Source organism: Cupressus sempervirens, chromosome 3, assembly GCF_028749045.1.
Source record: "Cupressus sempervirens isolate cs-2001-9-10 chromosome 3, ASM2874904v1, whole genome shotgun sequence".
NCBI lineage: Eukaryota > Viridiplantae > Streptophyta > Pinopsida > Cupressales > Cupressaceae > Cupressus > Cupressus sempervirens.
Genome location: NC_143120.1, coordinates 670,733,724 through 670,805,812, shown reverse-complemented (window position 1 = coordinate 670,805,812; position 72,089 = coordinate 670,733,724). Strand labels below are relative to the sequence as shown.

Genomic DNA, 72,089 nt, shown 5'->3' with positions numbered 1-72,089 from the left:
TTGACTTGCCAAGTGTTTGGCCACTCTAGATGTACCAAAAAAGGCTTAACTATTTGGGAGTTCAGGCCTCCATTATTATCTTAAGCCATATGTTATAAAGAAAACTGACTATAACTTTGTATGGTGCATCAATTGACAAATATTCTATGCTACTAAAACTCAGATTTTTTTGGAATTCTTAGAGGCCTTTAATGTGCCTTCTCTTTTTGTTGGGCTCTATTAGGGATAACACAAAAAAATTAGCCAAAATTCTACACTAATTGGCATAGTGTTTCATCATCTAATCTATAATTTTTTCACCCTTGAGTGAAAGTCCAATAATAAATATTTATTTTTGTGTAACCTTATGATTCTGGACTATGGGAATATTGCCATTCACACTTCTATACTCCAATGCCAAGGAAAAGATAGAGAATCTTAACATTCACATTCAAGGTTTGCATTATTTTCCACATTTGTGCACTCTTCTATGCATAAACAACAATCAAAATCTAAATATTTTGTGATGTAGACTAAGGGAAATACAATGAGTAGCTAGGCAATATTGTAGGTTAGTTGTGCATGTCAAAAGTGCTCTCAACATTAGAGTTCTAGACTTTCAAAATATTTCCAAAAGAAAACCAAATATCTAACTTTAGGCCGCAAACTAGAATTTCATACCATTGAGTAATTTTTTACATCTGATGCAATTTTACATGCATAAGAAAAAATTAGAATAGAGTCTTCCCTCACTTTATGGGCTACTTCACGAGCACCAATTTTTATTGCTAGCAGACCTGAAAGAATTTTATAAATTCTTTCATCTCCCAAATTAGAAAATCTTGTGGACTAGCAATAAAGCTATTATGTAAAACTTTTCTAACTATAATTTACTTGCAGCATGTCCAACAAGAGCCACCTCAGAAGAAGATCCTTTTTTAATCAATTTCATAAACATATCGAGCAAAGTTTCATTTCTTCAAGAAAGCTGATGGTTTAGGCAAGTATCCAATTTACATAACAATTGTCCATAATTTTAAATGTGTAGTATTTTTGAGTCCATTGTAAATGCTTACAATGTTTTTGAAAATCACTTATTTGTAATGTTGTAGTACTATAATTTTGAGCATTTTCTCAATGTAACATTTTTGGTCTATTTTGTCCAATTCTGATTGTTTTAGACCCTTGTATGTCATGGAAAATAATAATTTCGGCAATGTTCATAAGTATATCAATGGGCATAAAACATAGAAGTAGGAATATTATCCAAATAAAGATAAACATAAGAATTAAACATATGCTATATTTGACAAAGATGATATTCTTACTTGCTTTCTACAAATTCATTTTGAAAATCATTCATGAAAGCATTGATAAAACCTTTCAGCCCATTTTATCTAGTTGATATTAAAAGGAGAGAAAGATGTTCATATTAGATATCCATATCACAAAACTACCATATTTTTCTCAGTGTATATAGTCCCTTTTGGATAGTTCTACCTCATTTTGAGGAAACTTTAATCAAATGTTAAATTGTTTCTTGGATCGATTTTGTGACAATTTTTAGCATCCATGTTTTCGATCATCCTATGTGATCTATCAATGTTACTCTCCCGTATCCTGATGATGGATCATGTAGTATGATCCAAAATGTTTATCCTAAAAACCGTCACACAATTTATACCAGAAACAAATCAGCATTTTACATGGATTGTGAAGATCTGGTAGACTTGAATGTATTTAAGTCATGTCAATTATTCATGATACATTCTTGGACATTTATTATCATGGAATCTGCTTCTACATAAACAAGATAGGAAAACATGGCTTCATGCCAAGTAGATCTTCATGCTAAATCTTATAATTTAAATCTCATTGTGATGATAAAATAGAAAATGTCAGTGTACTTCAACCATGAACTTTATATTGGTTAGCATGGAGAATAAATAGAAAGCAAGCACAAATTAGTAATATATGCATACTTTTGATTTCTATATTTAGCAAATAAAAAAAGAACATAGATTAAATATGAGGGGTTCCAAGCAGGTGAGTTAATACCAATCTCTTTCTAATTTATTCCTCTGATACAAAACTTTAGGAATACTCAAAAAATTGTTACTTCCTAGTATCCAATTAAACATCTTCACATTAGTTCAGAAACCCTAGGTCTGAAACTGAATACATGCATGTTGAAGAAGTTATAAAAAAAAATAGATAGAACTCAACATATCTTAGGAAATTAAAATATACATCAATCTGGTATATTTGAAATAGGATTGAAGAATTTCACAAACCTTTGTAACTGCTCCTCTAAAACCTCGCAATTGCTAATGGCATCTTTGCATAACATGCGCTCCTCCTGAAGCTCTAGCTCCAAAGCATCCACTTTTTTAGGCAACCCTTTCATCTCAGTTTCTATTGCCTTGAATTGAGATTTAATATCTGATTTATGTGAAATCAAGGCTGCTAGTTCATTCTCTAATAACTACTTTGATTCCTTAGTAGATTCAAGCTGCATTTGCAAGTTTTCCAACATTTGTTTTGATTTAGTAAGTTGACTTTCTGTGTGTTCAAGTTTCTCTTTAGTTGCAGCTAGGACTACCTTTTAGATTAGCATTGTCACTCTTCAAATGCATAAGTTGTTCCTCCAACTCTGTAACTTGATGATGGGTGTGATCAAGCTTCTCTTTTGTTACAGTGAACACTAGTACATTTGAGGTCATTTTTCGACCAAAAATTTTGACCATCAATTAATAAGGTTTTGATTGGTCAGATTGTAGAAGGAAAAATTTCAATTTTAAAAAATCTAAGCCCATGTTGGTCAAAATTTTGACCAACATGGGCTTAACTTTAACTTGCAAAATTGTTTTCAATTTCATTGACGTTGAGCATGTGAAGTAGCTGGAGCTACAGAACCTTGGGTCGACCCATGCCAGTGCTGCTTGCTTTCTCACTGTTGGCTCCTCATCTGGAACACTAGACTCCATCTCTCACATCTGGCTCTTAATCTAGCACTTTTTGCAATTAAACTAGTATTTACCTCATAAATTTTTTATGTTTTCATACATTTGGTTGATTATTTTGTTTCTTCTAGCGGTTTGAGTTGTCTCACACTTAGGTGCTTACACTAAATATGGCATGCTCTTCTTTCATGAGGTTTATTGAAAACCTAAAGCCTTCCACCGGTAATGCCATTGGTGTAATTTCATTAGACTAAATTACATTGCACATTTTATTGTCACAAAATGCCATTTGCATCCCCTACTCTTGCCAATCTCGCACCATACTGCCCATTTATAGAGGTCCAATTGAAGGAGACGCTTCACATTTTGCTTTCAACACACGAACCCCCTGCAGATGTCCAATGCTTATAGAACTACATTGAACAGAACACCCTTTTTACAAGGTGAAAATGTCCTCCCATTTCCTCACTCATAGGAAATTTTCATTTGGTGTGTATCCTTGTCATAGGTTGTTGAGTGTTCTACCTTGCCTAAATTTGGTCTTGTTTTGGGGCTTCTTCCTCTTGGATATGAGACACCTTTGGGGCATATCTTTGAAAGGGTTTTTGAAAGGTTAGCAACTTTTGTGTCAAAAATGTGTAGAAGGAAGTTCCCTTGGAGCTTATCTTTTGATGCCCTAATTTGGCCTTTCATGATCCTTGCCTTGGTGTTTGAAGTATTGCCCCCCCTAAGTGCATTGTCCAAAATTGTAGTTGAAAAGAGGGTTTCCCTTGAAACCCTCTTTAACATTGGCCCAATAAGAGGTCGCACATCAAAAGTACCCTTGTTAGTTTTGGTTTGATACCCTTTATTCAAAACTAGACATTAGATTGTTAGGTTCTAGGATCTCATTCTACCACTTACTCTTTTTCTCACAGGTGGTATTAAAGAAATGATTTTTGCATACCAAAGCCCTTGTTATAATGTTCATCAAGTGATTATCTTTTGCTGGAATATTTTCCTCTTTAATCCTACTCCAACATCAATTACCTTAGAACATATTATGGATTTCAATATCAAAGCTTCAAGTTTCCTTAATCCTTGTTAAGTAACTTGTGAATGAGTAATTAGAAACCCCGAGGCTTGCACACATGTAATATTTCAATTTGGGTTTTACTGAGATTGTGTTGGCTTTGTATACTAATAAAATATTATCTTGTAGGAAAAGATAGAGTCAAGGGCATAGCTTCCTCATCATCCACACCAGCAGAAACCCAACATAAGTATCATCAAACCCATGGGAAAGAAGAGAAAAGTTGATCAAAGAGTTTGAAAAGGTAGTGATAACAATGAAATGAATGAAGGATGATGTGCTCCAAGTGTTGAAGATAGAGAACTTGGTTTTGTTTCTAATGGACATAGACATCAAAGAATGCAACTTAAGAGGAAATCAAGGAATATTTACACAAAGGAAATGTTTCTCAATAGGACTACTATACCAACCTTCTTAGTCTAGGATAGTTTAGAAATGATTCTTTCCTACATCCATTCACTGTCCAAAAATCAGTAACACCTTGGACAATAATTACTAACTAGCTACATGATTTTGTTCCCTACTAGACAATACTATCGTTGTTGCATTTGATTCTATCAACACAACCATAGTCTTCCGGACTCCTAGAAGAAAGTACATGACTTTAAACAATAAGGTCTTTACCCTTAGGGAGTATCAATCCATGGAGCATGAATGCAAGTGATAAGTGAACACATAGTGGACAATCCTCCTCACCCACTATCTCTAGGAAAAAAGTCATATTACCCATCCAAGGGATCATCATTATTTTATGTCGCATATTTATGGAATTAAATGTGAAAGAATATTCCCCAAGGATGTATTATCTAATCTCAACATTATTGAATCTACTACCTTTTTTGACTAGGCACAAATAATCTTTGAAAATATTGGTTGACAAATAAAAGAGTTGTACCAGACTCACAATTTTTATATGATATCTTAAGTAGTTTGGATGATAGAATTGTGTTGATAATATGAAGCGTTGGAGACTAAAGACCACATGGGGGCTCCATTTTGAAATATGTTTTGCAATATTTTGCAAGGCTAATGGTACATTCCTATACAACACAATAATATGCCTACAAGGGGACCCCATATTTTAATTTTCCAAGAAGGAGAAAACCTTTATCAAGCCATGGGGGATGTGGTTCATAAAGAGTTGGTGACACACCTATATCCATGTGTATGGGTTCTAATGACATCCCTATCTACTACCTCAACATTATAGTGATCAAATCATCATGCTTGAGTTCTACAAGTAAATCCTGGATGTACATAATGTATTTTCCATAGAAAAGGTAAAAGTTGTGGGGTTCTCATTATCATGTAGAGGATACAAGTGCACTTTGGCAACTGCTAAAGATGCAAGTGCCAAATTGGAAATCCTTAAACTGAGAAAGTTCTACTTGTTGAGGCCCAATTTTGACACCAAGAGGTAAGTTAGACAAGACATTTACCACTAGCTATGGTGGTCACCTCCCTTGCCTTGAGGATTTATAAGTAGATTTTCAAGATGAATTTGATGCATTCTTATGGAGGCATTGCCAAATTAGTACAGAAAACATGAAGTTGTTTAGGCTGAGGACTTTCTCAAAGAAATACATTGACGACACACTGATCTTGGATTCACACTTCAATAAAAAGAAAATGGGAAATATTCTTCTAGACCCTTTTGATTGGAACATCCCAAATGTTTATGACATTAAAGTGATCAACAAGCCAATGATTGATAATAGCTTGTAATGCTCAACTAGTGGCAACACCATTCAGCATGTCAATAGATTTAAACTTTGGCAACTATTTCTGATTTCTTATTTCTCCTTATTTTAGAAAGTGGTGATCTACACATACAGCAAGATATACAATCAACAGCTTCAACATTGACTTGAAATAATGGTTTCCTTTGCCTGAGAAACTTTTAGATTACTTGATGACTACCTCCTTTTAGCACCATCCTTAACAGAGTATCTATAGCTGCAAGCAATTTTAGACAAAGTGACATCCACTAATATCACCAAAACCATAAGCTCTGATACCATGCTAGAAAACAAGGTACAAAGGAGAAACTCTGTAAAAGAGCTCTGAGATTACATTACTAATTCATCCAATATATAGAAATACATAATAAATTTGAAGTGTACTCTTGGTCAAAGTTGATGCAACATTCATGGTGGATGGTAAAGTGAATGGTTGTGTAGTTGACTAAATTGGGTGTTGAGTGACTATTTACTGACCATTTTGTCAATATCAAATGATTAATTTACACTGTCTAACATGGAGGATATGATAGATGGGATGACCCAAATACTCAAAAGTCTTATTGTGCTTCATAGTATTCAAGCACTAGTATTGCTTTGTTTTACCTTGTTTGCATGTCACCTTCTAGTATTGAAAACTAGGAGCTGCAAGGTGGCTAGTTTTATCGTGTTGACAACATTTTCAATAGTGTGGAAGATACACGGTTCAGTATTGCAAGAAAGTTCTATATTGTTTGAATGGTGAATATGATTTAATTTCTTACCAAATCATAAAAGGTCAAAGTGTAAAGTTTATATAGAGGTAGAGGAGTCACGAAATTTCCAAAAGAGACACTGGTCAAAGAAGTAAGTAATTCAAGTAATTACTCTTTATTAGTTCCTGAGAACTATTGCCAAGGCTATACGGTTAAATAGTTATTAATCTTTTTCCTTTTAGCCAATAGAATTGTTCTTTTCTCATGGATAAATTTTGTTTGCTGTGTTCATTATGGAAAACTTGCATATTTGTTACCTCAACCATGGACAAATTTATTTTTTCTCTCTTTGACTAGTGTTGCAAAGGGTTGGTAGATGTGTTTTCAAAATACCAATGCAAGAGAAGGTATGTTTCTCAAGGGGCTACCCTTAAACATCATACACTAAAGGAAGAATTAAGTTTGTAAAAAAAAAGTAACTTTGACTATTTAACACTTTTGGTCTACAAATTAAGCTTAGTATGTGATGTTTAAGTTATTTCTTCTTAAAATACTTGTCAGTATTTAGTAGGAGCTATTGTGCAGAATGGGAAAAAATTTTAAAAGTAAAGTAGATGGCAGACTACAGGCTGGATAAGGCTATATTGAGCTGATCTCTACATTCTCTGATTTAGAATATTTAAAGATATGTGTTTTGCTAGTGAAGAGCATGTGGGAGTGTATAACAGAAACAATTGTCCATAGTAGTATGAGGTGTATAAGAAATTTAAGAAATTTAGGTCTCAATTGCTGCAAATTGAGCATTTGGAGCTGAGAGTTTTTTACTATTGTGAGACAAGGAACTGGATAAAACTAGATGAATTTTGTGCAAGGATTTTCCTAAATGTCTTCATATTATTCTTCATTTTCAAGTCTACCTCGTAGCAGTAAAGAGTGGCTTAGCTTTCAAAAAGTTTGGCTTGGAAGGGGGATTGTGAGTCATAAGTCTCTAAAATTTTGCAAGAAACTCATATTTAGCACAATCTTATTCTAAGAGACCAAAAAAATTTTATGCTTTCTGAGAGACTGTTAAAATTCATTGTCGATACATCCACATTTGGATGAAAATCTGTGAGGGCGGGCACAACCACAGTTATTGGGAAAAAAAATTCTATCAGTTACTTTGGTCTATGTCCATACCTTCTATCTACACACCTCTATATCCATAGTAGAGGTCTTTAAAATGGCTGTGTCAGTATCTAACATTGTACTCGTAGGACTGTATCCATGTCAATGCAAAATTGGTGTTTTCTCTTTCCTTTAATTAGTGTTTTCTTTTATAGATGAAATTATACTATATAAATAATATTAATTACTAATAGATCTTTATTCTTGAACTAGATTTCTCTAGGGTAACTCTTCAGTTAAACAAAATTACAGTAATGACAATGCTTAGAATTAATGCTATAGATAATATAATAGATTATAATTTATTGTTCTTGGAGGGATTTCATTTTCTTCTACTTAATATAGAATGAAATGATTGTATTGATGAAAATCATTTTGAGTAGATTCATATTGGTTTTTGTGATTCTGTAAGTTTGATAGTTTATGCAAAAGAAATCAGTTTATTGAATTAAATTTAAGATTTTTAGTTTTTTAAATTAAAAAAATTTGTGTTATTTTTAATTTGTAGTTGAAACATTGGGATTTACATTTTTCCCACTTGCCTATCTCATTCCTTGGGCCTCTGTTAAAAAATAATCAATGGCATGAACTTTAATTTTGGAGATTTTGGCATATATGATTACTATTGCAATCTTGTACTTTAATGTGGCTCATACTGTTTATAGGCAGAACAATTTTAATGGCCTTTTGGTAATTCTATTTGTTATTTTGCAGAATTCTATATCCTTAACACAATAGTTGTAGTTTTTCAATCAATCTCAATCCAAACTAACATGCATAGTAGTTTTTCCATCAATAAAAATCCAAACTAGCAAGCACAGTGGGATAGAAAAATGCTTCATCTACTATGTCCCAGGCTTTGCAAATCCTCAATTCTAGTGCCATTGATTTCGAACAGAACTATTACATTAGTTCTTTTCTTCTCAAGAATTCCATTGTTTCATAGTACATAGCCACTCTTATACTACCAATGGTCTCAAGATCTATTCAGGGAAGTCTTCTTTCTTCTTCCAAATTTCCATTTTCTCTTTAGACTTTATCTTTTTAGTCCAGTAAATGACCCCATTTTGAGGTTTTTCCATATGTCTGTAAGCATATTACATATTGTAGAGGCCATAATATGTTACAATTGGCATTGTAGATGGTAGACAAAGGTATCACAGATACCGATGCAAGAATGTACATAAAAACTTAGTTTATATTACTAAATTGTGCATCAATTAAATAATAGACTTTTGAGCACCAGATGATATATTTTAATAGTCCACATGCCTTGCTATGTTTTCAAAATTTGCATGCCTTGAAGATGTGGCCAATGCTTCGAAAATAGGGAGTTTAGTGATCTCTTCAATTCTCTTGCAGTTGTTTTCATATCCTGTGTTCTCATGGCTCCATCAAAAAAGGATAATAAATATTTGCGTTGTGTAAATGCCATGAGAGGAGAGAAAACAAAAAACATCTTTCATGCATAGGATTTTTCATAATTTCTGTGGTTGTCAATTTTGAGTTCTTTGTATTTCTGGGATATCTCTTCACATTTATTTTTAATTAGTCAAAAGAATATTTTCCATTATTGATTGTAGGGGATGAATGGAATAAGGCGGACAAAGTGATCACTTATTTGGGCCTGGTAATTGTCCACCTCTACTGCCCATCTTGTTTTGATTTTCTTCTAACATACTATGCACGCATCAAACATTGTTCATTTTTTCATATATTTTCTACATTAGTCTACACTATTTTATTAGAGCTAAATGCATCTGAGCTATAGATCTTAGATGTTAAAAATATTATTAAAGGAAAGATCCTTGATGTTGGATCCCCTTTTCAACCATTAGTTAAGGAATATGATCTACCAATCCCCTTTTCCTTGAAACTTGATAGCCACAGTGCTGAAGAAACATTGTACTTGAAACTTTTGTATCAAATATCAATTTCTAAACAACAATTTAAAATTATGAATAACTAATACACTATTATACATTGATATATGTGTGCATTTTCAAGGTGCAAAATAATATTGCACCACAAGTTATTTGAGTTAGTGTTGTTTAAAAGGCTATCATGATTAATCATATTGTTCCTTCTAGTCTCACATATCCTAATGGCTATATTAGGTTTATCTCATGGTTAATATAATTAAAATTCCTAATCTAATCTATTATTATTTCTACTATATCAATCTTCCAATGCAATTTTCCTTGGCAGGAACTATGATGCCACTAGTACATTAGGCCTCCATTTTTGAACTGTATTTGAAGGTGTACAGAAAATTCTTGAGAAATTTGGGAAAACAATATTAGCTTTAAAGGAAGATTACAAATAGGAAAAATTTGCAATTAAATAAATAGAATACATAATATCTAACCATAAGAAAGTAGGTTTGTATGCATGTAGTGTTATTTAGTAGATGTAGTTTATAGGATATTCTTAGATGAGACTTACATTTGGGATGTTGTATGGTGAGCAAAAACACTCTGACCGAGCAGGCCTGTACACCTCTCTCTGATTTGGAGAGATCTGTTAAAGACATTGAAGGGTTATTTGTTAAAATAGGTATGTTGACCCAGGCCTTTTCAACGATTCAAAATATTTTATGACATTGCAATGCATAGATTGTTAGCTGGACATTTTTGTTTTGATTGTGTCAATTTATAGAAATGGAAATCAATATAGGGAATGGATTCAAAATTTTGTACCCTGTAAAGTAGCAGTTCAGTGCATAAGTAATAGTTAATAGAACAGTTTTGTAAAAGATAAATAAAATTTGTAGTGTGTGCTTGATATTATCGCATGTCTGTAACTCAAATTTTTGTCAATATAAGAGGGAGAATTCCTTTCAAAATTTGTAAGAGTTCAAAATGTAGCCAACTCAGTATTAGTAACAATCTTGACTTATGTCCTGTCACATATGTTTCTACTACTCAGTCCCTTGTTCTAGCCCTAAAATTTTAGATGTATAGTTGTACTGATGATGAACATTTATTGCCCCTAATTTTATTTTATAAGAAAAATTGGGTAGCAAATGGTAGTTAAGTTAGTCACGAGGATCACAATGCATGAATATGGAGTTGATTATTTAAGTCACATGGGTGTGAGTTCTTAGTGTCTTCATTGGAACTGAGCTCACTAGCTGTGAGGCTTTGCTGTTATCTTTATTGCATAATCATCACAACACCTTCTGATAGAGACATTAAATGCATCTTTAATTCACTTTTATAACTCTTTTTGATAACCCTACAAATGGAGCAATTTACTCACCTATAACTAGCTTGGACCAAAGAGTTACTTAGAATGAATACCAAAACAAGGACATTGATCAAAGATGCTTTGATTTCTAGTTAAGTCATGCATATGTAACTCAGTTGTTATGGTATCCTTCTACCCATTATATTATGTAGGTGTAGATGGAGCCTTGGAAGATTTTCTTTTCAGTATTTCCCTGTTTCACCTTAAGGGTAGTATTACTTGATCTTTCATCAACATTATCTTTCTCAATGCCCCCCACATCTTAACAATATCTTTATCTCTTTACACACATACACATCTATGTGCATAAGAATTTAGAAGGAATCCCTCAGAATGAATTGAACTTATGATACAACTTTGAAGAACTTCAATTGTGTACTTGAAGGTGAATGCATTAAAATCTTAGAAACAACTGAGTTTTAGCAATGAAAAGATAACAAAATCCATGAATGGTGAAGCTTGGGAATCTTATACAAGCAGAAAACTCCACAAATATCCTACACCACTCTAAGAGTGTGGCATTTTTCTAGATGGGTGTTGTATCTCAGTCTAATAAAAGGTCCAGCTTTCTCTACACACCCTTCTCCCATTTATCCTTACCGACATGTATCTTAGAAATGTTATGCTATTGTCTTCTATGTTTTAGGGCTTGATATGATTGCCAGCATATATGCTCCTTGGAAGATGAGAATGCTGTTGATTTTGAGGGGATCAAGGGAGAATTTTGAGATACCAAACCAAAAAAATTCTTTACTCTATATTTGAGAAACTTATTTATTAAATATGTATCTTTTTGAACCATTCAAAACTTCAAAGCCACATCATATATGTGGATTGAGATGATTATAGGGATTTGTATCCCTCAATTTCCTTAGAAAATATCTAACATCAATCTTTTGACTGGATTTTAGGAAGGCTTCAATTTCTAGTTCACTAAATGACCTCTAACCGTTTTCCAGTAAATCATTTTGCATAAGAAGCTTGAAAATAACCACATGATCGATGATTTCCAAATAGTGCCAACATACTATGTGGAAAGGCCCTTTCTAGATCATATTTCAATGGAACAATTTATCAAATGATGGCACTTTGATCTTAGGCTCATGAGTTTTTGAGATTTACCCATCTTTTGAGCTCACATGTTCTTGATTGAAGATTGCATTAATATGTTTCAATCTTTTAGTCATCTTCATTAGTTGATGCATTAATCAGATTAGTCATTGCTATCAGGATTAGTCATGGCATGCTATTGTTAGCATCTAAGTAACTTTCAGCTTGTGACATCTCTTTGAGGCATTTTGAAAATAACTAAGATACATTGCCTATAAATCCACATTTTGCAAACATCTAGGCCTTCTAGAAATTATAGGATCATTTTAGCTACATTTGAAAGCATTAATCAACAATTTCCATATGTGCAGATATAAACATTAACTACAACATGTCCAATTTATTTGCAAGTATATTATCCTGTGAAGAAAGACCACGCCTGACTGAACCCAAAACAAAATAATGAGACAATCGCTACATTGTGGGCTTAGTTTCAAAGAAAACCTAATAAATGTTATTTTCCTTGCAAAAAGTGTACGGGCTTAAAGAATCGAAGAATTCTAATCACAACAGCCCAGAGTCATTGTAGGCAATATGGTCATGTTGAAGGGGGCCACGATTTTCGTCCATTGCTGAATGTGGATTTCCTACTAGAGGAACATGGATGTGTGAATATTGAAGTTGAGAATAACACTCCCATGGAAGAAGATGATAATGTGCTAGAGGACATGATTGAAGAAGATGGTATTGGGGCAGGTGATGAAGAGGCTCACAATGATGGTACTAGCGAATCTGATAATAATGATGAAGATGGTCTTGATATACCTTTACTTGAGAAGGCACATGAGCCCTTATACGAAGGCTCCCAAACAACTCTACTGTTGGCTATAGTGTTGTTGGTGAACTCAAAGGTTATGAATAGTATATCCAATGTAGCAATGTCGCGTATGCTAAGGTATGTCATTTTTGTCATCTTCAATGTTAGCATACAATTACTATTCACTATACTAACAATGCATATTTGTTGTTGTAGATTGATTAGTGAGTTTTTCTTACCACCATCAAACATTTTGCCTCGTTCGTACCAAGAATTATCTAACATTATGGATCAGATTGGAATGAAGTACCAGACAATACATGCGTGTCCCAATGATCACATTCTATATCATAAACAACATGAATTTGCAATAGAATGCCCTGATTGTCATGTTAGTAGATATCGGTCAGATCAAATAACAAAATCACAAGGTTCTTTAGTACATTCCTATTATTCCACGTCTTAAATGGTTATTCAGGTGTGCTAGCTTGGCACAATTTATGGATTACCATGCATGCAATAAAAGTCAAGATGACATTATGCGAATGCCTGCCGATGGTTTTGCATTTAAAGAGATAGAAGAAACATGGTCACACTTTAAAAAAGAACCTCATAATCTAAAACTTTCATTAGTAGTGGACAATGTCAATCCATATGGAGATATGAGATCTGTTTACTCAGTATGGCCTATTTTTGTTATTAACAATAACATTCCTCCTTGGATGTCCATAAAGAGGGAGCACATAATGTTGTCAATGATTGTGCCAGGCATTTTTTTATTTTACAGTTATCTAAATTAATTTATAAATAGTGCATGAAAATGGTTATAATAATTATGTAATGTTTATGTTCATTCAATTTCTAGATAAATACCAAGTTAAAGATATGAACGTGTATATTGAGCCCCTAATTGACAAGTTGTTGAAGTTATGGAATGGCATCACTATGTATGACATCTCTTGACCAATAGGACATCAACAATTTAAATTCCATGCAATGCTTGTATGGACAATACATGATGCCCCTGGGCTAACTCATTTTTGCGGTATGTTATATTGTTAAGATCACATATTTTTGGTATGTTATAGTGCTTACAAATTACTATTGAATGCTTAAGTTGTGCATGATAATTGTACATGATCCAATTATACATGATGTTTTAGGTCTTCAAACAAAGGAAAAATTTACATGTCTAGTTTGTGGTCCAAAGATGAAATGTTGTCATTCGTGAAGTTTAGGAAAGCAGGTGTTTGATGAGTTTAGACAATTTCTCCACAATAATCATAGGTATCAAATTGCCGAAAAAAATCTTTTCAATGGGAAAGATGAGACATCATCAAGGCCACGAAGAATGACACCTCATTTATGGAAGTTGGAATACGATCGACTAAATCATCGAGGTAATGTCCAATTTGTCGTACGAAGTTTACAATTTGTATTTTGATATTGTCTTATATTTACTAATGCTGTAATTGATGCTCATGAAGGTTTTCAAGGCATCAATGACCAACTTCTTAGAGGAATGAAAAGTTATCCTACTCAATTTAGCAGGTTACCATACTACAAGGATCTCCCAATCGCACTTTTGTTTGGTGTTATGCATATTGGAAAGAATGTAACAAAGACACTATGGAAAATGTTGGATGGAAGGTGTGATAGAGAACAAATTGCTAAAATTTGTACTGACATTCATGAATCCAATCATCCACTAAAAGTTTTCATTGAATCAAATGGGAATGAAGACTGCATAAATACAAGTGCCCTTCCTTGGTTATTAACGGAGCAACAAAGTGATGCATTAAAATAAGTCATAAATAAAACAAAATTTCCAATGGGATTTGCTGCAAATATAAGCATTCTTCTATCAAAGAAAGGTGATTTTGAGCTAGGGTTGAAAACACATGATTGGCATACCTTCCTGAAAGTAAGTCATGTTTTCTATTTACAGTATATTTGTAAGATTGAATGTAGTACCAATTGCATTATTTAATAATATATTGAAATGATCATTTTTTAATGATTGCAGTTCATCCTACCTCTATCCCTTCCACAACAGTTTGACAACAGCATTAAACAAGTTATATATGATCTTGGAAAATACATGAGGTTAGAAGTGTTTTTTCTTAGATCTGTAGCTTTTTATTTGAAATCTCCTTTATGTGTTTTTATGTGTTGAATCTCTTTTAGGTGATTATCATCTAAAGAAATTGATAAAAAAGATATAAAATATTGGAAGAGAAAAATTCCATAGCTTATGTGTGAAATGCAAAAGTGTTTACCTCCAACATTTTTCAATGCTCAAGAACACTACCTCATACATCAAGTTGAGGAGATTGAATTGTGTGGACCTATATAAGCTAGATCAATGTGGATGGTTGAGAGACACTTGAAATTTATGAAGGGCTTGGTTTGACAAAGAGCACATCCTGAGGGTTCTATGATAGACAGATATATGATATACCAGACCATGGTGTATATCAGTGACAAATACTGTTGCCCATAACATACAATGCAAATGTGATATGGGATTTATGTGTGGCTACCTATAATGTTTGATATTTGATCATTTTGTACCCTTTATATATTTACCCATTTTTTTCCCCTCAACAATAGTTGTCAATAATGATATTCTGAACTATTCATTAGGTGACTTAAATGACCATTATGGGTAAATACTACAATATCATTCTAATAGAAATCATTGATCAAAGATTCATCTCCATCTTTGGGGAAGAATGCTAGCAGGATTGCTAACGAGGGCACATGCTTTCTTGTGAGTGAGCTAGGTTCTATAGCTACATGTCTCTTGTTTTTCCTCTTAATGTTAGCTCAGTTGTTGAGGTGCATTGTGTTTATAGGCTAGGTCTGTTTAAAATCTTTGATTAGAATTGTCCTACTCGTGAGATTTTTGATTCAACAACAAATACTTATAACAAATATATGCAGCTGTGGAAAACACATAACAACTTTGGTTTTTTTTGTCTTGAGACAGATTCCTGTCAAAGAGTTTTCTTATTTTCCACACAGTCAATTTTCTTTTTCATTGTGGTGTTAACAAAAATAGTGAGAAGCGGTTACAAGGGTTTGTTCAGAATTTATTCTGATGGGAAGAGTAATGGGTTGATTGTATTTTTGTCCACACGATCATTACATCCTGATCTACTCTATTCATTGGCATTTTCTTTTCCAATCTTCTTCATCACATTAAATCTTTAGTTATATTTTTTTCAAGTGAGATTCTATACTCATTTATTATTCTCTTTCAATTCCTAACCTTATACCATTTTATTCACTTTCAATTCTAAATAGGTTCAATAAGCCTCCTAAAGCGGTTATGGGCTGTTAAAACTTCTACATAGACCATCCTTTGTTTTGGCATCGTCTTATCTCTTTTTTGATGCCTATTCATTTAGTTTTAGTGAAAATGGTTTGAGCCAATAGTGATAATGATTTGAGCCAAGAGCAGATTCTCCGTGTTTCTCTTTTGTAAAAATAAAGACAGTGCAACAGAATATAAAGTCATTATGCCCTAAATATTACAGAGTGCTGAAGCATTTGCACGAGAACTGCAATCCATCTAACATTCACTGTGATTTGAAATCATCAAATGTTCTCCTTGATGCAAACTAAAATTCCAAAGTAAATTTGATTGTAAGAGAATGCTCATCGGGACAGAGTCCAAACTAAAAAACCTTGTACTTGATTATTGAATATGTTAAAGAAGAAAAAAATGCCAGTTAATTTACAAACTGGAACTAACCTAAATTGCTTGATGTATTTTTCAAATGTTGAGATGCATATACTAATGAATTTTTTGTTGTTGCAGGCCAAGCCACATTTGATAGACAGGTCAAAGCTTCCAACTATTGTGGATCTTGTGATTAAAGAGTTGCTGAACTTGAAACATCTTCAGCAAGTAAGTTGCATGCAAAATTTTTCTTTTGAAGGGAATTGACATTATTTTTAAAAATACTTTTAGTTTATACAATTTTACTCATGTTTTGGTGGATAAAAACTTAACGTTCTTCCACATTTCTTGCCAATTTTATTGCATATCTAAAATAAGACATAATATTGCCATTTTCCAATAGCTAAATGTCTTTAACTATGATTGGAATTTGGCATAAAATGTATTTTTAAGGTTAGATTGTCAGCTAGTTCTAGTTGATCACCATTTGAAAATTAGAGGTGCTAATCCTTTCATTGAAGAGAAAATTTATAGTGCACTACATATCATCACACTTACCCAAAAAAGTTGAGCCAAACTCTAAAAGTTCCATTGAATCTATAGAAGGAAGAGAAGAAATTGATTATCTAGATTGAAAGTCATTGTCCACTTCATAATCCTAGCAAGAAGAACATCATAAGCACTTGTGAACCAAGTATTTATGATGAAGCAAGAAGGAAAGAAAAATGAAAAAATGTGTTGAGTCAAGAGATAGACATTGGAAAGAAAGACATTGATTATAAAAAAGTATTAAGATCAAGTTAAAAAATAATGTTTTAATTGACAAGCACAAATTAAGATTGGTAGCTAAAGAGCAACAAATTGAAGATTGAGGAATCTTTGCTCTAGTTGCAAAGATAAGTATGATTAGAATGTTGATAGCGCTTGTTTCCAATCATAGTTGGAATATCCACCAAATAGATATGAAGTACATTCCTAAATGAAGATCTAAAAACCCAATTTTGTTAGAAAAGAAAAGGAACACGTGGTATGTCACTTGAAAAGACACTATATGATTTGAAACAAACTCCACGACATTAGTATTCAAAACCAAATAAGTACTTTCCCCAAAGGAAAATGATTTTTTTAAGACCCAATTTATACATCAAGAAGTCTAATTACACATTATTGTTCCTTCAAAATTTTGGTCGTAGGGTATTGGTTTATTAACCATTCTACTTGCTTTTAAACTAATAAAATCTACTATTTTTGGGACTTTTTGACTATTTTTCCATACTGTATAGACTCCTGAAGGTTGTACAGTGGTTGTTTTGCATTGAAAAGCTAGAGGTTGAATTTTATGAAGTTTTGGCATTGGTTTCAAGGAGATATCTGATTTCATTTACAAGTTATATATTTTTCTTCCTTGCTACCTGTGAAACCCTCAAAACAAGGGTTTTGGCCAAAGGAATGGCCCTAGTTTGAATTCCCACAATTGGAATTTTCTCCAATTTGGTATGGAGCAAACTAGGGCATTGTATTATCAAATTTCAAAAGCCTGGAGGTAGGAAATTGCAGCAAGCATTTTTAAGAGCAAGCCCTAGGTCTAATAAGACCCATGTATTAGACCTTGTTTTTGCAATTTGATGAGTTAAAGTGATAAAAGGAACTTGGGACTTGGTGTGGAGGAAAGGCATCTTAAATTTGACTAGAAGGACACATTGAAGTTGAATAATTGATCCATGCACCCATATTTTTAACCTTTTCATTGTAGACCAAGCCTAAAGTTGCTAATTAGGCCTATGTGCAAGATTAAGGTTAGGGTATCCTGGAGTGGAGTTAGGTTTTGAAACTTTGGAGTCTTTTGGCACTTTGAAAAGGGTGTTTGAATTTGTCTTTTGTTTCCCTAGTCCTTTGTAAACATTTTGAGTTATTGGTGGAAAACAATGCTAAGAAACCTAAGTGCTTGTTTGGTTGGTTGTAACAGTTTTCTTGGTAAGTGGTTGGCAGGGTTTCCAACCTTTGTTACACCTTGTTTTGGTCATATTGGAGTTGGTCCAAACTATCCTTGGTGCTTGGGAGTCCTGGAGGATCCAATTTCATTCTTGGTTGTGTGTATGGTATAAGAGTCAAGTGTTGCAATTTACCTTATGACTGCTAACAGTAGGTCTACTATATACCTGATTTGTTTTGGGTGTTTTGATGTTTGTTTGGGTTTCCTTGGATGTTAGGAAGGTTGGGGTTGCTTGATCACCTTGTGCCAAGGTTGGTGCATGATGCTTGGGTTCTATAAGTGAGAAGAAGAAGAGTTGCAACATTTCATGAAGTGACCACTAGTCTTTCCTTTGCTAAAACTATCAACTGCAACATTTCTTAGGTTCAACAAGGGAGACATTGTGGGGGATTGTAGGGGGTTTGGAGTAGAAGGTATTCTACATGGGCTGGTGAAGGGAGGGGGATTAATAGAAGGGTTTAGGGAAGGGTCCCTCATGGGGCTTTGGTTTTCCTTATAGGAAGAGTCATCCGATTCACTCTTAACAAAATTTTTGCTTTCACTTTCAACCATTGTATTAAATTCACACTTTGTAGAATGCTCTTTGATTATTATTTAGTAGGGCCATAATAGCACTCTATTGAATCAACATTTTTTTTTCCTCTCATTGATAGCACTCTTTTACAATACCACAATAAGATAATTTTTTAATTCTTTGTTGCAGTCTTTACTCAGAGGAAGATCTTTGCATGGTAGAGCCTTGAATGAAGAATAGAGGTCCTTGATAGTAGTAGGGGAGTTAGGCCAGCTAAGGCTCCGTGGGACTGTTTCTAGTTTGTGGTATGCCCCACTATTGACTTAATTTTCCAACATATTATTTACCTTATTATTTTTAGTTGATTGCCATCGTAGTTGATTGGCTTATTGTGAGTTCTTGTACTAATATAAGCAATGATTTTGTATTTAATTTATCTTTTATTTTTCTGATGTGGGAACTCTCCTTTTGAGGTAGAGGCTTTTAACACTTGTCAGTCATAAAATGATGTGACTGACTTTCCATAGTCTATAGACTCTATTTCTGGCACAATAGATGTTATAAAATTGAGTTTTCATAGACAAATTGACATGCTAGCTTTAGACTGTACTGACATTTTTGTCATTTTAACCAATTATCTAGATTTTTTTTTAAAAAAAATTTGATGTGCTTAGAGAAACAAAGAATCATATATCATGCTCTTTTCTTGCATTTTATCCTAATAAGTCTTAGTAAATCTCATGAGTATGTATGCCTAATCATCAAGGAAGGTTTCAGAACTGGATTAAATATTACCACAAGGGGTCAAGACATAAATGATACCAATGTCTGTGACAATCATCCATTTAATGGTTCTAGTGATGAATTCAATTTTATGAGAGGAATAGAGAGAACTCAGGACAAGTCTCATATTGACATGCAAGAAATTAGCCAAGTTGAGAATAGAGTAGATGAGCGAAGAGACATTGAGGGAATTCAGAATGGAAATTCTTTTGTTTCGAGAATGGACTGGCAAGAAGCTGTAATTCCACATGAAGAAGGGGATTGGCAAAGAGAAGCATTATTATAGGGGATTGGCCCTAATTTGTTTTCACTTCTATGCTCATTATGATAGTAATTGTATCATAGCTAAGCTAGCTTATTTTAGGTCCACAATTTGACAAATAAGAGAATTGGTAGGTCAAATAAAATTTTTTAAAAAATCTTTAAGTTTAATTTGGCAAAGTTTCAAAATACAAACATTTTATTGATCAGTATTACACACTATATTGTGTAGAAACTAATCAACTTTCCAATGGGTATATTACTATTTTATGTTAGTGAATCGGTAAATGTTTCGCTAATTATTGGTTCTTGTCAAACAGTGTGGCCAATATGTGGGTTGGCTTGTGGTTGTATGAGTGTGCCTCTTTTATAAGTATATGTATTGCTATTCTCTTTTGAGCAAATCAATATTTGCAAAATAGTGTGTTATTTTCTTTCTTTTAGTAACATGTCTCTATTGATAGTCCTTCATGGATGGAAGACACCGAATTCATATGTCATACTCTAATAGATAGTTTGGGATAGCTGAGCTTATTGTGTATGCATTAATCTCTATGTATATGTGAATATTTATTAATGCAAATCATACACAGAGAGTCTTTTCAGGCTGTCTTTGTGTGTAGCTATGCAACTTTACACATCTGGAATTCATGATGTGAATGACAATCTTCATCCATATAATGCTATTTTAAAATTTAGGACTTTGTCTTGTTATGTGTTGTGATATATAATTAATAGTTGTCAAAATTGTAGGAAGAAGCTTTGACAGAGACTTTTGTTTGATAAAAGTGCAAATGATGATCATGAAAGAAGCATATTGACAAAGCTGAAGCAACAGTGTGGTGGTCAGTTTACTTCTAAAATGGAGGGAATGGTATGCTGCATCATACATAAATAAAAAACTCACTTTGATTCTTATCAATGAAGTTAATCTAATTGTAAATTGTGTAAAAATCTCTGTGCTTGTATGTAGGTCACAGATTTAACATTAGCAAAGGAGAACCAAGGGCATTTTGATGATTATCTTAATGAAACTTCTCAAGCACATCCTGGCATAGACTTGACTATGACAATTTTGACAACTAGGTTTTGGCCGAGTTACAAATCATTTGATTTTAACCTGCCAGTCGAAATGGTATGCCCATTTTGTATACAATATACCTTTTAAATTTGCCAATTTCTAAAGCAGTTTAACATTTTGACCTTTGCTACTTAATGTAGGTAAGATGTGTAGAGGTGTTCAAGCAGTTCTATCAAACAAAGACAAAGCATAGAAAGCTTACATGGATATAATCTCTAGGTACTTGTAATATTAATGGGAAGTTTTACCCTAAGCCTATGGAACTTGTTGTTACTACTTACTAGGTAATTGCCTTTTTGGTTGATTACTGGTTGAAATTTAGATTCCTTGATTCATATAAAATGGCATTATAGGTTAATGTCATTTTATATAATTAATGCCATTTTATATCTAAGATTATATAATATTATAATAGTCTTGTTAATGCCAAAAATAATTTATATAGTTAATATAATAATACAATATATTATATAATTATTAATAAAAAAATAACAATAATAAAGTACATGACTTCCTTATTAATATAATTAATATTATAAGAATAATATAACATAATAATGATATATCATTAACCAATTATATATTATCAATATAATAAAATTATTAAAAAATAATCTATAATTTGAAATAAACAATGATATTATATTCAAGACCTAATTAATCTTACTTGATTATATAAGAGACAAAAGGTGTGTCGATTATAAGTATAAAACATTCATATAAATAAAGGGGAGATTCAAACAAGAAAGAAGGCAATAGATCTCAGCAGGGAAACTTACGCAAATATATTTTTTGCATTATCAAAATAGATGTGGCACTCTCAGATTAAGGTGCATACTGAAGAACGGTTGGTAAAGAGAGGAAAGATCAGCAATGGGATCAATTCAACGTTACATACATCAGATAATGGTTCATTAGTAGGACTATATTCAAACAACAACAAACACCATAGCACCTACATGGTAGTGTTGAAGTCGAAGGGATCCCTAACAGGCAGCAAAAGAGAGATTCAAGAAAAATATGGCAAGAAGGATACAAAGTCGTAAAAAAATCAATGACCCCCAAAAAGGGTTCATTACAAGTGGTATCAGAGGTAGCATCCTACCAGCCTATGAAACATTTATTAGAATACCAAATTCATTGCATCATTTGCTTTTTTTATTTATCCTTATTGGATCACTCTATTAAGCAATTGGCCTTGTTCAAGCCAGTTGCATTTACATCAAGTTCAATAAAAAATTTAGTACCATCGTTCTAGATTCATAAAGACAAATCAAAAATAGCATTGTATTGGCATAAGCGATATTATATATATATTTGTATTTTCATCACCATATTTCAAGGGTAGCAGATCATTATATCGCTATAAGAAATACCTGGAAAGATAAGTGCATATGTTTAAGGACCAAGATCAGACACAGTAATAGAATCAATATTAAGACTGGAAAGTTTATATCGCAGATCAGGAATAGCATCACATCGTTATCAGTCATAATAATAATAATAATATGAGTTAATGAATTTGTGCCTCCTTTATAATATGCCCAAAATAAATTATTTTTGTCGCATTGTGAGGAAATGTTTCCCTAATTGGTTATAGTTGATGCCTTCTATTAAAGCGTTGGAACTGAAAATTATCACCTGATGCCATCCACTATGGTCCAAAACTGATATATGAATTTTTGCTTCCTTACTGGTTGGACAAGCATTAATGTTTGTCATGACTATTTGAGCAGAACAATGAACTATTGGTTCGAGTTGAAACTAAATGCCTAGCCTGAGTTGAAACGTGAAGTCTCTGTGTGGTGATTTCTATAGAAATCCAAAGTTTGAAACAAATACTTACATAATTTATATTGGTTGTGCAGATTCTTTGGATTTCCTGTACGTTAGCTCTCAGGGATAATGTGCCCCTATGGGTTTCATTCATTGCATTCAACATCTCAGCAGAGTCAATTTAATGTCTAAGCATAGTAGGCAATCTCTTTCCTTTTCAATATGGTAATAGGAGATTCCAAATATTAGTATTGGCATTTCATTTAATCTTCGATAGATCCCATAGCATCATAAAGCATTAGCGCTAAGTTATCCAGTAGGTTGAGTGTTCAAAGAAGAATCATTAAGAAGTTAGCAGATGGATAACAAAAATTAAGAAGAATATGACTGAAAAATGAGTCAAAGAAAGTATCGTGAGTAAAAGAAGTAGAAATATGCATACATATATATTCAGGAGCTGACGTGAATTAAATAAGTGACCATAGTACAAAAGGAAATATGTACTGATAAATAAAAGATAAAGAATGCAAAAAAAATTATTGAATCACCAAATTCAAGAAAATATATATGGCTGCATAATGTCAGAAGCAAAATCAAAAGATGCGGTGATAAATAATGCTAAGTGCCACAATCTTGATAATCCCTTGGAATGTGCCAGCCTACAAGTGGTTCTTTAGTGTTCTGTATATTATGAGCTTGGAGCTATCAAAAGATCTAAGTAATTGATGTATTGCAGGTGTGTGATATAGGACTTGGGTTTTTGGTTGAGTCCAAAAATGTTTGATCAAACCATTGCAAAAGAAGAATGAGGTTGTGGCATTTAAGGCGGCACGAGCACCAACGGTTACATTACACAATGATGAATATCAATAATTATAAGAAGAGCATCCTCCTGGACAATTACACCATTAAGTACAAAGGACTATGCATCAGCATTCAAGGCGGCATGAACACTAACATTTACATCTACAATTAACAATAAAGATGTGGAACCAAGACCAAAGTAGTGTACTGAATAATTTTCATACCATTTACATATAAAACCTGGAACAAGATAATGATGAAGTATTAAGACAGTTTAAAAAAAAGAAAAACAACCCTTTAAACCTAAATACATTTTGCTAAAATCGAGGAGATAAGTTAAGATGGTGACTAGACGAGGATAGCGGGTGGTAGAGGCACTCTTGCAGTATGTTGAGAATCATGTGAAGTTGTTGAGTGTATTTAAAATGAAAGAAATTAGAGAAGTTCTGGAGGGGCATAGTAAAGATGGATAATCCATTCCAAACATCATCCTGATCATCAGATGCTTCAAATATCTAAACTTTATGTAAATCCACACTGCAGTCTATGCTTAGGAAAGAGTAAGGATTATTATTATTATCAGTGCACAATGCATGTGAAAATCATGGTTTGTAGTGCGATTGAAAATGAAATTATATTATGTAAGAACCATATTTAGGCAGCCATGAACCGAAAAGCTATGGTTTTATCACAAAATACCAATCCTACTATTTTCAGCTGCAAGATTAAGATTCATTGGTGACTATCCAACAAATAAAACTCTTACATTAGTTGTATACATTGGCGTAATCATGGAATAATGACAGAAGAAAATTGGAATGATCAAACTTTCTATGTCAATTGGGTATATACAACCCTTTGCACAGAAATAAGTACTAGTAATACCTAACCCTAATCACATAATCAGAAGGGGTGAATGAATTTACTTCCTGATATGGCAGAATCGGAAAATAAAAGATATGGCTCTCAGGTAAGTAGAAATTGTAATGTTTGTTTTAATTTGATATTTTCTAATTACAAAATGTTATATTGTCAAAAGGAATTTTTTTTGAAATTATGAAAATATTTTATCATTTCCTAAATGAGCTTCCCAAAATGAGAAGGCCTATCTAGGAAGGTTCACAAATCGTGAAATAGAAAAGGTAAGAAATTGAGCTTGCTCGCAAAAGAGCTAAAATTAATTTCTTATCTATTTTTGGCATGTTATTATAATAATTTTAATATATATCTCCGAAGTAAAATTGTTTACATGATGAGTTAAATAAATGGTAATTATCACTATTCATTTACTCTAAATTTAGAAGATCTATAATGACTTCCTTAAAAGGGATAGCAATATGTATATATGAAAAATGAAGTTTATATAACACACAAAAGGAAAGATTCTATTAAGACATATCCATCTTTGAGGTAAGTATATTTCCATTTTAAGATTATTTTATTTATATGAAAATGATGAAATACAAAAAAATATATTTTATTTTTCATAATGCAATAAGAATCAAATTTCACTAAAGACTCTTAGGGAAGAATCATTGAAGATTTAGCAAGCTTTCAAAACAGCTATCCCTAGGTGTTGAGGGAAAGGATTAAACTAAAGGAAGACATTAAGTGGATATGAAGATTACTTCATCACCACTTCAACTCATAAAGGTAATGAGGTAAGGTATGTATTTTGTGCATATTTTGTGATGAAATAATTGATAGTGTCTTTCTTATTACTGACACATTCATTATTATGAAGAATGTTGAATAGTCTATTAATGATTCTAGTTAAAATGAAATGAAAATATATATGAAAAATGAAGAATGAAATATAATATTGAATTAAGGGATAGAGAGTGCAGTTGATTTTTCATAAACAAGACCATCCTAGTATTCTAATAACAATAGACAATGGAAAAAGAAAGAATTTAACCAATTATGATAGAAGGGAAAGCCATATAATTAGATAGTACATAGGGGTCTATTTTCTCATCCATGTCATGATATCTTAAGATAGGGAGTGGGTGGAGGGAGAGGCGGAGTAAATTTGAGCACCTGACAGATATCCTCCAGGGAACCACTTGTAGCTTGTTTCACGCGCCCTTTGGACCGTCAATCTACCATCTCAAGATGATCGTAATAAGGAGAGAGAAAGATTCTTATTCATTAGATTAAAATTTATTTTCTCATCCATGTCATGATCTCTTAAGATAGGGAGTGGGTGGAGGGAGAGGCGGAGTAAATTCGAGCACCTGATGAATATCCTCTAGGGAACTGCTTGTAGCTTGTTTCACGCGCCCTTTGCACCATCAATCTACCATCTCAAGATTATCGTAATAAGGAGAGAGAAAGATTCCTATGTCAAATAATTATGTTTATTAGATTAATCTTCTCAACCATATTATGATATCCTAAGGTAGGGAGTGGGTGGAGGGAGAGGCAGAGTAAATTCGAGCACATGACGGATATCCTCTAGGGAACCACTTGTAGCTTGTTTCATGCGCCCTTTGCACCATAAATCTACCATCTCAATATGATCATAATAAGAAGGGAAGGAATCATCACAAGACTCATCTTTCTTTAGAGTTATTATATACTAATAATTATTTGTGTTTGCAGGATCCATGACCAAAAGGAGTATTGGGGAAGTATATTTTTCATTCCTTTACTCTACTTCATTGTGAAAATCAACAAGGAGTGTATGATGTGTCTGCATCATGTATGCTTTGTCCCTTCATGCATCATGTGTCTACATCGTGTATACTTCATGTCTTCATGCATCATCTTTCTTCATCATGTATGCTTTTTGTTTACATTTGTCTACTTCATGCATGCTTCGTGTTTGCTTTGTGTCTTCATACATTCATGTGTATACTTTGCATTCAGATGCATACTACATATGTGACTCTTTTATAGAATAAACGAAGTAATATTACAAGTAAAAATTTGAATAGAATCTAGTAGTCAATTTCATTATATAAGGTGAAACAAATATGAAAATGTTTATTGCTTGAGGACAAGCAAATTCAAGAGGGGTGGACTTGTCATGACCCCTCCTAAAGAGAATCCTATAATTATGGGATAAAATATAATAATAATTCATATACTATTACTAAAGAAATAATAGTAATAAACTATAAATATTTATGATCTATTTTACTTAATTATATGAATATAATGAAATTATTATTCATAATAAAAATATCAATATATATAAGGAATAAACGTTATAATTACAATGTAAATCAATAAGATGATAATATATCTAATTATTATCACATTTAAATTATAATAAATAAGATAAATAATATTAAATATAAGTGATATATATATATATATATATATATAGTATATATCTAAATACGTATAATAATATATCATTATTTAATATAATGATCTTAGGGTATGTTTAATAATGATATAGTTATAATTTATCATAATATCTAAGATTATATAATATTATAATAGTCTTGTTAATACCAAAAATAATTTATATAGTTAATATAATAATACAATATATTATATAATTATTAATAAAAAAATAACAATAATAAAGTACATGACTTCCTTATTAATATAATTAATATTATAAGAATAATATAACATAATAATGATATATCATTAACCAATTATATATTATCAATATAATAAAATTATTAAAAAGTAATCTATAATTTGAAATAAACAATGATATTATATTCAAGACCTAATTAATCTTACTTGATTATATAAGAGACAAAAGGTGTGTCTATTAGAAGTATAAAACATTCATATAAATAAAGGGGAGATTCAAACAAGAAAGAAGGCAATAGATCTCAGCAGGAAAACTTACGCAAATATATTTTTTGCATTATCAAAATAGATGCGGCACTCTCAGATTAAGGTGCATACTGAAGAATGGTTGGTAGATAGAGGAAGGATCAGCAGTGGGATCAATTCAACATTACATGCATCAGATAATGGTTCATTAGTGGGACTATATTCAAACAACAACAAACACCATAGCACCTACATGGTAGTGTTGAAGTTGAAGGGATCCCTGACAGGCAGCAAAAGAGAGAATCAAGATATATACTATATATATCACTTATATTTAATATTATTTATCTTATTTATTATAATTTAAATGTGATAATAATTAGATATATTATCATCTTATTGATTTACATTGTAATTATAACATTTATTCCTTATATATATTGATATTTTTATTATGAATAATAATTTCATTATATTCATGTATAATTAAGTAAAATAGATCATAAATATTTATTGTTTATTAATATTATTTCTTTAGGAATAGTATATGAATTATTATTATATTTTATCCCATAATTATAGGATTCTCTTCAGGAGGGGTCATGACATTTTCCCTCTTTCTCCATTTTTAGAGAGATTGCATTGTATCACATTGTATGTAGGGCATTGCATTTGTACATGGGTACCTAACATGGCCTAGTAGTCAGGACCCACATTGCATCTTGCATTTAGCTTTGTGAGCTTAAGTGCATTCCCATAAGTTACACTTAATAGGGGGTGTTAGTTTAAATAATTAATTATTATTACACTTTACTTAAGTTTACTTAGGAATATGCATAGACACATGAGTTGTCTTGTTGACAACACAAGAGTTAGCAAGCTATTTGAGTACATGGTGTCTATAACATTTGTTTATGGGATACACCTATGTAAACTTATCCTCTCATCATAACACAAACTCCTGTGCTCAATGGAGGATAATCCACTCTTGGTGGACATGTGCTTAGTTGTGATGTCTATCTCTTTGTTGACTCCTAGTCATTCTAGTTACCTTTATATACAAGCACCTCTATGATGTATTCATCCAATTATCCAATTATCTGATATCCATTCTCATTTGATCAACATTTGTCTCTCTTGTTCTATCTATTGAGCTTCTTGATCTTGGTGTTGAATTATTTCCTTAGGAAAAATCTTACATGGTATTAGAGCTATACCAAATTCTTACATACTTTTGATCATATATATAGAAGTCATGTGCACATTAACAATAAAAATTTAATATAAAATAGTTAAACTATTTTGACCCATTGCCAAAAAATTGAGGCTTGCATGAATTGTTAGATACACAAGTTACAAACAATTTTGTTATAACAACATATAAAAATAAGAAATGGACATATTATGGCAATTTTATCAACAATAATTTAGTAACATAGTAACATATTTCAACCACAAGTTTTTTTCTATCACAAGTTTTCTGGAAAGTCATGTGTACCACAAGCTCTCCTCACTTAAGAACATGTAAAATTGGCACATACCAATCTTAATAGAAAATGGTGAGGCAAGGATAGATAACAAAATATAAGAGAGTCAGTAGAGGTTGGAAGCTAACATTAATTTTAGATTATTCATGTGCAAATAAGTTGCTAGTCACAAAGTAGTATATAATAGTTCCTAGTAAAAAAGTGACAAGGATGTGTTCTCCATGACAAGAGTATTGACCCTTAAAGCTATATGTTGAAAGATTAATTTTCTAGCCATGGTAAAAGATATATTAATAACTACAATATGATAGTATGTATTCATAATTTTATCAAAAATTTTATTAAATATTACTTATATAAATTTAGATCATATGCAACATGAAATCATAGAGAAATGGTGAATACAAATGGATGTGAAGACATATTGGAACATATAATATATGGTGTAAATAGGGTATATTTCACTCTCATCATTCTTCCCAAACTTGTTTAAATAGTAGTTGTGATAGAATCCTCATACTTGCATTGAGATGCTTTAGATTTGTTAGAGTAATAAAGTATTTTCTTATTGATAAAAATCATATTGATTTAATTATTAATTCACTTATTATCTCTAGTTTACCTAAGCTAAATTTTAGGCATATAATAATTAATTCTTTTATTAATTATTATTATGCAACCTAGGTTTTACCTAATAGGGTTTTGGTCTCCTTTTATAAGGATTGATCTCTTTGTAATATTAATTCACTTTTGATTATAGCAATTTCTCTTTTCGCTCACAAAAATGTCTCATCTATGGGTCTAGGAATTTGAGCCTCCATAGCTTTTGCTTCTATCTTTTTGTGATAGGTGTTTATATGTAGGTGATTCCTAGGAATTGTGGGGTTAATCTTTCATCAACTTCAACATGGTATCAGAGCTCCAAATCTTCATGCCCCTATTCTGTTAATGAAAATTTTTGGCTTGGCTTTCAGATCCGTGCCTTTTTTTTTAAGGGTTTCATTTTTCAAAAGAATTGTGTATTAGATCTAGGGGGTCACTAATTTTTGGTGCACTTTGACCCCAAATGGACCTCATCATTGAGCTCAAAGCACCCAAAAAGCCCTATTTTCATTTAAAATTTATCCAATTTGGACACATTTAGAATTTGAGGCAAAAAATACTGCACTCAGAATTGGTACATTTCTTGAGGCAAAGATTTTATGCTTTTTGGCATGAAAATTAAAAAAAGTTAGCACAGAAGTCAAGCTTTTTGGTACAAAAATCAAGATTTTTTGATACACAAATCAGGATTTCTAGCACGCAAGTAAAGATATTTGGTACAAAATCACTACTTTTCGCACACAAATAAATTTTTTTTAGCATGAAAATAAAAAATTAGCACCCAAATTGAGATAATTTGGGTGCGTAGATGGAAATCTTCTCGAGGTAACTTCTAATATTTATTGGCATGCTTTGCGATGCATTTGGCATGGCAAAAAAATATTAATTCACTTTTGATTATAGCAATTTCTCTTTTTGCTCATCAAGAATGTCTCATCTATGGATATGGGAATTCCAACATCCATAGCTTTTGCTTCTCTCTTTCTATGACAGGTGTTTGCATGTAGGAGATTCTTGGGAATTGTGGGGTGAATCTTTAATCAACTTCAACAAGATTTATCTGCAATGATGAACCTATTATTTTGCATTCAGACTTTTAATTCTTATTTCTTATGATCCTCCTTACTCGGCATTGAGAGACTACTTTCCTTGTGTTGATTGTACATTTTAGAAGAATTCCACAAGTGTCATCACTATTATATCATGTATTAACCTAAAGTTTTACTATGTTTGCCAAACATTTTTTTAAAAGAAAGAATAACATACACATCAATCATAAAGTAGCTGAAGCAATAACATCCAATCATACATAAGAAACATAAGAAATTACATTCCTTAAGGATCCCAAGACGTTGAGTCACATTTAAATTTAAATAATACTAAGTCCAATAAATAATGTGTCCATATGAAAGTACATCTACAAGTCCATTCCATTTAAATAATATACATTTGTTTTGAATGCCAATTAGCAATCAAATTCAGAATGCACAACCACCCATTGTACATGTCACAAGGTATGAAAGGCTAAAAGAATATACATTTATAAAAATAGATTACATCATCACTTTTGGATCCATGAAACAAAGTATAATACAATAAGTGAAATCATCCATCACAAATATATAGTCATCCATCACGATACACAAAGATAGAATGAAAGAAAAAGTAGACAAGGAACTCAAGCCATGACATAAATAGATAGATCTCAATGGTAACAGTAAAAAGCACTACCACTCGACTATGTGGTAACCTAAAAAGGCCCACTCCCACTGCATTGAGGAGATAGTCTCAAGCCCCAAATAGGATATCAATCCCAAAAAAAAAGTAATATATATGTCCAGGAGACCCTAAAAGTAATCTAACTCAAAGGTTCCAAGATAATTTGACATCTAGACCCAGAGGCACACAAAGACATGTAGGGAATCTACTATGTAAGTAGGAAAGTGTCATTGCACAAAGCAATGCTAGAGTTACCCTGGTAGTCTAACTTGACCCCAACCCCCTAGTGACTCTATGTGGCACTAGTATACTTTCATACTAACAAGTCATACTAATGATGCATGGTCACAACCAAACATTCTCTCTACTCCCATCCTAGTTTGTACTAGCACTCGAGGCATGACATGAGAACATAGAAAGACTCTTATTAGGTTCATTTTACTCTTATTCAATGTAGTGTTTTCACTTATTAAACAACTTACAATGGGTTACCCTAGTAGCCACTTTGGGCCCCAGTCTCCATTGCAAGCCACTTCCTGACATTACATATATAGATAACCTACCCTAAGCTTATAAAATCCCAAATCAAAGAATCATAGTATTTCCCTCACTACTATACAAGTGACTGGAAAGCATCAAAAGATAAATCACAATAATCCATTGGTTCTCTACAAGCAACTGGAAAGTATCCCAAAAATATTGATCGAAGACTCAAAAAGGTTAAGTCAAGTATGTCATAACATTCATCTCATTATCCCACAATAATACTAACAACAATAATGAAAAATATAGACCAACTCATCATAGAGCATACCAAACACATTACCATGGTTGAATTTAAAAAATCAAGTTCAAATCATCATAAAACCACAAACACATAACTCCCAAGCCTCTAGTAGACGTCCTATAACCAGTCAACACTCTAATCAACCCAAACCCAAAACACAAACATACAAATCACAGAGTAGTTTCATAGTTTGGTTTGATTTTGAAGATGCATAGTTGAGTTAACAATAAGGTTTCAACTTTTGCTTTCAATGTAAGTTCCAAGTAGAAGAGATTCACAATTTACCCTTACAATATAACCCACTTCTCATATTCGAATAAAATGCACAACTACCCTTATTCAATTTTTAAGTCAATTATTCCATAATAATTTGAGGGTAGTTATTTATTTAAATTATTTAAAAAATAATTATTGATTTTTAAAAAAAATAGTTACAATTTTAATTTTTTTTTAAATCATTAATTAATAATAAAATAAATCCAACACTTTATTAAATAATTTCTACTATTAATTAAACTTAATTAAATATATTTAATTAAATTAATTAATAATTACATAAATTAACTATACTAATCATTCATTAATTATTTATTAAATTTATAAATATTAATAAAATTTATTAACAAAAATAATAATAATTAATAATTTAATATTTAATATTATTAATTATTAATAAAAAACTTTTAAAAAATTTAACTTAAAAAAATGTATAAATAGAATACATTTATATCTAAAAGACTCGACGACCTTTGACCTATGGTGGCAGGTCTTACTATTGCTGTGGCCAACAGTCTAACCTACTGCCACAACTTCTTATATGTCAAGTAGGTACGGGGGGTGTGGGGATTCCCCACCCTTCCCCAATAATTTTTTTTTTAATTTCCTTTTCAATTCAAAACCCTTCCTAGTTTAAATTCCAATTTTAAAAATTATTGAACAAGGGTTCTATGATATTTTAATCTTCACATGTACAAAAGAATCCCACATGCATACCAATAATTCCAAAATACAATAATTAAGAATTCGCCACAATGAATCTTAGGTAAACAATTCACAGTCACGAAGAAGACAAAAATATTTAACTAACATAATTAACTGGGTGAAGAAAACACAAGAATCTACTCGGTTCTGATGTTACAATTCGCAAGCATCCAAAAGATTGTGAGAGAAATATTTTCTCTCAAAACCTTCTCTCTAAAAAAATTCATTCTCCAAAATTCTTGGTCCCCCAAAAAATGAACCCTCAATTGCTAATAAGGAGTTCTCTACTAAATTCAGGGCACTAATTGTGCGATCACCTGAGAGGACTCCTTACACACAAGAAAACTTGGGATGCCCTCAAAAACCTATATGGTAAAGTGACTAAGGAGGATGTTTACAAAATTCAAGATGAACTTGTCTCCCTAGAGCCTAAGACCTTTGATTCTATTCAAGATTTTATCATTAAGGTGAATGAATTAAGAACAAAGATTGATGATTGTGGTAGTCCTATTAAAGATGATGAGTTGATCTATCTCATTCATAATAAGCTACCATCTGAGTACTCCACATTTGTCTCTTCTTTCAACACCACAAATATGACATTAGGAGCTTCCTATAAGAAAACCACTTTTGATGATTATGCTCAATTTTTAAAGATTGAACAAACTAAGTTGCAAACAATGGGGATTCTCAGGTCATCAAAGTCTAAGGCATTGGTGGCTAATAATGAGGGTTCTCAAAATTCAGTTGGTCAAAGTCCAAAAAAAGGAAAGGACAAGAAGAAGAAGTGGAAGAATAACAAATAAGAGGATACAAAAAATTCAACACCAACATCAAATCAAAAAGGCAAGTCTTCCTCAAATACAAACAAAAAGGAGGACACTAATTAGGAGGAGAAAAAAATGTGCCTATTGTAAGAAGATGGGTCATCATGAACATCAGTGTTATCATAAATAGATTGATGAGTTGAAGAACATCATGAAGAAACACAATGTTCCATTGCCTAATGCTTATAAGGAGAAAGGATCTTCATCTTCAAATTCTAAGGGCAAAGAGCATGCTTTACTCACAAACATTGTTAGCCAAGGAGAATGGATCATTGATTCAGGTGCCACACATCATATGGGTGCATCAAAAAGAGATTTTTCTTCCATGGCACATTCAGAGGTACCACACATCTTTGTAGGTGATGATACTAAGGTGGGAGTTGAAGATAAAGGTGAAGTTGAGATGAACAGTGGCGCGTTCAAGGATGTTTTATATGTTCCTAATCTTACCTCTAACTTTCTTTCAGTATACCAAATGACTCACTATGGAGGTGGAAATAAAGTTGAATTTCTTTCAAATTGAATGGTAGTTAAAAGCATCAAGGATGACTCAATGATTGCAATAGGTGAAGCCAATCATGATTCAAGGCTTTACACTTTCTCCTCCTTTATGCCAAAATCAAAAGCTCAAGCCTTGTTATTACATTCAAATGCAAAAATAAAACTATGGCATGAGAGATTTGGACATCTCAACTACATATGTCTTCAGCAGCTTAGCAAAAAGAAAATGGTCAATGGTCAATGGTCTACCTCAAATCCATTTTTCAGAAGGTGTTTGTTCAGGTTGCTCACTTGGAAAACATCTATAAAAATTATATGAAAAGGGGAAGTCTTAGAGAGCACAAAGTGTTCTTGAATTAGTTCATAGTGATGTAGCGGGACCATTTCCAGTGCCATCATTTGGCAAGTCTCGCTATGCACTCACCTTCATAGATACTACTCTCACTTTACTTGGGTTTTCTTCATGGCTCATATGAGTGAAGTGTTTGAAAATTTTCTCATCTTCAAGGCTCAAGTGGAAAAGCAGTCAAGGAAAGCAATCAAATTTCTTCGAACAGATAATGGGGGGAGTATGTGAACTCAAGACTAATAGACTTTTCCACTCAAGAGGGCATTGACCTTCAACATTCATTACCATATACGCCACAGTAAAATGGTGTTGCTAAAAGGAAAAATAGAACTCTTAAAGAGGTGACCACTTGCATGCTACTAAATAAATCTCTTGATCAAGTCTTTTGGGTTGAAGCTATGGATTGTGCTAACTATATCCAAAATAGGAGTCCTCATAAAGATTTGGATGGTGTAACTCCTTTTGAAGCATGGAGTAGGAGGAAACCTACAATTAAGCACTTCAGAGTCTTTGGTTGTCCAGCATGGGCATGAATACCTCCATGAAAATGCAAGGCATTAGAAGCTCAAAGAAAACCTTGCATCTTTGTTGGATATGTGGACTTACATAAAGCCTACAATTTAATGGATCTAGAGACACATGATATATTCTATGAGAGGAGTGTACATTTTGAAGAAAGCTATCCAAGCTCTACTTATTCAACTCCTCCTTCTTCCTCCATTGAAGAGAGTGATAGTGATAACAATGACTTGGAAGATGTTCATCCCCAACCCAAATAGAGGCATCAGCCAATAGACATTGAGGATACTCCTTCTACATCTTCTTCTAATATACCTAGATGGGATAAGCAAACATTGGATGTGACAAGACCATTGGCAGGGAACCCTTCCAATAATAGGAGGACAAGATCACATCACAACTCACTCCCACATGCTTATATTGTAGTTGCTTCAGATCCACAATCCTTTAAAGAAGCATTAGGTATTCTAGAATGGGATAGAGCAATGGAGGAAGAATATAATTCTCTTATGAGAAATGATAAATGAGACTTAGTCTCTCCTCCTAAGGGAAGAAAATTGGTTCATTGTAAGTGGATCTATTAGACCAAATTCATAGCGGATGGAAGTGTTGACAAACATAAGGCTTGACTTGTTGCAAAAGATTTCTCTCAGGTTCTTGGCATTGATTACACTGAGACCTTTGCACTAGTGGCAAAGATGAATTCCATTTGTTTGACACTAGCTATAGCAGTAGCTCAATGATGGGTTGTTCATTAGATGGATGTGAAGAGCACATTCTTGAATGGGGATCTTCATGAGGAGATATATATGGAGCAGCCATAGGGATTCATACAGGATGTTACCTTGGTTTGCAAATTAAAGAAGTCTATCTATGGACTTAAACAAGCTCCTAGAGCTTGGTATGCCAAGGCCCAAGATGGATTCCTTCCTTCTCTTTGAAGAGTTCACCAATGTCATTTTGATATGAATGTCTACATTCTCTGATTCACATTTTCTCCTTGTGCTTTATGTGGATGACTTGATCATTGCAAGGAGCACACCATCCATTATTGATATTTTCAAAGCTACTTTGTAGGATAGGTTTTCAATTATAGACTTGGGTCTACTACACTATTTCCTTGGTATCGAAATATATCAGTCTTCATCAGGGATTGCCTTATCACAACCCAAGTATGGTCTTGATCTTCTTGCTTATTTTAGCACATGGTGTCTACAACATAATTTTACATGACACACCTTTGTAGGCTTATCCTCTCATCATCACACTAACTCTTGTGCTTAATGGAGGATAACCCACTCTTGGTGGACATGTGCTTAGTTGTGAGGCTTATCATATTGCTAACTCCTAGACATTCTAGATTGCTAACTCCTAGACATTCTAGATGCATCTTAGAGGCCTTTATATACAGGCACCTCTAGTGTACTTGAACATCAATCAACACATCAATTGAATATCATATTGTTATTTTGATCATACTCTATTGGTCTATTTTGTGCTCGTTATTGTGCTTCTTGGTTTTGGGTGATTTTACTCTAATTACACTCTTTAACTCTTTACTAACTTTTCTTTTATTTTTTCATGCACGCTTATTGCAATATAAAATATCTTTATTTAAATTTACTTGCCTTCTCTTTTTAATTAATTTAATATATTTTAATCTCATGCATACTTTATGCAATATTAAAACTCTTTAATAAATTAATATATTTTTCACTCTTTAATTTATTTTTGAAGCATTAATTGATAAAACATTTATCAATTCAAGTAATAATAATATTTAGCATTTATTTAAAAATGATCTCCTAAATATATATTTTTATTAAATTAAATTAATATTATTACACTCCAAAATTAAACTATAATTATCTCCTTAAATTTAATTCTTTTTATTTAATTAATTTTCCAATTAATTAAATATAATTAAATATAAAAATATCATAACAATTTTTCATTAAATTAAATCATTTAATTTGACTTAATTAATAGAAAAAAAACACCAAAGACCTATAAGACAAAATATGAAAACCCATCATGAAATACCACATACAAGATCAAACTAAAGGGTTATAATCATGAATTTGCATCATACGATGCATTCAAAAGGTAATCATCTCAGATACTTGTCCTAATTTTCTAAGACAATTGGCTTATAGGTTTAGGAATTGGACTCAAGAATTTATGTCCCCTCTCTTACCATTGAGATAATGTGATAGGGTATGCTCATCCTAGCAATTTAGGGAAGTCGATACCCAGTACTTGCAATTTGCATAAAATCCATGCATGTACAAACACATGTGATAAGGAACACTCATCCTGGCAATTCAGGGAAGTCGATACCCAGTACCTACAATCTGCATAAAATCCACGCATGTACAAACACATATATACTAAGCTTAATAGGCAATGGCAAAAAGTGGTGCATCATGTAAATCCCGACTAGCAAGTGACTACGACTCCCTTCCTTAACCACGTCAGAAATGTCATACATAAAGAAAATATACATGCAAACCATACATATGCAGTATGGGGTAAGTATCTATAAGAAAACACATATAATAATCCATTTAACTGATCGTCATCAAATAACTGAAATCACTGTAATAATCCCCATTATGCATACATGAAGTAAATAGTACCAAGTAGTCTCATCATAAAATCAACTGAATATGAAACAATATCTGATAATCTGAAAGATAATGCTATTAATCATCAAGCATAAACTAACCTAAAAGAGTTTGGCAATGATAACAAAATGTAAACTAGGGGCAAGCACTATAGATTGTACATTTTAGAAGAATTCCAAAGGTGTCATCATCATCATCATATCATGTATTCTCCTTGTGGTGACTAGACATTTATAAATTATTGGGATTTAATGATATGGAATCTATCTAACTTGACATCTTCATGTGACAACTAGTTTAATTCTTTTCAATATTTTCTTCCTTTTTTGATGTCATCTTGTCTTAATTATGTGGAGGCAATTTTAAATAACTATAATGAAAGATTCATCTTGAGTGGCTCACGTCCTCATCCATTCTTTTGCTTCTCATCCTTATCATCTCTTAGTGTGGTTAGTATTTATGTCTTTTGTCCATGATCAAAAGTTTCTTGGGCATTGAGAGATGCTTGAGAGTTGCCTTTATGTGTGCATGTGTATTAAAATCTACCTGTCTTTATGCGGGGTAGTTAGTAAAGAAAAAAATTCCTTAAGTTCTTTCTTAAATATTGATCTATTCTCAAAGACATGTGAGAATAGTATAACTTGTGATTCTATTGAATGTTTTTAAGATTGTGGTGTTAAAGAATATGAGATTAAAACACATTACACGATGGCATTTTCAAGGTAGACTGTGTGATCTTTTTTGTGGAGATTAATACAACTAAAGAGAGGATATTATCCAATGAACATACCTACAAATAAATGCTTGAAAACCTCAAAAAATCAAACCTCATTATACAACTAATGACATATAATCTCTAGGAGTCGGCAAATTCAACTCTCACAAACCCAACCTAAAGCACTTTAACAAACAAAACTTTCAAAATCTCCAACAGTTGTAGACAAAAATTTTTATTTTTGAGATAATATGATGTGTACATATGCACAAGGTAAAGATAAGCAAATAGACTCAGAAACTTTATAAATTTTGATTTATAAAAAAGTGGAGTTGGAATTGGTTTTCTATTTCTACCTTTATAGGTGGAAGAATCATATGTTCATTTTAGGACAACATTAGAATTTGGAAAATCTATCAATTTTTTTTTTGGTTTTTAAGAACAAACTGCAAATTTGGGAATTGTGATATTTGAACTTTCCAATTTCAACAACCAAATGGGCTCTAAATGAATTGTCAATATCATTTGGAGCTCATATTGCTAATGTCATTGAGGCCCAAATACATAGTCACCTTGAAAGTACCAGAACACCACTTTGAAGAGCAATTCCATTTGATTAACATTGGTACAATTGCACAAATTTTCATCTGTGAAACCCGTTGGATTACCTTCCCCTTTTTCATTGAAAGATGATTAAGGATACCACTATCTTTCTAGGCTAATGGTCATGAGCACAAAAGTTCTCCCACTACTAAGCTCAAAGAACATCTGACAATGGATATAGACAAATTTAATTTCATAGTAATGGGCACTTCTCTAATTGTCACTTGCTCGCTACAGAACTCAAAAATGATATTTCTAACCTAGATTCCTAACATTGTTTAGATTTTACAGTTTAAAAAACCACTGGGAAGTCCAAACATTCCAGTGGGAGTCTTGCTCTACATAAGCCTATCAACTAATTATAGAACTAAAATTTTGCAATGTATACAAAAGATAAATATTAGTTACATAATTAAAGTATATATAAAGCTCACATACAAGAAAATATTCATTTATAAAATTAAAAAATCTAGGTATATTTTAAATTTAAAAATTCTATATAATATTTTGTACAATTATCCTTCACTATTTAATTAGAGCTCAGATTCTAACAAGGTCAAGTGAGCCAATTGATCTATTTATCTACGTTATAGACCTCTATAAATGAGGGTAATATTTATGAAGTGATACTCAATCATGTGTCAATTTTAATATAAGGTTTTCAAATGATAATGTATAATTTAATAGTTTAGTGAGTTATTATGTTTGAATAAAATTAAATGAAAGTAATTTTTTACTGATACTAGATGGTCTATGAAACTTAAGATTGGAAACAATATGAAACATTTAGTAGACTTAACCAATAAGTCGTCCATGAAGAGTCCTTCCTCTCCAAAAGAGTGTCATCCAACACATCTATAGAAACAAACCCACAACCTCATGGCCAATGGCTACCTAACAACTTATATGCACCCCATCCAATGTTAAATAGTATAAGTTAGTTATATTTTCATTGTAAATTGGTGCGTTCTAGTGGTACCACACCTCAACCTCATGCTTGAAAGAAAGTCAAATTTAAGATCCATAACAAAACAAAGACAGCTTATCTACCAGTACAAACTATTTTCCCACATATCCTTTCAAATTAGTTAAACGTCGGCAGTCCCTATCACATGTGAAAAATAGTCATTTGATCATTCCTACATATTTTGGTATTTTCTCATCCATTCCAATTACCTGGACAATTTTTTCACGAACGTATTTTTCTTATATTCAAACTCTTTTTTCAGACCGTTACTTTCTTCGAATATCTTTACAGCCCTTTGTCAGTCGGATTAAGACGTCGACACCGAAATGGAGTAGAGGCTTGATCCGGGAACGGCTGCGGCTTCAAATATTTCTGGAGTGTTGCTAATATAAATCCGTTCAATCGTCTTGCTTATTTATTATGTACGGATGCCATGTCCACAAGTTTCTCAAATTTGGTTTTTTCTTCCCTTCCTCTCTTCTGGAAACCACTTCCATTTCCCACCAGCTTACATAAACTGATTGAAAAATCGTATGATCCCAAGTTATTGGCACAGATATGGAGTAGTTACCTGTCACAAAGTTTAAACAGAAAACAAGAGGAAAAGTCAAGCATGGTAAAATGAACGAGCCATAAAAAATTGTGTATTGCGACCTTTTGTACAATCTACAGAGCATGAGCAAACAATGGCGCAGAAAATCAGAGTTATTCTCAAAATATGTGTACTAGTCTATTTTATTTGCCCACAAACACATGGATGCCTCGAAATAGAGAAGGATGCTCTGTTGAAATTGAGAGATAACGTGAAAGATCCGAATGGCCTCTTGGTGTCTCGGAATGGCTCTTCTAATTGCTGCCAATGGACAGCACTCCACTGCGACTCTCACTCGGCACGAGTGGATTCTCTCGATTTCAGAGGTTTCAACCTTTCTCTTCACTCCATTACTGGGAACTTCATGCTCTTCCCATTGAGCCAGCTGAAATACCTGGATTTGAGCATGAATTCCTTTCATGGAGTTGAGATGCCCACAAACATGTCCTTGTTGACAGACCTCACTTATCTCAACCTCTCCTCTGGATTCCTGCCTCTACAAATGGGAAGGATTTCAAAGCTGCGTTACTTGGATTTTTCTGATCTAGAGCATCTGAAAATCCCCTGTTTGAAATGGCTCAGGAATCTTACTCAACTGGAGTATATTTCACTCCGTCGGGTCAATCTCAGCGGCCTTCCTATGAAAGAATTGGGTGAGTCGATTGGCGATCGTAAGAGGATTCAGCATCTGGAGATGACCAATTGTAGTCTGGTAGGTCAAATTCCTCTTCCTCTCAGAAATCTGTCTTCCCTTGCATATCTGCATATGGAGAACAATTCACTTTCTTCTGAAATACCCAATTGGTTATTCACCATAAACAGCTTGGTTTCACTCAATTTGAGGATGAATCTCCTGAATGGGACTCTGCCAGCCCAAATTGCAGCTTTAAGCCTCACTCACATGGACCTCTCAGTGAATTAGTTAGCAGGTACAATCCCATCTTTCATTGGGAATCTAAGCTTCTTGACATATCTAGATTTGGGTGTCAATAAACTCTATGGAACAATTCCCTCATCCTTGAGCGATCTCTCTTCACTCAATTTCCTCCGCCTTAGTGATAATGGACTGCAAGGCACTATTCCCCAGTGTTTGTCCAAATTGTCATCCTTGACATATCTTGATCTGAGTGCAAATAAATTGAATGGTAGTGTTCCATACTCATTAGGTCAATTGTCCTCCCTTGAAACCCTTTCAATATGGGGCAATCAGTTGGAGGGAATAGTGACAGAATCTTTGCTTCAAAACCTAACCAAATTGCAGTACCTTTGGTTAACTTATAGTGGATTGACTCTCAACATAAGCAGAGATTGGATTCCTTCTTTTAATCCGTTAATGCTATTGCTTAGAGGGTGTAACATGGGTCGGAGCATTCCAAAATGGTTGTCCTACCAGACCAGACTTGAGCATTTAGATCTTTCCAGTAACAGTCTGGTGGGAAGCATACCCTCATTGTTATGGAATAAATTGCATAATCTAAAGACCCTGAACCTCTCAGGCAATCATCTCCATGGTCCTCTTCACTCTCTTACCCTTCACCATCAATTGACTATTCTTGAATTGTCCAAGAACAATTTTGAAGGAAACATTGCAGATTATATTGGTACAAATCTTCCCCCTTCTCTAGAGTTTTTGTCGCTGTCTAACAACAAATTCAGAGGTGCCATTCCTTCATCAATCTCTTTGTTGAAGAGGTTACAAAATCTGGATCTGTCAAATAATAAGCTCAGCCATGCTCTGCCCTCAAACCTGGGAAATTGCACCTCTCTGGAAGTGGTGACATTGTATAGCAATGAACTGGAGGGAGAAATACCAGATGAAGTGGTTAATCTACAACAGCTCAAGTCATTGGATCTGAGAGGCAATAGATTTTCAGGGGAATTTCCATCAGGGCTTCTCAACTGTAAGCTACTAGAGTTCCTGGATCTCAGTAAGAACAACTTCACTAGGGAATTGCCCAATTGTATTGCAATCTTAAAAAATCTGCGAGTTGTTGTTTTGAGATCGAATAATCTATTGGGTATAATTCCTTCAGATATATTTCATTTACCCATTCTTCAGATCATCGACCTCACCTCTAATGGCTTCTCAGGTGTCATCCCCCTGAAATCACAGAATTACTCACCATGGCTACTGCTCAAAACAATGGCGAAAGGTATGGAAGGTACTTTATTGCTTATGAAATGTATTATCAGAAAGGGGTTAACATTACCAACAAGGGAAACGAGTTGGACTACTCTTCAATTCTTGCGGCTTTTACTGTTATTGACCTCTCTGAATATAATCTCAGAGGAGAAATTCTAGGGGAAATTGGGAAGCTGAAAGGACTGATTACTCTAAACTTGAGTCACAATCATTTAAGTGGGAGGGTTCCAGATAGCTTGGGAGACATCCATGGTGCAGGAGCACCTCAAATGTTCAAGCCACAATTGAAGATTATAAAGACCATGAAGATCCTCAAAACAAATCAGAAGGAAGGAATGTATAAACAAGGTCATCAAATCAATTGGGCAGTCTTGGAACCTATCATGATGCTAAAATAATATTAGGTCTTCAAGATAGGTTTAGGTATAGGAAAGAGTTTAATGTTTAATAAAACCATTGTATGGCTTTTCAAGTTCAAACATTAAATAAAAAAAGGTAATGGTTTGTTTAGAGGGAAGTTTAGTTTGTAATAATTTTAAAATACCCAATTCAATGATGATAGTTGGTTGGAGTCAGTTATTATAGGGTGTCTTTTAAATTGGAAAGAGTCTCTAATTTAAAGGAGAGAGAAAGTATTGGAAGACTGGTATGTACGGACTCGTGAAGAACAATATTAAAACTTAGATGTTCTGCAACTCAAATTGCATATTGTGGTCCGCAAACTGATTGGTTGGCTCTACAAATGCATTAATAAGGTTTCCTTCATCATTCCAAGTACTTTGTTGATAAGTTTCATGTTATTATAGGTTTTCTGTTATGCCTGTTGCAGAACCAATAGATTTCTCTTAATTATTTATTTGTTGTAGTAGGTTTTAAAGGAAATGAAGATCTTTCCATGAGGATGAAGGCCTGATACTCATGGAAAGAGTTAATCTAACATGTATGATATATTACTAACCAAGCACGTGCAGAATTAAACAACATAGAGATTCTACCCAAACAAGGGGTTTATTTGTTGATCGGAGACATTAAACAATGTCCATGTGAAGGTGAATCCATTGTTAGTTGGGATTGGAAATATGCGTAATCAAGTGATTGAGAAAACCCTAGTTCAAAAGTAAGAAGTGCTAGGAGGAGTCTTCCATATGGTTCCTTTTTAAATTGTATCGTTTATTATTTGATTGTCATTATTGTGATTGCTCCTCATCATATTGGTATCAAAGTGAGGGAAAGGTCTTGTGGAAACGTAATTGGTCTTGTGAAGTTGGTTCTTGAATCCCTTAGTGAGCCCTTGTAGTTGAATTATCCCGAGAGGAGTAACCCTATAGTAGATTCTTGTACCAAGTTGATCAACTAACCATGTCTGAAGGAGAAGAAGAAATTCCTACAAGGTTGACAAATATGGAGTTGGCAAAGATAGTGAAAGAACAAGTGGCAAATAAAAAAAATTTAAGGGCATCATTAGAATAAAGGGACAAAGAGAATGCTGGAAAAGATAGATTGATAAAGTCCATGATGGAGAGGCTGTCAGCACTAGAGAAGAAAGATAAGAGCATTAGATTGGATGAAGAAGTCAGTGATGAAGAAGAGGAAGAAGAACCCAAAGAAGAAGAAAAGGACCTTGAGGAAGTAAGAATGGTTAAGTTGGCAAAAGCCATAAGAAATGAAGATAAAAGGGTAAGGACAGATTTACCTGTGTATGGAAGAAAGATGGATGATGAAGAACTAATAGATTGGTTTGGTGCAATGGAAAATTGCTTTGAGTGTGAAGGGATAGAAGAGAAGGAAAAAGTGAAGATAGCAAAGTCCAGGTTGAAGGGACATGCTTTGTTGTGGTGGGACTGCATCCAGGCAAACAGATAGAAGAATGGTAGACCCAAGATCACATGTTGGTATACTACGGTGGAAAAAATGAAGGCAAAATTTTTGCCAAAGGATTATAGAGTACAGTTGTACAAGAAAATGAGAGATTTCAGGCAAAAGGAGATGGATGTACAAAAGTACACTGAGGAATTTCACAAGCTTGATATTAGGGTGGATCATGATGAAGAGATGGAAGAAAAGATTGCAAGGTATATGGGGGGACTAAGGTTCAATATCTAGGATGAACTTAGTCTTGCTACCCCGAGGTCAGTTGATGAATGTTATCAGTTAGCCTTGAGGGCTGAAGAGAAGATAAGAAGGAGACAAGAAAAGTAGAGCATCAATAGAGGTGGATCTTCCATGAGAGGAAGAGGGGGAAGAGGTACTACTAATTTTCAGAGCAGCAATGATAAGGATAAGGACAAAACATTTTCAAAATCAAGAGGGGGTTATAGAGGTGGAAGTGGAGGAAGAGGAAGTGGAGTATTCACTAGAAGATGCTTCACTTGTAATGAAGTGGGCCATCAATCCTTTCGGTGTCCTAAATGGCAGGAAGACAAAGGGAGAGAGAGAAGAGTAAACTTGGTTGATGAAGAGCCAAGAAGGGATAAGCATAATGAACCCATTGAACTTCTTCCAGAAGAAGGATAGTGCTTACTAATGGGAAGAAGCAATCAAATATAAAAAGATCCAGGCATATTCAGATCAAATTGTCTCATTCAAGGCAAGGTATGTAAGTTTATAATTGATTTAGGGGCAAGTAATAATATGTTGTCTTATGAAGTTGTTAAGAAATTGAATTTGAAAACTTTTGCACATGTTGCTCCTTATTATGTTACTTGGGTCAATGAGAATCAGAGTTTGTTGGTTAAAGATCAAGTGAGGGTTGAGTTTTCAATTAGGAGTTATAGAGACAAGGTACTATGTGATGTCATGCACATGACTTGTGGGCATCTCATTTTGGGAAGATCTTGGCAATGTTCAAGGAGAGTCATGCATAATGGCTATGAATATACATATTTAGTTCAACAAGGAAAGGTGAAGTATAAGTTGCATCCATTGGTGAGGAGTCATAAGGAAACTATACTGATGTGTTTTGGTAGAGATATTCCAGTGCAGGATCAGGGTACTCCACATTATGATATTGGTTGGAAGCAATGCCAGGCTAAGAGGCAGGACAATCTAGGGGTGGCAGGGCTAGTTGAACAACCTTTTGTTTTGGTTGGAGCAATGAAGTGTCCTCTAAGAGGGCAGATAGATGAAGATGATATGGTGAAAGAGAAGAGACAAATAAAGACTTTCTAGCAGTCTAATGTGCAGTAGCAATACTATCAAGCAAGAGGATAGTCTAATCCAAATATTTATGTATCTAAATCTTGGTGTGTGACTGCAGGAACCAGGATGAAGGAGAATATCACTTTGGGGAATAATTTCACCCCTCAACAACAACAGATGGGAGCAAGGAACAATGGATCATAGGTCAACTCTTGGGGCAAGAGTTCTTTTTATGGTGGGGAGTATGGTGCAGGAGCACCTCAAATGTTCAAGCCACAATTGAAGATTATAAAGACCACGAAGATCCTCAAAACAAATCAGAAGGAAGGAATGTATAAACAAGGTCATCAAATCAATTGGGCAGTCTTGGAACCTATCATGATGCTAAAATAATATTAGGTCTTCAAGATAGGTTTAGGTATAAGAAAGAGTTTAATGTTTAATAGAACCATTGTATGGCTTTTCAAGTTCAAACATTAAATAAAAAAAGGTAACGGTTGGTTTAGAGGGAAGTTTAGTTTGTAATAATTTTAAAATACCCAACTCAACGATGATAGTTGGTTGGAGTCAGTTATTATAGGGTGTCTTATAAATTGGAAAGAGTCTTTAATGTAAAGGAGAGAGAAAATATTGGAAGACTGGTATGTACGGACTCGTGAACAATAATATTAAAATTTAGATATTCTGCAACTCAAATTGCATATTGTGGTCCGCAAACTGATTGGTTGGCTCTACAAATGCATTAATAAGATTTCCTTCATCATTCCAAGTACTTTGTTGATAAGTTTCATGTTATTATAGGTTTGTTGTTACGCCTGTTGCAGAACCAATAGATTTCTCTTAATTATTTATTTGTTGTAGTAGGTTTTAAAGGAAATGAAGATCTTTCCATGAGGATGAAGGCCTGATACTCATGGAAAGAGTTAATCTAACATGTATGATATATTACTAACCAAGCCCGTGCAGAATTAAACAACATAGAGATTCTACCCAAACAAGGGGTTTATTTGCTGATTGGAGACATTAAACAATGTCCATGTGAAGGTGAATCCATTGTTAGTTGGGATTGGAAATGTGTGTAATCAAGTGATTGAGAAAACCCTAGTTCAAAAGTAAGAAGTGCTAGGAGGAGTCTGCCATATGATTCCTTTTTAAATTGTATCCTTTATTATTTGATTGTCATTATTGTGATTGCTCCTCATCAATCCACAGTTTAGAGTCTTTGGATTTATCGGGCAATCAGTTGAATGGGTCGATTCCTGTTTCGATCCAGGGTCTCGATTTTCTGGGATATTTGAATTTATCAAATAATAATCTGTCAGGAAGGATTCCTCAACAACGCCACTTTGACACATTTGAAGCATCATCGTTTTTGGGTAACAAGAATTTGTGTGGAGTTCCACTGAATAAGACTTGTTTTTCTTCAACATCATTTCCTCCCGCTTCACAAGAAAAAGAAGATGAAGAGACTTCATTGTGGAAAAGCAGAGAGTTGAAGATGGGAACAGGGGTCGGATTTGTGGTGGCGTTTTGTGGAGTTGCTTTGGCATTGTGGTGTCAAGCATCAAAGATCTTTATAGAAATTAATGTACAATTGTTAATTCTTATTAAGTCGGAGGCTTCCTATTGGCAAAAATGCCTGCTGGAATTATAGAGGAGGCTTTAAACATGCTTAAACTGTGATTAAAGTTTTCCTCTTTGGCCAGTAAAAATGCAGGTATGTGTAGCATGTAATCCACGTTGGTCTAAATGAAAGGCCAAATGAAGCATTTATGCTTCCTAAGAAATCTGGAACAAACATATTGAAGACATTATGATAGGTACGGCCATGACAGACCACATATCACAGCGTTAAGCTGTGATAAGAGTTTTCCTCTTAATCTCAAGTATATGCCTACCTTATAAGAGAAGCAAGATATTCCTTGAGATGTTTCCATTTTCTTTAGCTCTTTGGTATATGTTTTATTTTCTTGCACTGCTAGATACCCATCCAAAGAGAAACCATGAAGATTATACTTTAATAGATTGTTGCATTTTTTTCTTTCACACATATGCTCAAAGAGAAACCGTGAAGATTTTAATGGAAAAGTATTGTAATCTATCGCTGCATACTCAGGCAATCTGTGTGATTGGCGAAGAATGAAATAGCATTATGAGGATCCAGGGTGAAGAGGCGCCATTTATCGCTTCTCAATATTTCTTATCAGAAGCTTTTAAGAGCATTAGAAATCTATTAACTGTTAAGCAAAGTAGGATCTTTGATATTGTAACAGGAGTAATGCAATGTTGTTTGACTGAGGTTCTGATATATAATTTATATGTATCAAACTGCTATGCACTGTGACTGTTTTGAACTATACCAAAAACTCAAAACTTATATCAAAATTGATATGATAATCTTCAGACAATATTGTGATATAATTCAAGGTATATAACGTGGATCAAATGCAGATTATATTTATTATGTATTTCGATGCTGTAAATACTAATTATGCCGTATATTGATGATGTTCTCTCACAGCGAATACACACAGTCGTGTCCCTACGTGGACTTGGAAAGTCACCCTTATTAACACCGATTCAATCAGCACGAGACACACGCACGCACACATATTAAAGAAACTAAAAATTTAAAATAATTTAAATATTATGTAATCATATATAACTATCAAAAATTTTTTCTATTTATGTTTCTGGGTGAGATTGTGTGAAAGTTTTCACTATTAGAAAGCACTTGCCCCCGCTTAAGAACTCTAGAGACACCATTTCTAAATCTGGAGTCTACAAAGTGTTGTGTTCATTTGGTACACCTTATATTGGCGAAATAGGCAGATCCTTTACCACAAGAATCAAGGAGCATAGTGCTGACATCAGGCATGAAAGGGTGGTTAAATCTTCCTTAGCCGAGCACTCATCTTCCACCAAACATCATATTTGTTTGGAAAACACTCAAATCTTTGTTAAAGAGGACAATTATTACAAGAGAAAGATGAAAGAGGCTATTGAAATATTTAATCACCCCACCAATCTCAATCGGGATGAAGGATGGGCCCTCAGCTTGGCTTGGCATCCACTTTTATCCTCCATTAAGAGACCCAATCATCCCCCTGGTTGACCTTTGCAACCCTCTACCTTGCTTTGCTCTTCTCTTGTCTTTTTGCCTCTTTCTACCCTCGTCTTTGCTCTCTTGCTCTTCCTCCCACCTCACCTCTCCTCTCCTCTCCTTCCCTCTCTACCCCCTCCCTTTACCCTTCTCGGTCTTGGCTTGCTTCATCGGAGATCCATTATCCATTTTTTTGTTGTGCTTTCTCTTTTTTGAGGGTCTTTTCTTCTTTTCTCCTATTTATTATTATTTTATTAATTTGCATTTATTTATTTATTTTCATTTTTATTTTTATTTTGTTTTTTTGTTTATTTCTCTAATTTTTTTAGATATATATATGTATGTATGTATGTATATACATACATATATTATTATTATTATTATTCTTATTTTTAAATTTATGTATTTATATTAATTTATTCATTTCTTATTTCTTTGTTTTTGTTTCAACTTAACTTATTTCATTTTAATTTTTATTAGTTTTATTACCACTTTTATTATTTTATTATTTTATTTTATTTAGTCATTGTGTTTAATCTTTTTTAGTATATATATATATATATATATATATATATATATATTTTGATATTTATGTTTTCTTTTATATATTATTATTAGTATTATTTCTTTTTTTGTTAATTTATTTATGTTTTTGCTTGATCTTATTGTCATTTAAGTTATTTTTGTTATTATTATTATTTTCACTATCATCGTCTTTATTTTTCTTATTTAGTTTTAGTCAATTATTTATGCTTTTCTTTTTATTCATCTCTTTTTGGTGTGGTGACTTCTTTTTTTGTGGTAGCATTTCTTTTCTCTTATTTTCTTTTTGGCTTCTTGGTCCTCTTGTTTTTCTAATCAGTTATTCGCTTGACTTGTGTGATGTCCTCCCTGGCCCCCTCTCCTTTTTTTTCTAGTCTGTCTGGGTCTGCAACCTATTCTATTTGTTCTTAGCTCTCTCATCCTGATGATGGATTATGGAGTATGATCTGAAACATTGATGTTGTTAAACTTTCACACAATCTCACCTAGAAACATAAATAGAATAGTATGGATTGTGGAAATCTGTTACAATTATCAAAATTCTTCTTTTATCTGGAAAAGAGAATTTTAAAAAATAAAAATAATCTTTCAAAAAAACTAGATTAAATAATTTGTTGCAACCTTGAATAATATTTTATGTTAAAAAATTATTTTCAACTTTACTGATTGTGTGGTCCCCTCTTTTCATTGACCTTATTCTTGTGATTTGATAATATTTTCAAACTGAACAATACCTTAGGCATATGTGTGAAATAAAAAAATGAACAATTTGCAATCTAGAAAGAGAGCACTAGGAGGTTAGATGCTCAAGATATTAAAAAAAAAAAAGGAATTAAAATAACACACAAGAAATTAATTGGATGTTATAGAAGCCAAAAAAAGAGGAGCCCAATTCGATAGATGGTGAAATGAAAAGTGTGTGAATTAACAAGCCCAAGCTACACTTAATGATGGTTGTACTTAGAAACTAAATTACCCATTTGTCAAAGCTTCAAATACTTTGGTAGATAGAAGCACAGAAAGAAATGACTTATATTCAATTCCACAAACCAAATGAAGAACTAGTTGCAAATGTGGATGATGGATTGTTAGGAAAAAACCAAAGATTCGGTGTAATATTTACAAAAGGTAGGGAAAATTCACCATATCATCTAGCCCACATCCATGGGCCATTAACATGTTTTCCAACTCCAATCACATGCACATCGAGTGGTAGACATTAACCCAGAAAACAATTTCATTGATAAAATGAAATTGAAAAGTAGAGATTAGATTACCATACCTCACTAGTTTATTGCTTTGAATTTCTCTTCCATCCTAGTTTCAATTTTTCTAGGGTTATTAAAAAAATTAATTATTCTATAATAGCTATTTATTTTAAAAAATATTTACTGTTATAGAAAATATTTCAATAAATATCTTTTACTAAAATTAGAATATAGAAACATATGAATTGAATTATATTTTTTATAGATTAATATTTAAAATTAATGAGGATACATGGTTGAGTTTTAATTTTTTACAAATTCATAAAATCAATTGTTGTGCAAGTATGTGTTAGTACATTATCAGTTTACATGTGTCAGTGTGTGAAGGTAGTCTGAGAATAGTTAGATTTTTCCATTGCCATGCAAAGAGGTAGATGGGGCTAGTGCAATATTTGGCCCTATAGCTAGTGCTATTTTTATTCTTTAATGGCCCTCAAACATGTTTCGAGGCTGCTTAAGCACTATAAAACCATACTTCGTTTGGTTTGTATTTAATAGTTACCAACTAATACTAATGGTTGATTTTTAGGGTTGCTAAACTATCTTTAAATACCATTTTAGGGAGTGTATTCAACACATGTGAATATTATTTCTAGTTAGTGTTCTTATCATTCTTTGACAATCTATTTTAAAATAAAATGTATATAGTGTTGTCCCGCAAAACATAATAGATACATTTTTGTGGTTAATTCCTAAATGGGAGCTTACTTGCTAAACCAACTATTTGCATGTTAATTATTTTGAATCTATCTTATATTATACTCTTAGTAATTATAAAAATTATAGAGGAGAGTAGTTAAGATGTTTATCAAGCATTAATCAAGTCTCATTGTTAATTGTTTTTAGTATTTGATTAGATTACTTTTTACTAATTATATTTTCATTATTAAAGGGTTAGTTAGTACATTAAAACAAATTTGTGAGGCCTCGCCCCAACCCATCATAGCATAGTGATACATTACACTTATTTTGTTACCCGCGACTTGAGATGTCGAGACATTATTTGATGCTTAGAACATATTTTATTATTTCATGTTGTGTGATGTTATTTCCAGATATATTTGATGATTGTCATTTAATGTTCATATATATGTATGATTAATGAAATCAGTAAAATTGAGATTTGATTTAAGATATTTCAAATGGTTAAGAATTATGTAGGATGAAGAAACTCTTATTGATGTATGTTCTAATTTATGAAAATTTCTGATACATATACGTTTATATACATGTGATTTTACGGGACTACTGATGTGTGCAATGAGTGTGTAGATATTTAGCCAAGAAACCCTACGGAGGAACAAAACTGATCTCCATGTGCTAAAATTTGGAAACCCTATTGTTCGTAATTATGTTCTTTCAGTGTCGCTTGACACTCGTAAAATGTTTATGTGCTTCAGTATGCTAGTTAGGGTTAATTGTTTAACCTTTGGATTCAAGTTGGTTCAAGTTAGTGTCAATTTTCTATTAGGTACTTAATTAGGGTTAGTCATCCCTATTTCGGATTTTATGCTTGATTTGCAAGTTAGAGTTGTTAGAGAGACCTATTTTATCTCTAGATTTTATTTGACTCTAACCTCTTCCCTAAGGCTTTAAAACATGTTATTTTTTTTTAACCAATGGGTATGGGTATGGGTTAGGGGTCTTTTCCAACCCCTAAGCCCCTTTTTTTGACTTTTGAGGTCACACAAAAGTCCCCTTTTTGCCTTTGTGCGAAAATTGCAAGTGGTTGTCATGAGTTGTCTTACCCCACCTTCTTTTAGGGTTTAACCTTGGTGTAGTTAGAGTTAGGAGTTTCTAGTGTGGCTAGTGGGTGGAGATAGTTATTGCTCCTTTTTGGGTGGTTGAGTTGGAGGCTTATTTAGAGGCCTTCCTTGGTCTAGTGGTTTTTGTTGCCCAATCTCTACATTTAGAGAAGATTTCTTAAAGCTTGAAGGAAGGAGGGATACTCTACTCAAACTGGTTCATTTCCATTACCTCTTTGTGAAGGTAGGAAACTCCCATCTCCCTTATTCAGTTTTATGTTTTGTTTCATGTTCTTGTTACCTTGTTGTTGTTTTACTGTTGTATGGTTGTGGGTATGTTGGGAAGATTTGCAAACCATGTCTTTTTTGGTTGTTTTCCTTTCTTGTTTATGTTTGAAATTTTGAGTTTTCCTTGCATGGGTGTTTTGGTATTACTCACCCTAGGAGAGGGCAGAAGTGACCAATTTTGGGAGAGGTCTGTTTAGTTGGACTCCAACCTGTGTAGAGTCTCTTCTCAAGATGAGAAGAGGGATAAAGGGTAGGGTGTTATGGGCCCCTACCCGTCAGCACAAACCTGGTATGAGTATGGCAAGTTTAAATGGAAGAACGAAAGTTCTTGGTTATTGGCCCCGATTGGGCATTTGATTTGGTGTTGTGTTTGACTTCTCCAGTTGGAAGAATTCACCTCTCCCTAGTCTTGATTCATTGTGAATCTTATTGTGTAAACTATGTGTGATTATGCATGCTTGATGTTCTTTGATTTTTCTTGGTTGTCACCTGATCAGTTATTGGTATCCTCCATGGTTTTTGAAATGAGATTCAGAAAATATTACAAACTCCTTGTTTTGATCATGAAGAAAATTTGATAAAATTGATGAAAATAGGGATTGAGATCCTATTGTAAATTTTACTTTTAAACCTTATTGTATATGGCAATGAAGCCGGGTTTTCTTCCTGATTCTTTCCCGGCTGAGCCTTGAATCAGGTTTGCCAATAAAATTGGTGTTTTGAGCATAATTGTTGGGTATGTGATTAAATTTTTTAACACATTATTTTGGAGGGACGCCCATAAAAAAAAAATTAGGAGGAAATGGTGATAGTTTAGTAAGCAAAATTTTTCCAGTTCTTTTATGTTCAAAATGAGAATAATGATTGAGGAAAGAAAACAATGGCTATGGTTGATTTATTGCAATTCAAGTTATTTAGGAGATCAAATTTACCATGCATTATTGTGACCACCACCTTTGTGTAGTATAAGAACATCAAGGAAGAGAAGTCCTTTTCCAAAAAATTGGTTGTCTCATTGTCTTGGATAGAAACATCTCTCAAGAAATTAGAATGCTTGATATTTGAGTGATAAACAAAGTATTTCTCCAAACTAAGTTTGATAGCATATCAGAGACAGTATTCATAGAAACGATTATCCTTGTTGATTATTTCTATCATTTTGGTTCTAGTGTATAGTAGCTGTAAATGTACATTCAAATTTAATTTTCATGAGAATACAATGTCAATCTTTGAGGAAGTGGTGTTTAAACTTCATAATGCATAGATAGGAAAAGAAAATTCAGATAGTTTCATATCAAGCCTTATCATGGAATGTATGTCCATTGTATTAAGTTTAATGTTGAATGTTAAGTGAATCACCATTTTAAAGACTATACTTAATTTATAAATATCTCAAAAATATACTTGCACTAATTTATCCTGAGTATCCTAGATTATAAAAGAAGAAATCAAGTGAATAACACAAAATGAATAAGAGCAAGAAATAACTTGCTGTAGGTGTTCATTTATCTCTCTGGAAAATGTATGGAAGTAAAGACTTAATGTATTTGGAGCAATAGAGAATATTCCAAAAATGATTCCTTTTATATTAAAACTTAGAATTAAACAAAATAGAATATATATATTGCATTTGAATAAATTAATGAGGGAAATATAACTAATATCCTAAAGAAATCTATAACCTTACCTATAAAACTTTCCATGATTAATGCTTTTATTTCCCCCTTGCACGTCAATGTTGGAAGTGCAGTTTAAAAAGTTTTATTTGGTTTTTTTTGTCAATGCCACCTCATTGGATGACGTCATCCCTGACTTTGTGCATGATTAAGTGCCTTAGGAAGCGATGGCTTGGGGAGGGAGTAGATTGCATGGAGATTGTTTTAAAAAAAAAAAAAACAAAACTTTAAAACTTACCTGCCGTCCTTGCCGTCCTCCCCCTGTGCACGTCTCCCCTCACTCGGGCTGCACGCCGTCCCAAGGGCAGCGCTTGGGAAGCGCAACCTGGGATGTGACGGTTTGAGAAGGGACATGGAGTAGGGTAGGGAGTAGGGTGTGGGGGGGGGGGGGGGTTAGGTTAGTAATTAGGTTAGAAATTAGTTAGTGTTAATATTATGTTATGTTAGTTAGTTTAATTTTTTTTAGATTAATTTTTTTATATTGTTAATAGTTTTAGTATTTATGATTAACTAGTTACTAATTATTTTGAGTTGTGTTTTATTGAAATGATTAAATAAGTTAGTAGTTAACGTATATTCTTGTAGTTATATTTTATTAATTTAGTTAGTTTTTAGATTTGGCATTGAATTAGTATGTTAGTTTAGATATATGTTAGTTAATTTTGTTGTTTAATTGTTAACAAAATTAGTAGAAGATCATGTTAGAAAAGTGGTAACATTTTAAAGTATTTGGTTTAAATTTAGTTTAATAGTAAATGTAATATAGTTAATATCTTAAATTAAGTTAGCATTTTATGTATATTTATATCAATATAATTTAATTGCAACTTTAGTTTGAAATTACTATAAATTGAATGTGGTACTCAATTTGTGATTAGACTAGAATTAAAAAATGATATGTTTAGTTTCGTTATGAATTAAGTATGATGTTAAATTAATATTAAATTATAAGTTCTACCGTCAATTAAATTAGTATAACTTTAGCTCTATGCTATAATGATTTTTAACTAGTCTAAATGTATCATTAATTTATATCTAGTTAGTTTTTATTTCATTAAATTTAAATTTAGTAAGATTTTGATGGTTTATTAATATGTTAGAATAGTTGATTTTGGATTATATAATTCCAATAAATCTAAACTTGTATACATTTCGTTGCCTTATAAATAATTTTCATATATTGTTGTAAGTTAATGAAATGACGTAATTTTTGTCAGTATTAATCTTGTAACTAAAGTTTTTTTTATATCTTAACGATGTAATCGTCTTCATGTTATAATCTTAAGACATCATGTAGAGAACCTTTACTTAAACTCTTATCACAATTATTTCAAACTTAGAACTTTCTAATTAATAGTTATTATAAAATAAATAAATTAAAAAAAAAAAAAAATTGTGTGTGTGTTTTCCCCTCGTAGTTTGGGCATGACATTTTGGTATCAGAGCCCGTGTTTCAAAACTAGGAACCTTAACCATTATGCTTCCTAAACTTAACTCAAACTTTTAATTGTGTAGATGCCCCCTATTACTCATAAGCAGCGAGGCAGGGGTCATAGGACTAGGGGTGGTAGAGTGGGACAAGAGGATGGACCACCACCTCCACCCCCATCTCCACCTCCACCTCCCCCACCACCGAACCCAAATCAGGACATTATTGATGCACTCCAGACTTTGGTCGGTGTATTTCAACAGAGAGTGGTACCTATAGTTCAGCCAGTCCAGCAGATTCCAGTAGTTGAAGCAGAGGGACCCAGAGGAGGTGGGCCCAGAGTTAGAGAGAGGACTAGGAGTCCCCCATTGAGATAGATTGAGGGTCAGGGTGAACACGAGGAAGAGTCCATACACCAGAGAGGACCCCCTTTTGACAGACCTCCTAGACATGTAGGGGATGACATCAGGGAATTGATTCGACTCGGACCACCATTGTTCACTGGTACCACTGAGGGTTCAATAGCAGAGGCATGGTTGTAGAGCTTACAACGATGCTTTGGGTTACGCCCTTATGGGAGTAATCTAAAAGCACGATTAGCAGTTCATCAGTTGAGAGGGGATGCCTCCAACTGATGGCATCAGGAGGAGATCATTGGTGGAGTGAGGATGGACACCCTCACATGGGAATATTTCCTAGAAAGATTCTGAGAGAGATACTTGTCAGAGCATTTCTGGCAGAAACAGATAGAGGAGTTCCATTCTCTTTATCAGAGAGGCCTTATAGTGGCTCAGTACGAGAGTAGGTTTCTCAAGCTCCTTCCTTATGTGGAATATATGAAGGACGAGAAACTACAGGTGCATCGTTTTATCATGGGTCTGAAATTCTCTCTTCAGGGCCCAGTTAGGATGGCCTTCCCTACCACCTTCAGATAGGCAGTGGAGATAGCACTAGTTGCTGAGAATACTCGAGGTAGGCAAGAGTCACGAGATCGATCTTAGAACCGAAATTCTTCTCAGCAGAAACCCCCTTGGAAAGGGAATCGGAATTATATAGCAGGGTCCTCTAAGGGCCAACAGTCTCAGTAGGCAAAACCCCAGCAGCAACAGCAGAAACCTTCTCAGGGTTATCAGGGCTCTAAGCCCAAGCAGTGGCAGTCACAAGGTCCTAGGCAGGATCAAAAAGTACAGGCCCCTCAGTCATAATCAGTGAAGACTTAGTAGTCTTCTAGGGGAGGATTCAACAGATCTAGTAGGTCAGGAGGCACACAGTAGTCTGGGCCACAGGGTGCATGATCTTATACTCGTGGACCATGCTACACTTGTGGTGGCATGGGTCATATAGCTAGGGAGTGTCTGCAGGGACAGACATCTAGTGGTTAGAGTAGGGCTTTTTCAGAGTTGACAGTTGGTGACATGGGCAGATCCCATAGAGTTTTTGCAGCGGTTGACAACTGCCAGGCTGAGCATCAGGCCATAGTTATCGAGGCTACAGGTATTATATAGGGCCATATGGTTGTAGTTTTATTTGATTTCAGAGCTACTAACTCTTTTATATCTCCATTTGTGGTGGAGCGTTGCGGGCTAGTGGCAGTTAGATAGGATGTTAGTTGGGAGGTAGAGTTAGCCTCGGGAGCTAGAGTGTCAGTTAGTTCCATGGTGCGGAGTTGTCAGATGCAGATTGGAGACATGTCCACTAGGACTGACCTACGCATTACCCCTCTAGGTTCTTACGATGTTGTCCTTGGCATGGATTGGCTTTGTGCCCATAGCGCCAAGGTGGATTGTCGACATAAGAGGGTGGAATGTGTGGATGGCAATGGTATCTCTAGGGAGATATTCGGAGTGAAGAGGCCAGTGTCCCTTCGTATGATTTTTGCTATGTAGCTTAGACGGTGCATGCGAAAGGGTTGTCAGTTATTTGCTATCACTATCAGTGACTGAGAGGAAGATTCAAAAAGGGAGCCATCCCTTGATGATTTTCCAATCCTTCAGGAGTTTGCAGATGTGTTTCCTTCAGAGCTTCCTGGTATGCCTCCACCGCGAGCAGTGGATTTTCATATAGACCTAGTGCCAGGAGCTGAGCCAGTTTCGAGAGCACCATATAGGATGACTACTCATGAGCTTAGTGAGCTAAAGGCTCAGTTGGAGGAACTCTTGGAGAAGGGGCATATTCGACCTAGTGTGTCTCCTTGGGGTGCACCGGTGATTTTCGTCAAGAAGAAGGATGGATCACTTAGGTTGTGTATCGATTATCGGCAATTGAACAAGGTAACCATCAAGAACCGATATCCTCTTCCCAGAATCGATGATCTCTTTGACCAGTTGCAGGGTGCCCGAGTATTTTCAAAGATTGACCTAAAGTCGGGTTACCATCAGTTGAGGATTGTGGATAGTGATATCCCCAAAATAGCTTTTCGTACTAGGTATGGCCACTACGAGTTCACCGTGGTACCTTTTGGCCTTACGAATGCTCCAGCTGTATTCATGAGCCTCATGAATGGAGTATTTCGTACCTTTTTGGATAAGTTTGTGGTTGTGTTTCTTGATGACATTCTAATTTATTCTCATGATGAGAGAGAGCATGAAGAGCACCTAAGACAGGTATTGCAGAGGCTGAGAGAGAATCAGTTGTTTGGTAGCTTGTCAAAGTGTGCATTCTTCAGACCTGAGATACATTATTTGGGTCATGTCATATTGGGTGATGGTGTCTCAGTATACCCATCAAAGATCAAGGCTATCATGGATTGGCCATCACCCACCAGTGTTACCGAAGTGAGGAGCTTTATGGAGCTTGCAAGTTATTACCGACGCTTCATTTCAGGATTCTCTAGATTGGCACACCCCATCACTTCTCTTCAGAGGAAGGGGAGGAAGTAGGAGTGGACAGAGAAGTGTGGTAGAGCTTTTGAAGAGCTCAAGAGAGCCCTCACGAGTGCACCGATTCTCATAGTACTAGATCCTGTTGCAGCTTTTGTGGTGTGCACTGATGCATCTTTAGATGGTTTAGGAGCAGTCCTTATGCAGGAAGGACGACCTATTTCCTTTGAGTCTAGGAAGTTGAAGACTCATGAACTCAATTATCCTACTCATGACCTAGAACTAGCGGCAATGGTTCATGCCTTGGTGAGATGGTGACATTTCCTTCTGGGTCATAGATTCGAGCTTCATTCCGAGCACCAGAGCTTGCAGTACATATTTTTCCAGCCAAACCTTAATGCTAGGCAAAGAAGGTGGATGGAGTTCCTGTGTGAGTATGATTTTGATGTTCATTACATCAAGGGAAAGGAGAATGTGGTTGTAGATGCCTTAAGCCGAAGGCGCCATGAACTTTCATCTATGACTACTTGCACTAACTTGAGAGAGCGGATCTTGCAGCACTTACCAGCTGATGAACTTTATGCAGAAGTAAGTCAGTTAGTACATTCTCAGAGACCCTTGGAAGGGAAGTTTGCAAAATATTCTTTGGAGTCCGATGGACTTTTGCGTCATAGGGGACGTATGTATGTACCTTCCATTGGAGTTTTTCACGGGCTCATTGTACTTGAGCCTCACAGAGCACCTTATGCAGCGCACCCCGATGTTAAGAAGTTACATGCAGATTTGAGGCAGTTGTATCATTGGCCAGGCATGAGAGTGCAGATTGCTAGCATAGTTGCAAGATGCCTCGAGTGCTAGAGGGTAAAGGCGGAGCACCGTCATCCTGGCGGGCTTCTCCAGCCACATGAGATTCCAGTGTGGAAATGGGACACTATATCTATGGATTTTATTGTTGGTCTTCCTGTGTCATCTCGTCGCCATGATGCCATTTTGGTGATAGTTGACACATTGACCAAAGTTGCCCATTTCTCACTCGTGCGTACTACATTTACAGCATGAGACATAGCTCAGGTGTTCTTGCAGGACATTGTCAGACTTCATGGTGTTCCCCGTAAGATCATATCTTACAGGGACTCTTTGTTCACTTCTTCATTTTGGAGAGAGTTACAGTTGGCTTTGGGCACTAGGCTCAATTTTAGTATAGCATACCATCCTCAGACCGATGGCCAGACCAAGCGAGTGAATCAGGTTTTGGAGGACATGTTGCATATGTACGTGATGGACCATTAGGTCAAATGGGAGGAATACCTTCATCTTGTCGAGTTTGCCTATAACAATGGGCATCATTCTTCCATAGGCATGCCACCATATGAGGCTTTGTATGGGAGACCATGAAAGACACCCTTAAGTTGGGATAGGATCGAGGATCGAGTATCTATTGGTCCCCAGTTAGTAAAGGAGTTGGAGCAGAAGGTGACCCTGATTAGACAGCGCCTGAAAGAGGCACAGGATAGGCAGAAGAAGTATGCAGATGCGAAAAGAATAGATCGAGAGTATCAGGTTGGGGATAGAGTGTTCCTGAGGGTACGACCACACAAGAGTCTGATTCATTTCGAAAAGGGCTCTAAGTTGGCACCCCGGTTTGTTGGGCCGTTCGAGATCCTTGAGAGGATAGGACCTGCTGCATACCATTTAGCTTTGCCACCTAGCCTGTCATGCATCCACGATGTGTTTCATATTTAAGTACTTAGAGGATACATTTATGACGAGTCTCATATTATTGATTGGGATTCCTTACAGGTGGAGTCAGACGGGCAGCTAGCACTGGAGCCTATCCGCATTATTGTCCGACGGACCCTAGCACTTTGAGGCCGAGAGCTGGACCAGGTTAGGGTCCAATGGGATTGTTATGATGAGGTCACAGCTTCATGGGAGGATGCAACGCAGATGCAATCTCAGTACCCGTACCTTTTTGATGAACTCCAGGAGGAAGTTCATGCCTAGTGGGGGAGGATGTGAGGCCTCGCCCCGACCCATCGTAGCATAGTGATACATTACTCTTATTTTGTTACCCGCGACTTGAGATGTCGAGACATTATTTGATGCTTAGAACATATTTTATTATTTCATGTTGTGTGATGTTATTTCCAGATATATTTGATGATTGTCACTTAATGTTCATATATATGTATGATTGACGAAATCAGTAAAATTGAGATTTGATTTAAGATATTTCAAATGGTTAAGAATTATGTAGGATGAAGAAACTCTTATTGATGTATGTTCTAATTTATGAAAATTTTTGATACATATACGTTTATATACATGTGATTTTACGGGACTAATGATGTGTGCAATGAGTGTGCAGATATTTAGCCGAGAAACCCTACGGAGGAACAAAACTGATCTCCATGTGCTAAAATTTGGAAACCCTATTGTTTGTAATTATGTTCTTTCAGTGTCGCTTGACACTCGTAAAATGTTTATGTACTTCGGTATGCTAGTTAGGGTTAATTGTTTAACCTTTGGATTCAAGTTGGTTCAAGTTAGTGTCAATTTTCTATTAGGTTCTTAATTAGGTTTAGTCATCCCTATTTCGGATTTTGTGCTTGATTTGCAAGTTAGAGTTGTTAGAGAGACCTATTTTATCTCTAGATTTTATTTGACTCTAACCTCTTCCCTAAGGCTTTAAAACATGTTATTTTTTTTAACCAATGGGTATGGGTATGGGTTAGGGGTCTTTTCCAACCCCTAAGCCCCTTTTTTTGACTTTTGAGGTCACACAAAAGTCTCCTTTTTGCCTTTGTGCGAAAATTGCAAGTGGTTGTCATGAGTTGTCTTACCCCACCTTCTTTTAGGGTTTAACCTTGGTGTAGGTAGAGTTAGGAGTTTCTAGTGTGGCTAGTGGGTGGAGATAGTTATTGCTCCTTTCTGGGTGGTTGAGTTGGAGGCTTATTTAGAGGCCTTCCTTGGTCTAGTGGTTTTTGTTGCCCAATCTCTACATTTAGAGAAGATTTTTTGAAGCTTGAAGGAAGGAGGGATAGTCTACTCAAACTGGTTCATTGCCATTACCTCTTGGTGAAGGTAGGAAACTCCCATCTCCCTTATTCAGTTTTATGTTTTGTTTTATGTTCTTGTTACCTTGTTGTTGTTTTACTATTGTATGGTTGTGGGTATGTTGGGAAGATTTGCAAACCATGTCTTTTTTGGTTGTTTTCCTTTCTTGTTTATGTTTGAAATTTTGAGTTTTCCTTGCATGGGTGTTTTGGTATTACTCACCCTAGGAGAGGGCAGAAGTGACCAATTTTGGGAGAGGTCTATTTAGTTGGACTCCAACCTGTGTAGAGTCTCTTCTCAGGATGAGAAGAGGGATAAAGGGTAGGGTGTTACGGGCCCCTACCCATCAGCACAAACCTGGTATGAGTATGGCAAGTTTAAATAGAAGAATGGAAGTTCTTGGTTATTGACCCCGATTGCACATTTGATTTTGTGTTGTGTTTGACTTCTCTAGTTGGAAGAATCCACCTCTCCCTAGTCTTGATTCATTGTGAATCTTATTGTGTAAACCATGTGTGATTATGCATGCTTGATGTTCTTTGATTTTGCTTGGTTGTCACCCGATCAGTTATTGGTATCCTCCATGGTTTTTGAAATGAGATTCAGAAAATATTACAAACTCCTTGTTTTGATCATGAAGAAAATTTGATAAAATTGTTGAAAATAGGGATTGAGATCCTATTGTAAATTGTACTTTTAAACCTTATTGTATATGGAAATGAAGCTGGGTTTTCTTCCTGATTCTTTCCCGGCTAAGCCTTGAATCAGGTTTGCCAATAAAATTGGTGTTTTGAGCATAATTGTAGGGTATGTGATTAAATTTTGCAACACATTATTTTGGAGGGATGCACATCAAAAAAAAATTAGGAGGAAATGGTGATAGTTTAGTAAGCAAAATTTTTCTGGTTCTTTTATGTTCAAAATGAGAATAATGATTGAGGAAAGAAAACAATGGCTATGGTTGATTTATTGCAATTCAAGTTATTTAGGAGATCAAATTTACCATGCATTATTGTGACCACCACCTTTGTGTAGTATAAGAACATCAAGGAAGAGAAGTCCTTTGCCAAAAATTTGGTTGTCTCATTGTCTTGGATAGAAACATTTCTCAAGAAATTAGAATGCTTGATATTTGAGTGATAAACAAAGTATTTCTCCAAACTAAGTTTGATAGCATATCAAAGACAGTATTCATGGAAATGATTATCCTTGTTGATTATTTCTATCATTTTGGTTCTAGTGTATAGTAGCTATAAATGTACATTCAAATTTAATTTGCATGAGAATACAATGTCAATCTTTGAGAAAGTGGTGTTTAAACTTCATAATGCATAGATAGGAAAAGAAAATTCAGATAGTTTCATATCAAGCCTTATCATGGAATGTATGTCCATTGTATTAAGTTTAATGTTGAATGTTAAGTGAATCACCATTTTAAAGACTATACTTAATTTATAAATATCTCAAAAATATACTTGCACTAATTTATCTTGAGTATCCTAGATTATAAAAGAAGAAATCAAGTGAATAACACAAAATGAATAAGAGCAAGAAATAACTTGCTGTAGGTGTTCATTTATCTCTCTGGAAAATGTATGGAAGTAAAGACTTAATGTATTTGGAGCAATAGAGAATATTCCAAAAATGATTCCTTTTATATTAAAACTTAGAATTAAACAAAATAGAATATATATATTGCATTTGAATAAATTAATGAGGGAAATATAAGTAATATCCTAAAGAAATCTATAACCTTACCTATAAAACTTTCCATGATTAATGCTTTTATTTCCCCCTTGCACGTCAATATTGGAAGTGCAATTTAAAAAGTTTTATTTGGTTTTTTTTGTCAATGCCACCTCATTGGATGATGTCATCCCTGACTTTGTGCATGATTAAGTGACTTAGGAAGCGATGGCTTGGGGAGGGAGTAGATTGCATGGAGATTGTTTAAAAAAAAAAAAAAACAAAACTTTAAAACTTACCTGTTGTCCTTGCCGTCCTCCCCCTGTCCACGTCTCCCCTCACTCGAGCTGCGCACCATCCCAAGGGCAGCGCTTGGGAAGCGCAGCCTGGGACGTGACGGCTTGAGAAGGGACAGGGAGTAGGGTAGGGAGTAGGGTGTAGGGGGGGGGTTAGGTTAGTAATTAGGTTAGAAATTAGTTAGTGTTAATATTATGTTATGTTAGTTAGTTTATTTTTTTTTAGATTAATTTTTTAATATTGTTAATAGTTTTAGTATTTATGATTAATTAGTTACTAATTATTTTGAGTTGTGTTTTATTGAAATGATTAAATAAGTTAGTAGTTAACGTATATTCTTGTAGTTAGATTTTATTAATTTAGTTAGTTTTTAGATTTGGCATTGAATTAGTATGTTAGTTTAGATATATGTTAGTTAATTTTGTTGTTTAATTGTTAACAAAATTAGTAGAAGATCATGTTAGAAAAGTGGTAACATTTTAAAGTATTTGGTTTAAAGTTAGTTTAATAGTAAATGTAATATAGTTAATATCAGTTAGTATTTTATGTATATTTATATCAATATAATTTAATTGCAACTTTAGTTTGAAATTACTATAAATTGAATGTGGTACTCGATTTGTGATTAGACTAGAATTAAAAAATGATATGTTTAGTTTCGTTATGAATTAAGTATGATGTTAAATTAATATTAAATTATAAGTTCTACCGTCAATTAAATTAGTATAACTTTAGCTCTATGCTATAATGATTTTTAACTAGTCTAAATGTATCATTAATTTATATCTAGTTAGTTTTTATTTCATTAAATTTAAATTTAGTAAGATTTTGATGGTTTATTAATATGTTAGAATAGTTGATTTTGGATTATATAATTCCAATAAATCTAAACTTGTATACATTTCGTTGCCTTATAAATAATTTTCATATATTGTTGTAAGTTAATGAAATGACGTAATTTTCGTCAGTATTAATCTTGTAACTAAAGTTTTTTTTATATCTTAATGATGTAATCATCTTCATGTTATAATCTTAAGACATCATGTAGAGAACCTTTACTTAAACTCTTATCACAATCATTTCAAACTTAGAACTTTCTAATTAATAGTTATTATAAAATAAATAATAATAAATAAATTAAAAATTGTGTGTGTATTTTGCCCTCGTAGTTTGGGCATGACAAAATCTTGTGGTTTACTAATACTTCTTTATTTTTATTCCAAAATGTATTTGATATTATAATTTTATTTGCATGCATTCAAACACATTTCTTCGATTTCTTGCTAAAATCTACCACACTTTTCAATTTAAGTTTCCAATTAAATAATTAAAATAATTTTAATAACTAAAATAATTTTAATAACTAAACAATGTCATCTAGGCCTTCTAAGCATCCCTCCTTCCTAGATAAGCTCAAGGAATTAAGAAAGTAGTATTCCTATGCTAGGTTGATGAGCTAGGTGTTCGTGTTGGTGTATGGTTGTTAGTCTCAATGTTCATGTAGGTTGTTGGTTTTGTTTTTTTGGATCCTTTTTGGTTGCTATTTTAGTAGTTTTATTTTATGGGGTCTCCATTCTTGTGAACCTAGGTCTTTCTATCTATTGGACTTGATGTTTTCTTTTTCTAAGGGTTCGAGCCAGACCCCACTTTATCTAATCAGGAAAAATATTTGCATTTGCCAGACATTTTATATCATTCTTATTTTCAAATGTATCTAGTTTTATAATTACCAAAATGATATGCTTTGATGATTTCTATATAATTGAGAGAACTATATATATTCATTCAACTAGATCTAGAGAAACTACATATATAGTTATGGAAGACATAATACTAATAGCACATGGACTAGTGTATACTAATGAAATTATTTTCTTTTTCCTTAAAAAGTTAGTTTAGTTTATCTCAATGCACTTGTAACATAGAGAAAAAGACAATCTAACACATTCTTTAATTTAGATTGTAGTCAAATGAAGATAGTTCTTGATTCCTACGTTTTGATATTTTATTGAACAAGTTGAAACAAGAAAAATTAAGATAATCACTTTCCCTATCACTACAAGGTTTGATTTCCACCATGTGATTCCTTCAAGTTTTGGCTAGGACCACACTTAGTAAAGTTATTAGTACAAGATAGCATCATAGCACTAGAAAAATAAATTTATAATTATCAGGTAAAACACATTTTCATTTATTTCATTCATCATAAATAACTCATTAAAAACAATTGTTCATTCTAGATTACAATTGATATTAGAATTAAGCTAAATAGAATTTTCAATTTCACCTTAGTATGTAAGATTTTATAAGAATAAATAGAGAAATTTTCTAGTGTAATGTAATCATAATGAAAATCTAATCATAAACCAAACATTCATATCTTGATGGCCAAGCTAAGTATCTCAATGTCAAACTATGTGTGAGGCCTCACACCACTTCATGAGAATTTTCAATGTGATTAAAATATATATACTTTCAAAAGAAATTAAGCCACACAATACTTTCTTGTTCTCACCCACTCTACATAGGTCCATAAAATTGTATGAGCCCTCATAGTGCTCTATAATAGGTGAGTTGATATGTCCAACATCATCCATCTTGATAGAAGAGATAATCCATTGAGATATGATCATTTAGTATGGTAGTGGAAAGCAATCCATTGAGATATGATGATTTAGTATGGTAATAATGTAAGATATTGCTTAGAAGCATTAGAGTTTAAAATCGAGTGAAGAGTTCATTTAAACTATACTATAAATCCTAAGAAAATTATGCATTACACAAATCTACAAAATTTAGTATTCATTCTACCAAAATCATCTTCTACCAAAGAAAAATAAATTTAGATAGGAGGAAAAAATTGGTATTCCATATAGTTGAGATATATAGATTTCAAATGAGACCCAATTTATTATTATTATTAATCATTTCATTGTCAAATACTCAAAAGAAAAAGAGATGCAAAGTGTAGTAGTTCTTGCCATATGTGTCATGATTATAGTATTGTAGAGTGTGGTAATAAAGGGGTGAGATGGTGGAATAAACTTTTTAATTTGAAGGAATGCAAAATTCATTAGAAAAACATTCTTTATATCCTTTGATCTTTTTAGAGGTTGAACTATCTTTAAACCATATTAAAATTAATTGTAATTATACATGGAACTAAAGAACTAAAGAAAATGGAGAAATAGAGACAATTACATTTTTTATTAATGTTTGTAGCTGAATCCAAGTAGATAACTTATAGCTCTTACCAAGCGCAAAATTGTAATTCCTTTGCTTTGTCATGTCATTAGAATTTTAATGTCAATGCCTTTACAAAAAAGGTTACAACAAGCTCTATATTGGTTAAGAGGAGTAGATAATAAATGATCAATATTGTATAATTACACATATGAAGGGAAAACCCAATATAAGGAAATAATACCATGTAAGGAGTAGTGGGCTATAGTAAGACCAACTCTAAAATAAGAAATTCCTCTTTTACTTTCCCCATGAATAGAGTGCTCAACATAATACAAGGTTTAGTTTTCATATTTTAATGATTTTGGTGTTAGGAATGCTTTTGTAGAATAACTAAACAACAAAAATATTTATTTTTTATTATAAAACAAGAAAAATGGGTCATACTTTCTGTCTACTTTGAAATTCATCACAAGTAATAGTGGTTTCTAAAAATAAGCTACTATACTCTATACATTTATGAAGAGAATAAATTTTGAGCATTATAAATGTCTAATGACATGATTTAATTTTAAAATTAGGTAAATCTAAAATCTATTGTATAAAGTTCAAAAGTGTATAAGAATTTTAAAACAAAATGGAATTCTTTAACTTAAAGAGTTTTGAGACTGGAAAGCATCTTCATAAGCCCCCAAGAAATGTTGTTCAATTTCACTAAAAAAATCAAGCATACAGTACAAGGCAACACATTTTTTGCATCATTGGTCTTTCCATGAGTAGTCTTGAGATAATAAATAAAAGTGCTACAATATTAGTTCCAATGCAATCATGATGTTTATAAAGTTATCATAAATGTTTTGTAATGTGTTGTGAACAAATGGATCATTGAGATCTTGTGCAAGGTTAAACAATACCAACCAAAACCCTAACAAGGCAACACATTTTTTGCATCATTGATTGTTTCCATGAGAAGTCTTGAGATAATAAATAAAAATACTAAAAAATTAGTTTCAATGCAATCACGATGTTTATAAAGTTATCATAAATGTTTTGTAATGTGTTGTGAACATATGGATCATTGAGATATTGTGCAAGGTTAAACAATACCAACCAAAACCCTAACAAAAGCATAAGCATATTATAACCAAATTCTACATATAGAAAAGATTTCCATAATAAATTGCTTATTCTTTTCTATCTCGGAGTCTCCAGTACAATATATTTTATTTTATTTTTAGCATCTTCAAAATTAAGAAATTAGAAACCAATTGTTTATCTTAAAAGAAAGAATTATATGATTAAAAAACTAGAGAAATTGAAAATTACTAGACAAAAGTATTTTTTTACAAACATTTAACATTAAACAATTCTTTGTTTAAAAATATATATATGATTAATTATCATCTTTATACACTATTTTTATTTATAAAAAATATTTAACCAACAACTTGACACTAAAAAATGATATTCTAGATATTTTAAATTTTAAATACATAAACATAATTGTACGTACATTAATTAATTCTTTGTTACATGATTTAGTTTTTACTACTTTTAATTCTTTTAAAAGTTAATATTGTAAGGACAAAATGAATCAAAATATTATGAGTTAGTATTCTATTATTATTAATTTGTCTAATGATAAAGTAAAGTGTGGTGTGACATATTACTCTTTCAAAAAGCTTCCATGTAATGTACATCAAAACATCCACTAGATTCAACACCACTAGAAGTATGACATTAGGACTATGTTTTGCAGAAATGGCTATGCAACCAATTATTTAACAAATCTTACCAAGGAGACACTTAGTTTTCTTTTCTTTTCAAAAATTTGTATATGTCTATGATCATTTACTAAATAATCCACTACATAGCCACTACCCTAGTTTACGATGTAGAGATTGCACTCAATGAGTGCCAACCTATACTCCCCATTGCACCAGCAAGCCCCCACTATGATTATACAGAGGTTCAATCTAGCAAAAATGGCATAGTCAGTATCAGCCAAAATCTTCGTGCAAGGGAGAGAAGTAGTGGCATGCTACATATCAAGCATTTCACCCCCTAGCTTTTCGGCCTGTATGTCTATAGTAACTAATATGATGCTGGCTATTCTTGTTGGGTGTATAAATGAAGCCTAATAGTCTTTCATTTATTATTGTTTCCCTCCAATTGCTTGTCTCTTCAATACTCTTGAGACTCTATATATGTATTGGAGGTTCATTATTTCAAATTGTATTCGAAGAGCTGAAGCTATAGCTATGATGTAAAGTTTAGACTTTAACATTAATAAGAGATCTTCCCTACAGAGTGGGTGTAGCCACAATTTGTGGTTGACCATGATAAAATTGTGTGTTTGTATTTTTCCTCTTTCTTGTTGTTATGTTCTTTCTTAGTTTGCACTTTCAACGAACTTCATAATTGGTATTAGAGCCTAGCATAGTTGCTAGAATTGATTTTGGTGTTTGAAAATCTAGAGTCATGGGAGATTTGTGAGTGCAAAAATTCTCAGGATAGAATTTCTATTTGTGGAAAGTTCAGATGCATTCATGCTAGTTAAGCAAGACTTGGTAGTACCAATTGATGGAAAAGAAAAGAAATCAACTGTAATGAAGGATGAAGACTGGGATAAAACTGATGAGAAGGCAAAGGTGGCAATCTCTCTTTCTTTATTATAGAATATTTTATTCAATGTACACAATGAATCTATGACCAAGGAAGTTTGGGATAAAATTCAAAGTATGTACAAAAGGGCCTCAGCTGTAAATAAAATATTCATTATGAAGAAGCTCTACAAGCTGAAAATGATGGATGGGACTACAATATCAAATCATATAAAAGATTTGAACACTTTGTTATGTCAAGAAACCTTAGTTGGCATCACACAAGGTGATGAATCTAAAATAATCATCTTTTTGTGTTCCTTACCTGATAGTTGGGATCCCATTGTTACACCAATTAGTACTTCTAACTCCTCAAAGAACAAGTTGGTCTATGATGAAGTGATGGCCACTCTACTTAGTGAGGATATGTGGAGAAGCAACAAGGAATCCTCATCCACTGAAGCCTTGATGATAGTCAACATCTAAAATAGAGGAAGAAGCCAAAATAGGGGTAGAAACAATCATAATAGAAGATCAAAATTAGCTAGACACTCAAAGTCAAAGGAAAGGAAAGGAGGAGACTATTGGTTTTGTGGAAAAAGTGGTCATGTGAAAAAGGATTGTGGATGTTATAAAAGAGCACAAGAATGAGTGTAGGAAAGTCAAGTCAACATCATCTATGACAAAGATGACAGTATACTAATTTTATCTACAACTGAGGCTACTTTAGCCTCATGGGTTTTGGATTTTGGCCCATCATTTCATGCCTCTTCATGTATGGAATACTTCTCAAATTATGAAGAAGGTAAGTCCAGTGAAGTATACTTGGGTGATAATAAAGCATGTGAAATAGTAGGCAAAGTAGATATTTTATTATCTTTGAAAGTAGGTGTTAATTGGCTATTAAAAGATGTGTGCCATGTTCCAAAACCAAAGAGAAATTTAATTTCTGTAAGTTAGCTATATGCACAAGGTTTTGTTTTTTCTCTAAACAATTTATGGAAAGTCACAAATGGAACCATGTTAGTTGCAAAAGAAGACAAGATTGGAAGTTTATATATTGTAGAAAATATCAATGAAGTGGGGGCTGCCATGACAGTTGAAGATAGCAATTCAGAATTGTGGCATCAAAGGCTCAGTCACATAAGTACAAAGGGCTTTGTTGTAATACATAAAAGGGAGAAATTAACGGGGCTAAAATCAGTTGACTTACAATTTTTTGTACATTATCTCTATGGAAAATAGAACCAGGATAGCTTGTTAAGGACCAAATATGAAAAGAAAGGCACTCCTTTGGCACTTGTCTATTCTGATGTGTTCGGACCCACTGAGGAAAGCTCTATTGGAGGAGAAAACTTCTTCCTCACTTTCCTTGATGATTGTACAAGAAAGGCATGGATTTACATATTGCATAAGAAATTTGATGTTTTCAGCAAGTTTAAAGTATTTAAGAATTTAGTTGAGAATTAGATTGGAAAAAAAATAAAGTGCTTGCAAATGGATAATGGTAGAGAATTTTTCTCATTGGAGTTTGATTCATTTTGTGGGGATAATGACATCCTTTCAATTAAGATTGTTCCATTATTTTCACAAGAAAATGGAGCAATAGAGAGGATGAATATAAAAATCCTTGAGAAAGCTCACTGTATGCTTTCTAATGTCAGTTTAGGCAAGGAGTTTTGGGTAGAGGCATGTAATACAATAGTCTACTTAATCAACCGAAGTCCCTCTTCTCGGTTGGATTTTGGCATACTAGAGGAAGAGTGGCTAGAAAATAAAATCTCATACTCTCACATCTGGGTGTTTGGATGCGAAGCTAATGTACATGTTCTGAAGGAGAAAAAAACAATGCTTGTTCTAAAATCACATACCAGCATATTTGTGGGCTATGGTGAAGACCAATTCGGTTTTAGAATTTTGGATCCAGTAGGGAATAAAATTATCAGAAGTGGAGAAGTTGTCTTCAATGAGAAGGTATTTCCAACATTATGTAAGGAAGAAAATATAGTATCTGAATATGCCCCTTTCTCTATTTTTTATAATAACACTAATGCTTATAGAAATCAAAACAATGTTTCTTCAAGTATTCTATCTCCCACTTTGTGGTTCTAGCTCCCGCCCCTTTCTCCACTTCATCCACTAGCATGTGGAGTCATTCCAATACTACTAGTGATCAAATTATTGATGAATCAAGGAGTTAAATTCATTAAACTCCAGTTTCCAATTATAATCAAAATAGAGATGATAATCCTCAAATTGAATACAAAGACATTGAAAAATATGTTGAGAAAGGCACATCCCCTACCCATACACTTGGTCTCAGGCACACTATTTCCAAGGATCCCTGCGCAGGCACCGAGGGAACATCTTGTCAATGCTCCAAAGACCATGAAAAACTTGACCAATGTGGTGTCAGGAGACTGTAGAGGATTGTGGGCATGGTTCCATCTTTCACCATG

At 33.5% G+C, this 72,089-nt stretch overlaps 1 pseudogene; it reads left to right on the top strand.

The window, feature by feature from the left end:
* Positions 1 to 40,700: 40,700 nt before the first annotated feature.
* Positions 40,701 to 47,587, top strand: LOC149568501 (uncharacterized; annotated as a pseudogene).
* The last annotated feature ends 24,502 nt before the right edge of the window (positions 47,588 to 72,089 follow it).